Source organism: Balaenoptera musculus, chromosome 8, assembly GCF_009873245.2.
Source record: "Balaenoptera musculus isolate JJ_BM4_2016_0621 chromosome 8, mBalMus1.pri.v3, whole genome shotgun sequence".
In the NCBI taxonomy this organism is placed as follows: Eukaryota; Metazoa; Chordata; class Mammalia; order Artiodactyla; family Balaenopteridae; genus Balaenoptera; species Balaenoptera musculus.
Genome location: NC_045792.1, coordinates 18,231,197 through 18,288,942, shown reverse-complemented (window position 1 = coordinate 18,288,942; position 57,746 = coordinate 18,231,197). Strand labels below are relative to the sequence as shown.

Below are 57,746 nucleotides of genomic sequence, written 5' to 3'. Positions count from 1 at the left end.
AGAAAATTTCTAGCACATGCGAGCATACATGTGTGTATAAACGGTTTTTTAAAAGGTATAAGAGCACTCCATCTCCCAGTCCTGTCTTGGTCACTTATTCAGTCAGTCATTCAACAAAACTTGTATTGAGTGTTGATTAAGTCCTAGGCCTTGTGTTAGGCACACCAGAGAGTACAGAATAAGTCAGTTTCAGATCGTTCTTCACTTGACTTGATCCTTGAGGAACCTTGTTCCAACCAGAACACAAAGTTCCCACCTTATCTGTATCCTGGAGCTCTTGTTCCATTCATCCCAGGTGAGTCTATCTTCCCCTGTGCCTTCTCAGCAGTGCATTCCTATTGGAGGGGATCCAGATCTAGCACATTTCATCAACACGCACCATGTGTAAGGCACTGGGGGATAGGCTTAATGCATGGCCCTTGGGTTCAAGGAGTTTATTATAATATGCTATCCTTGTATTAGTCTGCTCTGGATGCCATAAAAAAATACCACAAACTGGGTGGCTTAAACAGAGATTGATTTTCTCACAGTTCTGCAGGCTGGAAGTCCAAGATCAAAGTGTTGGTAGGGTTGGTTTCTTCTGAGGCCTCTCTCCCTGGCTTGTAGATGGCTGCCTTCTTCCTGTGGTTCTCTTCTGGACACATATGTGTCCAAATTTCCTCTTCTTCTAAGGACACTAGTCACACTGGACCAGGGCCCACCCTAATGAACTCATGTAACCCTAACTACTTCTTTAAAGGCCCCATTTCTAAATACAGTCCCACTGTGATGTATTGGGGGTTAGAACTTCAACATATGAATTCTGGGGGGACACAGTTCAGCCCATAACACTCATGATTGTGGAGGCTTGGCAAATCCATAATCTGTAGGGTATTCTGGCAAGCTAGAGACTCAGGAAAGAATTGCAGTTTGTGTTCATAGGCGGTCTGCTGGCTGGATTTTCTCCTCTTCTGGAGAGGTTGGTCTTTTTCTATTAGGGCCTTCAAATGATTGGATGAAGCCCACCCACATTCTGGAGGACAATCTGTTTTACTCAAAGTCTACTGGTTTAAAGACTTTAAACATCCAGGAAATCAAGAAACATCAAGAATAATCACAGAAACATCAAGAATAATGTTTGAACAAATACCTGTGGCCCAGCCAAGTTGACACACAAAATTAGTCATCAGAGTCTTGATGGCCCCTTAGCTTCCCATCTGTGCCCACAGCCATCTGTCCAGATAGAAGAGCCCTGATCACCTTGCACTTGGGTAACTAATCAACTTCTGGTTCATTCTCCTCAGTAGCCAATTCTGTACTGATTATCCTATCTTATGGCAGTTCCTGTGGCCTCATAACTTGAATCCTAAGATTAGAATTCAAGCCTTCCACAAAATTTCCCTCCCCTTATATTTAACTTTCTTCATTTCTCATTGCCTTCTATTACAGAACCTTCAATCTAGCCAAGCCAGGCTGCCTGCCATCCTGCTCAGGAAGGGGTTCATTTCCATCTAAGCATCTACTTCTAGTTGGCATAGTCTTCTTCTGTTTCACCAATCTGTAGGTCCCTGTCTAAGGACCTGGCTCAAAAAACAACCTTCTTCCCCCACCCTTCCCACCTGATCACCGCTCTCCTCTAACTTCAGACTTACATTATCTCCTATCCTTCTCCCCTTGAATGTTTTGTGGCTCTGTGTGTGTGTGTATAGCTTGTCAAATAGATCGCACAGTCCTAAAACAGAAATCTTGTTTTCTATTTCTAGGTCATCCTCATCTCTGCCCAGGTCCATACAGAGTTTTTTTCATGGTGATTCTGCCATAACTATTGCAGAGAAACTCATTCTAGCTCATGGCTGATGGTAGACACATTTCTAGTGTGTTTCCCCAAGTCTGAGGGACTGAATCTGCCCAGGGTCAGACACCCAGTCCCTCAGCATCCCTCACTCAGGGCAACCACCAGGATTTGGTGGGTAGAAGAACACAGTGGGCTGAGGGTAAGGCATTACTCCTAACACTGCTTACAGAGGACTGCTGTTTGCTAGGAAGTTTTTCCAGCACTAAAACTGCCTTAAAAAAAATCTGCCCCCCCAATCCCCCCAAGGAAAAAGAATTTAAATTCAAACAGCCTTTACCCATATCCTCCCTCTGTCATTACCTCCCAGTTAGTGCTCAACGCCAATTGTCCATGAAATTCCACTGCTGCTGTTAATGAAATGAGGAGCATAAGAAGTTTGTGAACAGGAAGTGTCCGTGCAAACCTCCACCTGTTTCCCTCCTCACTTCCTACTTCCTGCTCCTGGTCTCCTCTGCCTCGACCTGCTCAGTTAGCCTCTAAATTGACCCCAAATCTTTCTTCACTGCCTCGGTTATTAGAAAAGGAAAAGATCTGCAGTGAGGTCCCCACTACAGAGTCTCCTTCCTTTAGACCTCTGTCTTGGAGAAAGCGCCTGACTTTGTTCCTGGCTCCATCACTACCTAGCCAGGGGACCTTGAGACTGACCTCTCAGAGCTTCGGCTTACCCTATTTGACATCAGGGCTGCTTATATTTAGTCTATCCATATCACAGAATTTTGAGGATCAGAATGAAGCAATGTATTTAAGAGTACTTGGAAAAGTAAATCATATATTGCGAAATAAAAAGACCTGCCTGCTATCAACAGACGGATTCCATTCTTTAGTCTTTGCTGTGAGGTCCTCTTCCAGCTACCTCTATCAGAATCCATTTATGGACTGGATTCCTCAGAAGGGCCTTTATTCCAGAATCCAAAGGCCAAGGGCTGAAGCCACCATATGCCTCCTTGTCAGGGACTTGGGCTGCGGGCCGGGCGGGGGTGGGGTGGGGGTGGGTGCTGCCCAAGGGACTTCCCATTTCACTTCCCATACAGCTCACCTTGGCTTCCTCCCTAGGGAATATCTCCCAGCCTCCCTATGTTAGCAGCCCTTCAGGAGTGAAGCCTGGCTGCTGAGCCAGGCCCCAGTGTGTGGGCCTCCTCTGTCCAAGTGCCAAGTGGCCCTGATGGCAACGTGGTGGCCAGGGACTCATTCTAAGCCCTGGGTCAGGTCTGCATCCTGAAGCAAAGCCATCATTAGCGAATGGCACTAGAGCCCTCCTCCTGGAATAGTGTCCCTCTGCAGTGGGACGAAGATAGGGCACCAGCAGCCCTTACTTACAGGGCAGCATTAGCTCAGCCTCTCCAAGTGTTTATACCTTTCATGATTCCCATTTCATAGAGGAAGGAAACTGAGGAACAAAGCAAAAATGGGATTTTCCCAGCTGTGAATGCTCCTACCATCTGCTGTTTCCCAGAATCTCAGGTAGTTTCAGCACTCACCAAGAAATCACAGCTCCAGTTCTGGGGACTTCACCAACATCTAGAATAAAGAGTTAGTTAAGCACAACCCCTGGCTAGACAGGCAGCCCTCTATTTGTCATTATATCCAGAAAAACTTCCAAGTGCTGCTGCTACAATCTCCCACAGTCTCTGCAGCCTGTTGGATGGCCAATAATTCGATGGTAGAGGTCTCAATTTCCTCCCAAGACATCCCCACCTCCTTCTCCAGTTGTCCTAGAGGAGAGGAGCAGTGTGGTTAAAGATGCTGAGCCCCTCGCCTCTTACATCTCCATGACTCAGCCAGTCTCCCGGGGTCCAGCTCTAAGCCTCTATGGGCCAGACCCATAAACGAACCAAAGAACCGCCCTGCAGGCAGCCAGCCTGAAGCTGCCCGAAGGCATTAGCCCTCCCCTTGGTAAAGCCCCAAGGCTTCCCGGGCCCTCTTGCTTCTCAGGGATCTAATTATATATCTAAAGGCAAGGTTAGTAGGAAGGGGTGGAACTTAAATTTTTACCCTACCCTGTGGCTGTGAGGTTCCAGAAAACTTCAGGTCTTGGTTTTTTTTTTTTTTTTTTTTTTAATAGAAGTATAGTTGATTTACAATGTTGTACCAATCTCTGCTGTACAGCAAAGTGACTCAGTTATACATATACAGACTTTCTTTTTTAAAATATTCTTTTCCATTATGATTTATCCCAGGAGATTGGATATAGTTCTCTGTGCTCTATGGTAGGACCTTGTTGTTTATCCATTCTAAATGTAATAGTTTGCATCTACCAAATTCCCAGTTCATCCCTCTCCCTCCCCCCTCCCCCCTCTCCCCCTCCCCCTTGGCAACCACAAGTCTGATCTCTATGTCTGTGAGCCTGTTTCTAGGTCTTGGGTTTTAAGACCAATTCCCAGTTGGTGGGTGGTCACCCCAGGGGAGGGACCCCAGTTCCTGTGTCCCCTCCAGGAAGGCTGTGCCTCCCTCCCTGCAACCCCATCTGTGCCCCAGGGCCCATCTCAGGTGTTGCCCTGTCCCGTTCCCCAGCTCACACTCCATCTCAGCAGCCAGAAGCTCTTAGTCCTGAGTTATTCACCTGTGAGACAGGAAGAGATTCACAATTAGCTGAGCACCAGCATGGAGGCTTTTAGGAGCTGCCACGCCCCCAGCACACTCCGATGTGTGGAATTGAAATGACCCATGCCAGTGATTAGATTAGGCGCTGAAGCCACCCAGCGTTCCACCCCAGCCCCTCCCTGTCCTGTCAGGGGGGTGATGTAGTTAAGTTTGTGCTTCATTTGGCAGAGGCCATAAAGTGGGAATTGCAGCCAGGCTTTCTGCTGGGCGGGAGGGGACTGCTGGGCAGTAGGTGGGCTCAATAGCAGGCAGTAGAGCTGGGGTGGGGAGCCCTTTGCTCGCCCTTTACCTCACCTTCTACCTCTCCCCAAGCCTAATGCCAGGCTCCAAAGACCTGGGGCCCACGAGGGCCTAGCAGGATTATCAGCCCTAATTGGTGTCACTAGGGACAGACCTGCATGTGGATGGCCAGCCCCCCGCCCAGTCATCTCACTCATCCTCCTTGGAGAGCCCCAGGCCGAGAGCAAGGGAGTTGAGCAGCTGTTGGCAGTGCTTTCCCTCCCCACCTCCCTGGTCCATCTTGGCTTCTCGGCTCTTCCCCATATGAGCCTCCCTCTGTCTCTGTCCCATCTGCCTCCTCCTGGGTGCTGACACCACAGGCTTTGAGGTCAGAAATGTTCATTTGTTCCATGATAGCATGGTTACTCAGAGCTGACATAGCTTTGGTCTCAGTGCAAACAGAGGCTGCCTGGAGTGCTGTCTTGAGACAGATTTTTTGGACAGAGGCAGGCTCTGCGGGAAAGAATGCTGTGATCAAATAGTGATGTCTGCCACAGGCAAGAGAAGGGTAAGAGGACAAGCAGAGCTAGTGTTCACTGAGGGTTTTGCCATGTGCCAAGCACTGTGCTGAGTGCTTAGGAGGTATTAGTCTAGGACCCCTAGAGAGCAGGGGGTTTAGGAGGTATTAGTCTAGGACCATGTGCCAAGCACTGTGCTGAGTGCTTAGGAGGTATTAGTCTAGGACCCCTAGAGAGCAGGGGGTTTATTGTGTTCACTGCTGTATTTCCAGTGCCTACAGCAGTGCCTGGCACACTGTAAACACTCAATCAATATGTCAATACGTGTTGCGTGAACTACACTGGGTTCAAATTCCAGCTCTGTCACTTATTAGCTATGTGATTTGGGGCAAGTCATTTAAACTCTGTGCCTCGGTTTCCTCATCTATACAATGTGATTAATATTAAACCTAGCTTATAGAACTATTATGAGAATTAAATGAGTTACTACATGTAGAAAAGTGTCTGACACTTGCAAAGTCTTTGATTGAATGATAGTCTTTATCCTTAGTATCAATATCCCCATTTCACAAGTAATCATATCACTGATGTTGTTGCAGACACTTTTCTAAGTGCTCTCTGTCTCTAATCTCATTGGATAGGTAATATAAAAATGAATAAACAGAAACCTCAATGAAAATCGAGTTGGGAGGTCAGAAGGAGGAGTTCTCACACCCTGGATGATAGCAGAGCCCTACAGGAAGAAGAAAAACTTTCTCTTCTAGTCTGGCAGGCGCTCAGCCAATGAAAAGCCACTATGCTTTGAACTCTCAATTCCTCCAATGGACTCTACATTTACTATAGCCCTCCCAGCTTCCTTTCCCCCTCTATAAAAGAGTTCTCCTCTGTTTGTTGCACAAGACTTACACATGGCTCACCATGCTTGCAGACCCCAAATTACAATTCTTTGCTGATCCTGAATAAACCCATGTACTGCTGAAGAAATAACTGTCTATTTGTTTAAGGTCAATGATAGATAGATAGATAATACTACGGTTATTATGAGGATTATATATATTATGAGATGCATATATAATGAGATATCATAGTATCTACAGTGTCCCTTGGTATCTGAGGGGAATTGGTTCCAGGACCCCACCCCCGTGGATACCAAAATCTGTAAATGCTCAAGTGTCTTACAGTCAGTCCTCTGTATCTGCAGGTTCCACATCCGTAGATACAGAAGGCTGACTGTATAATCCTCATAATAACCCTAGTATTATCATTCCCATTTCAGTTAAAGAAACTGAGGCACAGAGAGGTTAAATAAGTTGCCCAAGACCATTAAGCTAGCAAGTGACAAAGCTAGCATCCAAATCTTAAGAGTCTGGGTCCAGATTCTTGGGCTCTCTGCTAAAGTCAGGCACACTCTGGCTCCAGAGCTTACACCCTTGACCATTACTTTTTAAAAGAAGCTTAAATTTGCCAACCTTATATATAAATAGAGGAGGGACCAGTGTTAGAAGTTGGGAGTTTGAATTCCAACTCCACCGCTCATTGGGTTCATGACCTTGGCAAGTTATCTCAGAATGTCAACTTTTTTCTCATCTGTAAATTCTGAGAAAGAGCTCTTTTGCTGAGGTGCTGTGAGGATTGAAATAGGATTTATGAAATTCGGGGCTCAGTGTTTTACATTGGAGGCAATGAGAATGATATAAGCTACTACTATTATTATTGTTAGTATTATTATTATTAATCTTTCCACAGGGCTGTTATGAGAGCAGAGATCATATACATAATAATGCTATGAAAATTCTAAAGATGTCCTACTCAGAGCATTGTCCCTGCATCTGCAGCAGCAGCGGTACCGGGAACTGGTTAGAAATACAGAATCTTGGGCTCTAAATTGGAATCTGAATTCTAACCAGATCCCAGATGATTCACTTGCTTATAACAGTTGGAGAAGGGTGGATCTAAAGAATGATGAAGGGAAAGGGGGACGGTCTGAGTTCTGGGAAGGGGACACACAGGAGTCCCGGGAGCTGGGGCTTCTCGGGCAGTTCAGCGTCACGTGGAGCCTGCCTCCGCTACAAGGGCAGCCAGGCCCCCCAGGCACCTGCCAATCACTGCACTCCACTCGGTAATCTGCCCTCCCCACAACCGGAGCAGCCAAACACTCAGTGCAGCTGGGTGGCTGAATTACAGGCTGTGGGCAGATGCCAGAGATGACTCTGTGTGTGCCGTCCAAAGAGAGAGGGCAGTGAAGGGAAAAGAAGGCCCCTTCCACTGCCCTCCTCCCCCTGACAGCAGACACCCTCTTTTCTGGAGAACCAGGCTGCCGACACCAACCATCAGGTGGCCCCTTTCCCCCAGAGCCCACTCGCCGTGGAGCAAACTCAATGCAGCAAACTCCTGAGCCCTCCTGCCGGCCAGGTCATGGCCACGGTGTCTCCATGGACCTCCATTGTGTGAATCCTTCCCCTCGCAGGAGGGGCTTCCTCTAACGGATTGGCCTCTGACAGATATAGCAGGTTTGTTCACCCCAATCCTCGCCACTCCCCAGAGCTTGGCGCCTCAGAACACGGGGCCAAGGTAGACCTGCGACCAGAGCTGCAGTCGCCCTAACCGTATCTGGCATGTAATCACAGGCCCGCACAGAGTAGGGCACTGGGAGTTCTGGATGAAGGAACATGTGCTCCAGTTTCCCCAGAAGGCAGCCGGCCAAGCTGCGGTGGGGCAAGCGCTTTGCTGCCATCTTGTATCAAATCGCTGGGCGCCGGGGGTGGGGACGGGAAGAACCCCAGGTGACAAGGTGCGCCGTGCTGCTGTCACCGCTCATTGCCTGCCTCCCAGAGGTGCCAGTTCTGGGAGGAGGCGACGCTCAAGTGGAGACGATGCTCTGTCTCCCCACCCAGGTCTCCCTGCCGCCATGTCTCAGCCCCAGTCGCGGGGAGGGATGAAAGCTCTCTCCAACTCCCAGACCTTCCCTGGCTGGTGATATTTCAAATACCCATTAGGTTTTATGGGGCACTGATTCCAAGTGATGGCTCTGGGGCTGCACTCCAAGACCTTAGGTCTCCCCTGCACCCTGCTAATCCTTCTGGGCATTTGGCCTGTTTCTCCCTCGCCCTCTGCCCTCTTGCCTTTCAGCCACCATGACACTCTGCCTACTCCCTGAACTTGACCCTTGAGGGTAACTGAGCAGAGCTCAGGCTTGTCACTGTGGCTTTGTAAATCTGGGGTCCCCTGCGCTGCCTCTTTGAGCAGCAGGGTGTGTGTGTGTGAGTCTGAGGGAGTCACTCAAATTTGGAAGGGAATTAGACCATCTCGTTCAAAGCTCTCATTTTGTAGATGAGGCTGGGAGAAAATAACAATAAACCATAGATAGTGATAAAGATGATGGTAATGATACTGAATACTGACAGCTACCACCTATGGGATAGTTACTAAATGTGAGAACTTCCCATATTGCACATAAGTTAGTCCTCCTGATAATCTTACAGGGTCAGGTAAATTTACAGATACAGAAACAGAGGCCCAGAGAGGTTAAATAACTTGCCTAACATCACATAGTGAGTAAGAGAAAGAGTAGAATTTGAGCTCAGGATTATCTGACTTAACACCTATTAGCTTTAGTATCTAGATGTCAGTATCTAGATGCATCTAGTATCTCTAGAGTTTAGGGAGGTGGTGATGATCACCGGGGCCCTCCCTGTCGCAGGGAGCTGTGGCAGAGTTAAATCAGCTCCTGAGCGGGTGGCAGCTGCAAACATGAGGGGTTATTAGTCTCAAGTGCAGAAGCCAGAGGAGAGCTGGGGTCTTCTGTTTCCCAATGCAGTGCGCCTCCCCGAGGTTAACCCTGCTGGGAGAGAGGCCCTGCCCCCGTGCCGTCAGGTTAGAAGATGCACACACCACCCTGGACAAGAATCCTGAGGACCCCCTGTGCTCCCCTGCCCAGGTTGAAGCGAAGCTGGTGGGAAGGGTAGGGGAAGGGGTCAGATATGGGGCTGGGCTACCGCAGGTCAAGTCAGGATGGGCCAGGTCCGGATTTAAGGAGGAGGCTAAGAAGGCTGGCACTGTGGTGTGACAAGCCATGCTGCTCCGGGGAGGTGGTGGAGCTAGCGGGGGCTGGAGTAGAGGGTGCAGGGCTCAGGGGTGCCCAGGGCTGGGAGCCTTCTCTTTCAAAGAAAATAAAGAAGATGATGGGGAGAGAGTCATCCAGGGCTAAATTCAAATCCTGGCTCCATCATTTAATGACTCTGTGACCTTAGAAAAGTTAAATAATTCTCTGAGCCTCAGTTTACTCATCTGTAAAATATGGATACTTCTGCGAAAAATGCCATTGGTAATTTGTTAGAGAAATGCAAATCAAAACCACAGTGAGGTATCACCTCACACCGGTCAGAATGGCCATCACCAAAAAATCTACAAACAATAAATGCTGGAGAGGGTGTGGAGAAAAGGGAACCTTCTTGCACTGTTGGTAGGAATGTAAAGCACTGGAGGATTTTGATAGAATAGCCCCATTTTTCTTCCCTTCTGCTAATGCCATTAATTCACTCACCCAACAAATATTTATTGAGCATCTACTATGTAACAAGCACTCTTCTGGGTTCTGGGAATTCAACAATCAACACAGCAGATTAAAAAAATTCCCTGCCTATAAAGGATAGTCTCTTCAATAAATGGTGTTGGGAAAACTGGATATTCACATGCAAAAGAATGAAATTGGACTCCTATCTTACATCACTCCCAACAATTCACTTAAAATGGATTAAGGACTTAAATACAAGACTTGAAAGCAGAAAATTCCTAAAAGAAAACACAGGGGAAAAGCTCCTTGACATTGGTCCTGGCAATGATTTTTTTGGATATGACACCAAAAGCACAATCAACAAAAGCAAAAATAAACAAGTGGGACTACATCAAACTAAAAAGCTTCTGCACAGCAAAGGAAACAACAAAATGAAAAGGCAACCTATGAAATGGGAGAAAATATTTTCAAACCATATTACCTGATAAGGGATTAATACATAAAATATATAAGAAACCCGTACAACTTAGTAGCAAAAACAACAAATAACCTGATGACAAATGGACAAAGGACTTGTATAGACATTTTTCTAAAGAAAATGGCCAACAGGTACATGAAAAAGTGCTCAACATGACTAACCATCAGGGAAATGCAAATCAAACTACAATGAGATATAACTTCACATCACACCTGTTAAGATGGCTATTATCAAAAGATAGGAAATAAGTGTTGGTGAGGATGTAGAGAGAAGGGAACCTTTGTACATTGTTGGAGGGAATGTAAATTGGTACAGCCACTATGGAAAACATTACGGAGGTTCTTTAAAAAATTAAAACAGAACTACCAGGGCTTCCCTGGCGGCACACTGGTTAAGAATATCCGCCTGCCAATGCAGGGGACACGGGTTCGAGGCCTGGTCCGGGAAGATCCTACATGCATCGGAGAAACTAAGCCTGTGCGCCACAACTACTGAGCCTGCGCTCTAGAGTCTGCAAGCCACAACTGCTGAGCCCACTTGCCTAGAGCCCATGCTCCACAAGAGAAGCTACCGCAATGAGAAGCCCACGCACCGCAATGAAGAGTAGCCCCCGCTCGCTGCAACTAGAGAATGTCCCTGTGCAGCAACAAAGACCCAACACAACCAAAAATAAAAATAAATTAAATTAAAAAAAAACAAAAACAAAAAACAGAGCTACCATGAGATCCAGCAATCCCACTTCTGGGTTATATATCCAAAGGAAATGAAATCAGACTCTCAGAAAGAAATCTGCTCTCTCATGTCTAATAGCCAAGATATGGGAAAGACCTAAGTGTAAAGAATATGTGGTATATAAACACAATGGAATATTTATTATTCATCCGTAAAGGAGGAAATCCTTCCATTTGTGACAACATGGATGAACTTGGAGGGCATTATGCTCAGTGAAATACGCCATACAGAGAAAGATAAATACTGTATGGTGTCACTTGTAGGTAAAATCTTTTAAAAAAAAAAGTTGAACTCATAGAATTTGAGAGTAGAATGGATGGTGGCTATTAATTCTATTGCTTTCCTTTTATTTGTAATAAGAAGGATACTACACAGCTTTTGAGTATATACTAGGTCCTGGGCATTGTGCTACATGCTTTACATCCACCACCTCATTTAATTCTCACAGTGACCTACAGGGATAAGTATGGTACACTCAATTTAGACATGAGAAAGATGAGGTTGGACACTTTAAGTATCTTGACCAGGATCATACAACTAGTAAGCTGAGCAACTGAGATTTGAGCTCAAGTCTGACTCCAGGTTCTGTGGTTTTTCATAACACAGACTGGTTATGAATTATGGTTTTCACAGTTGTGTAGTGGGGAAGGGGGAGCAGGTATCAGAATATCTGGGTGGGGGGGGGGCGTGTGTAATTTCAACCAGGTGATGCTGATACTGCCTTTCCCATTCCAGATTAGTAGTTACTGAACGATTACTCTCAAAAAAAGTCCTGTGCATTTGATAGGTAAATGCAGTAGTCAGGGCAATTACTCCTTATCCTCATTTGATAGGTGATGACACTGAGGCATAGACAGTTTAGCTGACTTACCCAAGGTCACTCGGATAGATTATGATGGAGCCATGACTAACCGGCTTGTATTCCTTTCTTCCCATAGCTTCTTTTTAAAAACTCATTTTTTGAATAGGTAATATGTTTACATGGTACAAAATGTAAAGGCTTAATAGGTAGATACAGAAAAACTACCTCCACACCCTGCCTACCCTGTTTTTAGATCCACATTCCACAACTCCCTAGAGGCAATGGCCATTACAGTGTATTGTGTTTCCTTCCTCTTTGCTTCCTACCTCAGTGGAAAAGGTAGATGACAGCATCCGTTTTTCATGAGTGTAGCCCTAGTTGGCTTAGGGTTCCTAGCAGACTTGGCCACCTATTAGCTGAGTGACCTTGGACAAATTACTAAATGTCTCGATGGGGTAGTTCTTCATTTATAAAGTGAGGATAATGTCACCTCCCTCAGAGTGCTCTAGAGTATTTCAAAGGGAATGAGAAGATGCATGAAAGTGCATTGTAATCCATGCAGTGCAGTACAAAGTTTGGTAAATGTTATTATTCTTTGCCTCTGCTTTCTTCTCTCTGGAAGAGTCCAGAAATGCCCACTGTGTTCTCACTGCCTCTCAGAGATGATGGAGAGGATGGATGGAGATGCAACTCATTTCTACAGGATGGAAGGAAATGATTCAAAGTGTACAAAGTGCAATTAAAGTGAGATATTAGAAGAAACTTGGGTTTGGAATCCCAGAGGGGCTTGTGAGGTTTTTTCTTTGAAAATTTCTCGAAGAAGGACCTTCAAGATGGCAGAGGAGTAAGACGTGGAGATCACCTTCCTCCCCACAAATACATCAAAAATACATCTACATGTGGAACACCTCCTACAGAACACCTACTGAACGCTGGCAGAAGACCTCAGACTTCCCAAAAGGCAAGAAACTCCCCACATACCTGGCCGTGTGGCTAACAGGGCCTTGGTGTTCCAGCCGGCTGTCAGGCCTGAGCCTCTGAGGTCCGAGAGGGGAGTTCAGGATATTGGACCACCAGAGACCTCCCAGCCCCACGTAATATCAATTGGTGAGAACTCTCCCAGAGATCTCTGTCTCAATGCTAAGACCCAGCTCCACTCAATGACCAGCAAGCTCCAGTGCAGGACACCCCATGCCAAAAAACTAGCAAGACTGGAACACAACCCCACCCAATAGCAGAGAGGCTGCCTAAAATTATAATAAGATCACAGACACCCCAAAACACACCACCAGACGTGATCCTGCTCACCAGAAAGACAAGATCCAGCCTAATTTACCAGAACACAGGCACCAGTCTCCTCCACCAGGAAGCCTACACAAGCAACTGAACCAATATTACCCACTGGGGGCAGACACCAAAAACAATGGGAACTACGAACCTGCAGCCTGTGAATCAGAGACCCCAAACACAGTAAGTTAAGCAAAATGAGAAGACAGAGAAATACACAGCAGATGAAGGAGCAAGGTAAAAACCCACCAGATCAAGCAGATGAAGAGGAAATAGGCAGTCTACCTGAAAAAGAATTCAGAGTAATGATAGTAAAGATGATCCAAAATCTTGGAAATAGAATGGAGAAAATACAAGAGATGTTTAATAAGGACCTAGAAGAACTAAAGAGCAAACAAACAATGATGAACAACACAATAAATTAAATTAAAAATTCTCTAGAAGGAATCAATAGCAGAATAACTGAAGCAGAAGGACGGATAAGTGACCTGGAAAATAAAATAGTGGAAATAACTACCACAGAGCAGAATAAAGAAAAAAGAATGAAAAGAATTGAGGACAGTCTCAGAGGACTCTGGGACAGCATTAAACACACCAACACTCAAATTATAGGGGTCCCAGAAGAAGAAGAGAAAAAGAAAGGGACTGAGAAAATATTTGAAGAGATTATAGTTGAAAACTTCCCTAATATGGGAAAGGAAATAATCAATCAAGTCCAGGAAGTGCAGAGAGTCCCATACAGGATAAATCCAAGGAGAAACATGCCAAGACACATATTAATCAAACTATCAGAAATTAAATACAAAGAAAAAATATTGAAAGCAGCAAGAGAAAAGCAACAAATAACATACAAGGGAATCCCCATAATGTTATCAGCTGATCTTTGAGCAGAAACTCTGCAAGCCAGAAGGGAGTGGTAGGGCATATTTAAAGTGATGAAAGGGAAAAACCTACAACCAATATTACTCTACCCAGCAAGGATCTCATTCAAATTTGACGGAGAAATTAAAACCTTTACAGACAAGCAAAAGTTAAGAGAATTCAGCACCACAAAACCAGCTTTACAACAAATGCTAAAGGAACTTCTCTAAGCAGGAAACACAAGACAAGGAAAAGACCTACAATAACAAACTGAAAACAATTAAGAAAATGGTAATAGGAACATACATATTGATAATTACCTTAAATGTAAATGGATTAAATGCTCCAACCAAAAGACATAGACTGGCTGAATGGATACAAAAACAAGCCCCATATATATGCTGCCTACAAGAGACCCACTTCAGACCTAGGGACACATTGAAAGTGAGGGGATGGAAAAAGATATTCCATGCAAAGAATTCCATGCATATTCCATGCAAATGGAAATCAAAAGAAAGCTGGAGTAGCAATTCTCATATCAGACAAAATAGACTTTAAAATAAAGACTATTACAAGAGACAAAGAAGAATACTACATAATGATCAAGGAATCAATCCAAGAAGAAGATATAACAATTGTAAATACTTATGCACCCAACATAGGAGCACCTCAATACATAAGGCAAATGTTAACAGCCATAAAAGGGGAAACCGACAGTAACACAATAATAGTAAGGGACTTTAACACCCCACTTTCACCAATGGACAGGTCAACCAAAATGAAAATAAATAAGGAAACACAAGCTTTAAATGACACATTAAACAAAATGGATTTAATTGATATTTATAGGACATTCCATCCAAAAACAACAGAATACACTTTCTTCTCAAGTGCTCATGGAATATTCTCCGGGATAGATCATATCTTGGGTCACAAATCAAGCCTTGATAAATTTAAGAAAATTGTAATCGTATCAAGTGTCTTTTCCGACCACAACGCTATGAGACTATATATCAATTACAGGAAAAAAGCTAAAAACTACAAACACATGGAGGCTAAACAATATGCTAATAAATAACCAAGAAATCACTGAAGAAATCAAAGAGGAAATCAGAAAATACCTAGAAACAAATGACAATGAAAATATGATGACCAAAACCTATGGGATGCAGCAAAAGCAGTTCTAAGATGGAAATTTATAGCAATACAATCCTACCTCAAGAAACAAGAAACATATCAAATAAACAACCTAACCTTACACCTAAAGCAATTAGAGAAAGAAGAACAAAAAAACCCCAAAGTTAGCAGAAGGAAAGAAATCATAAAGATCAGATCAGAAATAAATGAAAAAGAAATGAAGGAAACGATAGCAAAGATCAATAAAACTAACAGCTGGTTCTTTGGGAAGATAAACAAAATTGATAAACCATTAGCCAGACTCATCAAGAAAAAAAGGGAGAAGACTCAGATCAATAGAATTAGAAATGAAAAAGGAGAAGTAACAACTGACACTGCAGAAATATAAAGGATCATGAGAGATTACTACAAGCAACTATATGCCAATAAAATGGACAACTTGGAAGAAATGGACAAATTCTTAGAAAAGCACAACCTTCTGTGACTGAACCAGAAAGAAATAGAAAATACGAACAGACCAATCACAGGCACTGAAATTGAAACTGTGATTAAAAATCTTCCAACAAACAAAAGCCCAGGACCAGATGGCTTCACAGGCGAATTCTATCAAACATTTAGAGAAGAGCTAACACCTATCATTCTCAAATTCTTCCAAACTATAACAGAGGGAGGAGCACTCCCAAACTCATTCTACAAGGCCACCATCACCCTGATACCAAAACCAAAGATGTCACAAAAAAAGAAAACTACAGGCCAATATCACTGATGAACATAGACGCAAAAATCCTCAACAAAATACTAACAAACAGAATCCAACAGCACATTAAAAGGATCATTCACCATGATCAAGTGGGGTTTACCCCAGGAATGCAAGGATTCTTCAATATACGCAAATCAATCAATGTGATACACCATATTAACAAAATGAAGGATAAAAACCATATGATAATCTCAATAGATGCAGAAAAAGCTTTCAACAAAATTCAATACCCATTTATGATAAAAAAAAAAAAAAACCTCCAGAAAGTAGGCATAGAGGGAACTTACCTCAACATAATAAAGGCCATATATGGCAAACCCACAGCCAACATCATTCTCAATGGTGAAAAACTGAAACCATTTCCACTAAGATCAGGAAGAAGACAAGGTTGCCCACTCTCACCACTGTTATTCAATATAGTTTTGGAAGTTTTAGCCACAGCAATCAGAGAAGAAAAAGAAATAAAAGGACTCCAAATCAGAAAGGAAGAAGTAAAATTGTCAGTGTTTGCAGATGACATAATACTGTACATAGGGAATCCTAAAGATGCAGCCAGAAAACTAATAGAGCTAATCAATGAATTTGGTAAAGTAGCAGGATACAAAATTAATGCACAGAAATCTCTTGCATTCCTATACACTAATGATGAAAAATCTGAAAGAGTTATTAAGGAAACACTCCCATTTACCATTGCAACAAAAAGAATAAAATACCCAGGAATAAACCTACCTAAGGAGACAAAAGACCTGTATGCAGAAAACTAGAAGACACTGATGAAAGAAATTAAAGATGATACAAACAGATGGAGAGATACACCATGTTCTTGGATTGGAAGAATCAACATTGTGAAAATGACTCTACTACCCAAAGCAATCTACAGATTCAGTGCAATCCCTATCAAACAACCAAGGGCATTTTTCACAGAACTAGAACAAAAACTTTCACAATTTGTATGGAAACACAAAAGACCCCGAATAGCCAAAGCAATCTTGAGAAAGAAAAATGGAGCTGGAGGAATCAGGATCCCTGACTTCAGACTATATTACAAAGCTACAGTAATCAAGACAGTTTGCTACTGGCACAAAAACAGAAATATAGATCAATGGAACAGGATAGAAAGCCCAGAGATAAACCCACGCACATATGGTCACCTTATCTTTGACACAGGAGGCAAGAATATACAGTGGAGAAAAGACAGCCTCTTCAGTAAATGGTGCTGAGAAAACTGGACAGCTACATGTAAAAGAATGAAATTAGAACACTCCCTAACACCATACACAAAAATAAACTCAAACTGGATTAAAGACCTAAATGTAAGGCCAGACACTATAAAACTGTTAGAGAAAAACATAGGCAGAATACTCTATGACATAAATCACAGCAAGATCCTTTTTGACCCACCTCCTAGAGAAATGAAAATAAAAACAAAAATAAACAAATGGGACCTAATGAAACTTAAAAGCTTTTGCACAGCAAAGGAAAACATAAACAAGATGAAAAGAATGGGAGAAACCCTCAGAATGGGAGAAAATATTTGCAAATGAAGCAACTGACAAAGGATTAATCTCCAAAATATACAAGCAGCTCATGCAGCTCAATATCAAAAAAACAAAAACCCAATCCAAAAATGGGCAGAATAGCTAAATAGACATTTCTCCAAAGAAGATATACAGATTGCCAACAAACACATAAAAGGATGCTCAACTTCACTAATCATTAGAGAAATGCAAATGAAAACTACAATGAGGTATCACCTCATGCCAGTCAGAATGGCCATCATCAAAAAATCTACAAACAGTAAATGCTGGAGAGGGTGTGGAGAAAAGGGAACCCTCCTACACTGCTGGTGGGAATGTAAATTGATACAGCCACTAGGGAGAACAGTATGGAGGTTCCTTAAAAAACTAAAAATAGAACTACCATATGACCCAGCAATCCCACTCCTGGGCATATACCCTGAGTAAACCGTAATTCAAAAAGAGTCATGTACCACAATGTTCATTGCAGCATTATTTACAATAGCCAGGACATGGAAGCAACCTAAGTGTCCATAGACAGATGAATGGATAAAGAAGATGTGGCACATATATATAATGGAATATTGCTCAGCCATTAAAAGAAATGAAATTGAGTTATTTGTAGTGAGGTGGATGGACCTAGAATCTGTCATACAGAGTGAAGTAAGTCAGAAAGAGAAAAACAAATACCGTATGCTAACGCATATACATGGAATCTAAAAAACAAAGGTTCTGAAGAAGGTAGGGGCAGGACAGGAATACAGACTCAGTCGTAGAGAATGGACTTAAGGACTCGGGGAGGGGGAAGGGTAAGCTGGGACGAAGTGAGAGAGTGGTATTGACATATATACACTACCAAATGTAAAATAGATAGCTAGTGGGAAGCAGCCACATAGCCCAGGGAGATCAGCTCGGTGCTTTGTGACCACCTAGAAGGGTGGGATAGGGAGGGTGGGAGGGAGACGCCAGAGGGAGGGGATATGGGGATATAAGTGTAAGTATAGCTGATTCACTCTGTTATACAGCAGAAACTAACAAAACAATGTAAAGTAATTATACTCCAATAAAGATGTTAAAAAAAAAAAAGATAATTTCTCAGAAAATACTAATAGCAATATATTAAGACTCTAATCTTCCCGGAAACAAGAGGATGGATAAAAAGGCCACTCCAGTTCCTTCCTTGATAGGAATTAGAATTTGAGTAAGAGAGAAATTTAAGCCAAAACATCTCCGTCCCCAGGCCCAGCTCTGGGGTGTCCAGATGGACTAATGGCCACTCACTAGGAATAAGGTGTCTTCTCTGGTCCCTTCCTCCCTGGAATTTAGTAATTCTTTTGAGTGAGAGAGAAATTTAAGCCTAATGACCTTCTGTCCCCAGGTCTAGATCTCGGATGACCAGATGGACTACTGACCCATAACCAGCCCCATTAAGGCCTGGCCTTTGTTATTAGCTTGCTAATTCTAGATGCACTTTCCAGGACCTTCTACCTTGGAGAAGTTTCTCTGTTTTGGGGGGCACAGAAGAAGAGATTCCATCTCAAGGAGCTGAAAAAGCTAGAATTTGATGGAAATTTAGGGAAAAGGGAAGGGGGAAAGTTTCATCTTTAGGAAGGAGACATATTCAGGAGGCTGGAATACCCCCTTCTTGGATCTTTGCAAGGACTTGAGTGAGACCTCCATCCTTCGGTGCCAGAAGGACCCTGCCTGTTCTGCTGTTTCTCACACCCATGACCCCACCACCACCACCATGGGTTGTGTGAAGGATTACCAGCTCCCTTGTGAAAACAAGTCCCTGATCTCTGAAGTTTAGCAGCAGGAAGATGGCCAGGCAAGCGAGGCAGTGGGACCAAGCAGCCCATCGTGGTCCCTTGGGTTTCACTGTTCTCAGTGCTTCTCTTTCAGACCGTCGCTGCTGCCACCACACTGGCCTAATCAGTAGTAAATTCCCCTTCCTTCTCCTCCCCTTAGCATGGAGGATGAAGGTGGGGCATTCCCTATTGAGTTCATATTAAGGGAAGAGATGAGGGAAGTAAGCAAAGGGATACATGAAGACTGAGACAGTCCATCTTGTAGGGCACAGGGCACTCATTCCTCCTCGAACTAGTGTCCCAAAATAGCTTCATAGAGTCCCAAAAAGAACAGCATAACTTCACGGGCCCCTTGCCTGGGTGTCTTCCTTCCTACCTCTTGCCTGTTTGCATGTGGAAGGTGGCAATATAAGCAACCACCTCCTAGGAACAAACCCTTGGTCTTCTTGACCTTTGGGGGTCAATATTGAGAGAAAAAGCCCCAATGTATCACTTACTTCAGAATCTCCATCCTGTCTGGTTGGAGGGCTAGAAAAAAGCCTTTTCCTCAGGTGGCAAGACACAAGAAATAACCTCATCCTTCTAATGAAGCCCCACCTCATGCACCCAGACTCTACAGAGTAATATTAGACTCCAAAAACTCTAGCATCACGTCCATACCATGAGGAGGGGCTACAGAGTTCACCAGCTCCACATTTACTGTGCAGCCCATATCTGACATTTACAGAAATGAGCTTTGCTGGGACCAGGATGGCAGAGTGCGGTGTTTCTGAATCCATTTTGTAGTGGGGAAAATAGTACACTTAACAGTCCATTAAGTTATCATATATTCTACTTATGACACGCCTCAATAAAAATGTCTTTAGGGCTTCCCTGGTGGCGCAGTGGTTGGGAGTCCACCTGCCAATGCAGGGGACACGGGTTCGAGCCCTGGTCTGGGAAGATCCCACATGCCGCGGAGCAGCTGGGCCCGCGAGCCACAATTACTGAGCCTGCGCATCTGGAGCCTGTGCTCCGCAACAAGAGAGGCCGCAACGGTGAGAGGGCCGTGCACCGCGATGAAGAGTGGCCCCCGCTTGCCACAACTAGAGAAAGCCCTCGCACAGAAACGAAGACCCAACACAGCCATAAATAAACAAATAAACAAATACTTTAAAATAAAAATAAATAAAAATGTCTTTAATTAGCAGGCTCGTGAGCCTACCTTTTCAACAAAACCAATCAAGGCAAGAATGTGGACCCCCGTGCATTCCCGGGATTGGAGCCAGAGTCTAATCAGCCTGGGTCTAAATCCAGAGATGCTCTGGGACTCAGTACCATCAGGTGGTTAAAAGCCCAGGCTTCTGAGTCTATAAGACTTAATACCATGTTCTCCACTTATTGGCTATGTAAGGTTGCTTAACTTCTCTGTGCCTCAATTTCCTCACTGGCAATATGGGAATGATATCTTCTTCGTAGGGAGTAAGGATTAAATATGATAAAGAGCTTAGCACAGTGCCTGGCACATAGTATGCTTGATAAATAGCAGGTACTGTTGGTGGAGTGGTGTGGAACCAGACCATTCCAAGGACTGGTGCCTTATTAGAGAACAGGTCGTGATGGGACCTGATGGGACATCGAGGAAAGAAAAACCCAGAGACAAGAGACCCTCCAATGTCTGGAGACACTGTTCCTCTTCTCTCCTTCCTATAAAGGCCACTGCTGCCTCTTGGGGGAGGGGAACTAGGAAAACTGATCCTCCTGGTTTCCACCCTCTCCATGAATAGACAACCCCTAAGTTGTTCAGCCTCCAGGCCAGGATGTGTCAGGTCCCTGGAACTGGGTGGTAGAAAGGCTGCCCCCATGCCACCCCCAGAGCAAAGAGAGGTGGGTCTCACAGGGACTCCGTGAGCGAGAACCAAGCCTGGGTGTCCAACCAATGGGCTTCGTGAATCCCTCTCCTCAAGGCGTTGGGGGAGGATAAAGTTCTATCTCCCATTTAGCACCATAATGAGAAACCATATGCTTCCCCCAGCCCTTCTCTAGCCAGTGGGCCTCTAGTGGGGCCAGATGTTACTACAGGTTGCAGAATTTTTATAGGTTTATAGGTTTTAAAAGATCAGGTTGTTTGGTGGTAAAAGTTTTACAGACCAGTAAAAGTCTACTGGAGGAGATGGGAAGCACACAGCTGTAACGGGAAGGGCTGGAACCAAGCGTCTGGAGGATCTCAGCTCCATCCATAAGTAGCTTTGGGAACTGAGGCAAGTCCTGGAGGCTCTCTGGACTCTGTGTTTTAACCTGGAAAATGGGAGCAAGAAAAGTGATACAGGACTATGTCATGGGACAGCATCATGAATGGGTGGAAAGCTCCAGGCACACATGTGAACAAAGTCCTCCTTCCCATGGTTCTGGGAGCATCTGGACACAAAGAAAGGCCTGCAGACCCTACAGCCTCCGAGCTTTTCATTACCCACACTGGATGGCTGCCATCTGTGCGTCTGCCTCCCTGGGAGGAGCCTGGTCGTCTGCAGGCAGAGCTCAGGAATCAAATTAGCCAGGCCTCTGCTTTTCCCTCATCCCCGCTGGCCAAGGAGAGTTCATCAAGGCCTTGCACTAATTCTTATCTTGTTTAAAAGGGGCAAAAGGGACTCCACAGTTTCATCGGAGGCAATTTACACCCCGCCACTGGCCACGGCTCCAACTCCCCTTGTCTGTTGTGCCATCAAGTCCATTAATTTCTTCAGGGGAAACTTGATTGCTGCTCTATCAGAGAGACGCACAGGCAATACATCTCCACTGGAGGCCGTGGCCTGCCCGGCTCGCTCTAATTCTGTTACCTAAGAAGCTAATTCTCTAATGCACACGCTGGGCAGAAGACATCTTCTTCCCTCCCTAACACAATTGGGCAGTCCCAGAGGGTCCCAGGAGCTCACTGCAGAAGTGAAAGCTTGGGGTCCGTGGCACGGGGTCTCCAGGCTTCCTTACCGTCCCCGAGATGGTCCACCACGGTGTGGAGAGCCCATTGCCCAGGGTCCCATTCAGGGACGGTCAGCCACATTCAGGCCACCTGGGGCTCACGGCTCAGCCCCTTCCTGCTGCCTCTGCTGCATCCTTTCCCCTCCTCTTTCTTCTCTTCTTGTCCTCCTTCTTTTCCTCTATTTGTCCCCCTCCTTCCTTGCCTTTTACTTCTATTGTCCTCTTCCTTCTCAGTTTCCTACCAATTTTTCTTTCTCTTCTCGTCTTCCTTTTCTGCTTCTTTTTACTTTTTTACTTCTCCCCCTTCTCCTTCTCCAGATCCCCCCTTTCTATAGTTTACCTTCTGTTTCTTTTCATCTTCCGCTTGTCCCTTTTATTTTTTATTTTTTTAATTAATTTATTTATTTTTGGCTGTGTTGGGTTTTCGTTTCTGTGTGAGGGCTTTCTCTAGTTGTGGCAAGCGGGGGCCGCTCTTCATCGCGGTGCGCGGGCCTCTCACTATCGCGGCCTCTCTTGTTGCGGAGCACAGGCTCCAGACGCGCAGGCTCAGTAGTTTGTGGCTCACGGGCCTAGCCGCTCCGCGGCATGTGGGATCTTCCCAGACCAGGACTCGAACCCGTGTCCCCTGCATTGGCAGGCGGATTCTCAACTGCTGCACCACCAGGGAAGCCCCTCTTGTCCCTTTTTTTCCTCCAGCTTTGGTGCTGCCCCTTTTAGATCAAGTTCAGTGTCTGATGCTCCTTCCTGGCTCTCTGTCTCTGGAGGGTTTGGTTCAGTGGAAGGAATGGGCCCCAGGCCACGTTGGCCTGGGCTTGGAGCAAAATACAGCGTGGCGGGGGGTGCCTCATGTTTACACACAGGGAGCCCCAAGGATACAGAATGGGACATTCTGTATCCTTGTGTGTGTGTGTGTGTGTGTGTGTGTGTGTGTGTGTGTGGCAGGGGAGCAGTTAAATGTGTATTTGCTCTTTAATGATAATGCCCAGTCACCCGCTTAGCTAGGGGCACTGTGTCACCTGTGGAGTTAAAGCATGGTCTTCCTGCTTCTCGGACCCCACCCCACCCTGCCCCAGCCCGATGCTACCGACGGGCATAAATGAAGGCAGCAGCCTAAAGCACCTCCCAGCGGACAGGCTGCACCCTTGCTCCAGGAGCTCCTGCAGCCCCCGGACACCAAGTTGCTCCTTGGGGAACTTGGCCAGGCCACCCGGCTGAATGGGTGGACTGAGCTCTGGCCGCATGACATCAGCCCGGTGGGCTCCCCTCTCACTGGCTCCCTCTTCTTCCTTCCCCGCCCTGAAACCTGATCCGGCTGAAGGACTGATTGCAGGATAACTTGGCGGCTTCCCAGCCCTGGTGGCCGGGGCAGTGCGAGGCTGCAGCCTCAGAAGGTGAAGGGAGCAACCAGCTGGGAGAGGCAGGCTGGCTGGGATATGAGGCTGGCAGAGGGCAGGCGGGCTGGTCCTCAGCAGGGCTCACCCTGAAGGCCGCTGGAGGCATCCGACACCGCGAGTAGCTCGCCATGCTGCCGTGGGTGCCGCAGGCGCTGCTTGCCTTGCTTCTGCCCACGCTCCTGGCACAGGGAGAAGGTAAGGAGACAGTGGGAAAGCACGCAGGACCTGGCTGGCAGCTACAGAGGTGGGATAGGGGATGCTTGGCTCCTCCAAAAGTTGAGGGAAAGAGGGTTTTGGAGTGGGTGGGGCTACAGGAAAGTTGGGGATCTTACTGCATATGAGCATGAGAGGATTTTAACACACGGGGATCCAGCTAGAAATTGGGGATGTTGAACGTCAGGTGAGAGCAGGGCTTGCAGAGAGGGGCCCTGAGCTGTGTGGGAAATGCTTAGACGGGCATGGGATAGGGGCTCCTCTCTTTTGCCCTGCCCCCAAACTCATCGAAGGGCAGCTGCAAGGGAACTTTGAGCTCATTTGGTCCATCCTTTCTTGTTATAACTGGGAATGCTGTGGACCAGAGATGGGGAGTAATTCACTCAAGGTCACACAGCTCCTTAGCAGTAGAGTGGAGACCAGAATGAATGCCATCATCTTTCCCCAGCTTCACTGCTTTCGTTGCACGGGTTCTCTAAAGTTCCTTCCAGGGCTAACCTCTAATAGCACCAAACTTCTCTCTGCATTCCCCCACCCATCCCTTTCCGCCTCCTGGGGACACAGGGTGTTTTGGTCACAAAAGGATCCATTTCCTTTTGCGGCAGACAATATTCGTTCCCCATTTGGGAAGATTTTCTCTCCATCCAGAGCTGGGTTGAAGCTGGGGCTGGGGCACAGTTAGGATGTGCTTAATTGGACGGATCTGAAGGGCTTCTGGGCACAATGGTTTTCCTCCCATGAGCTGTCATTTGGGGAAACTCAGTGGGATGAGTAAGCCTGGGCTGCAAGTTAGGACTGTGGTCTGGGGTTTCCTTGGCTGAAGAGAAGCTCTGTCCCTCCCAGCGTTGGTCCTTTGCTCTGAGGCCTTCAGGGCCCAGACTTGTTCTGTCCAAAGAGATCAGAGTCCCAGACAATAGGATCTGGGCTGTCGTGTAGTGAAGACACACAGGGACCTGGGTTTGAATTTCAGTTCCTTCCCTTGCAGGGCACAGTACTCATCTTTCTGAGCCTTGGGGAGCCTCACCAAGGCTTCTGAGCCTTACCTTCTTTATCTATAAATGGGGTGTCATGATACTCACTCCAAGGGCCTCTCCTAAGACTGAAATGAACAGTATGTTCATTGATATTTTTCCAAAGGGGACACTCACTAAATGTCCTCTTGTCTTTCTCTCTGCTCTTCTCTGCCTTTTCTGAGGGAAGCTGAAAGTGTATCAGGGGCAGGTGGGTGAGGGGCAGGAAGGGGGGTCTGCAGGACCAAGTTGCCGTAGAGGCCCACACATGATAGATGAGACGGGAGAAGAAGCAGCCTTGTCGAGAGAAAGCCGGGCCTGCTGGCCCCTGGTCTGTGAAAGACCCTGGTCTCCCCCTGCCAGCCCCTCATGGCCTTGCAGCCTGTGCCCCGGTCCTCCAAGTTGCTCCCCTCCCCGACCCCGTCTTTCACCTTCATATTTCTGGCACCTTTCAGGAGGTGCTTCTACTGTTTCCCAGACGGACAACTGAGGTGCTCATGAAATCCCCAGAGAGCGGGGCTAGGGCCTAGGGGTTGGGGTTTCACTGTTTTATCTTTGCAGGCCTCCTGCTCTGGGGACCGTTTGGTTTCTCCTCGCTTCCTCCACACCTCAGCCCAGCCCTCTTCCTAACCCCATCAAACCTGCCCATAAAGCTACCCTAGAAGGAGGCCTGGCAAACCCTCCCCAGGAGTTTCTGTGAGTGTGGAGAGGGGGCAGGGATCTCCTCGGGGTAGATTTTGCAGGAGGGAGAAGGAATGTCCATGTTCACTGGATGCCCACCCTTTTCTCCTTACCAGTTGCGGGCTGGGGTCAAGGGGACAATGATCTATGCAGACACTGAGATGTGACCTTGGCTGAGGCTGACCCTCGGCAGACCATTGGGCTTAGAAATTGTGCACTTGGGGCCACACTTTCCAGTATCACACCCGAGGGCCAGCTCCCCTTTATCTCCCAGAGCCCCTCATGCAGGGCCCCATGGGCCCACCTCCTCTGGGCAGGCAGCTTCTCTCAACCCTTCTCAGCCCTTGGCCTACTTGAGACCTCACCTGTCTTGTGGCACCTGCTTTCACAGCCCAGCTTCCCTTCTCATGTAAATGGGTGCCTAGGTTACCCTTAGGAGACAATATCTTTGGATTTGGGCAGGAATCTCTGCAGATCAAACGCTCTAGTGATGGGCATTTCAGTCTGTGGGAGTATCTGGGAAGGGTGGGGACACTTTCCTTTTAATGGCTTTCAAACCAGGGCCAGAGAACTGGCCAGGGAGACTCAGGCTCTGTTGTCTGATTTGAACTGTTCTCCTTCCCAGCCAAGCACAGGCGGGGCCCCCAGGCCCGGGACGCCTCCAGGCCAGCTCTGCTGCGGCTGTCGGATCACCTCCTGGCCAACTACAAGAAGGGTGTGCGGCCTGTGCGGGACTGGAGGACTCTGACCACGGTGTCCATTGATGTCATCGTCTATGCCATCCTCAACGTGGTGAGCGCCTGGCCCCACTGCCCGGCTCAGAGGTGGACCTTCTGGGTGGGAGACCATGTGAGACCAAGTCACCCCCAGGCAACACGGTGGGCATTCAAGCGCCCCCAGTACCTGTGCTCTGGCACCACGGCTCAGGACAGCTGCCCAAACCAGAAAACTGGGGTCACCTTCATGGCTGCCTCTCCTGTACCCTACAGCCAGCAGGTCACTCAGCGCATGCGGTTTTCACAATCGTACCTACCTGTGTGAGCTGTGTGAGGGTTCACACTGTCCTATTCGTCTCTACACCCTTGCTGTCTACACCCTTGCTGTCTTACACATGTCCTTGGTACATGGCGGGTGTCACTAAATCGTTGTTGAAGAATTAATCATAAATAAATCAATTAATCAGTTACTGAAGTAGGGTGGGGTGCACTGCCCAGCCGAGGAGGTCGGACATTGGGCAGAGATAAATGAGAGGGCAATTGCAAGAGGCAGGGCACTGCGCTGGGGTAGGATGGGTGGAACGGACTTCTCTGGCTGTCTCTACTAGAGCTGTTTCAGGAAGGGAATTTGGGAATTGGATAGAAGGGAGGGATAGTGATGGATTTTTCATTCTATGTGGTTTTGTACAGCTTGACTTCATGCTAGAGTAGGAGATAGATACATATATATAAATGTACAGATATACATCCATATGATGCTGTTATATGTCTTCTATCATTATCTTCTATTGTGTTATTATCAATGTATATGTAAAATATACACAACAGAATAGAAGATACACACACACACACACACACACACACGATGTTAAAAAAGAAATCACTGGACTTCTTTCTAGGTGTGTCCTAGTAAAAGACCAACTTTTCCTGGCTCACCCCTTTTCCTCCACCTCATTTCCTCACTCTCACTTCCCAATGGAACAGAGACACAGAGCAGCAGCTCCTGTTGGGGTTGGTGTGTGCAAAGGGCCCACAGCCCACAGGGCCACCTAGGCTGAGCTCCCGTTCTTTCCACAGGATGAGAAGAATCAGGTGCTGACCACGTACATCTGGTACCGGCAGGTGAGCTGACCAGCCCCTGCCCCTCCCCCACCCCCATTTCCTCGGACTGGGACTTTCCCTTCCTGGAGGGGCTCCTCCATCTCAAAGGAGTCAGGATCTCAGAGGCCTTGGGGAGGGGAGGGGAGGGGAGGGAAGAGGTGGGAGGCACACTCACGAGATCCAGGATCTCCTGGATCTGGACCCCTCTACCCTCAGGACTGGGAATAGCAGGCGGCTTAAAGATTGGCGGAGGAGAAATCCTCCACACCCCTCTGGTTTCTGAAGTTTTTCACAGCATCTCAAACAAGTGCTTTTCCCACGTCTGTTGCTCAAGCACCTCGGTGACTGGTAGCTCAGAAGGCAGTCACTTCGCTTTCAAACAGCTCTAATTGCTAGAAAGTTCTTCCTTCTATTAAAGCCAAGTTGAACGACAACCAGATTGGGAGATTGAAACAGGATGATTCCGTCCACTTGGTCCTCCCATCCCCGGCCATGTGCCCGCTCTTCCAGCTTCCGGCGGGCATCACTCAGGCACTGGTGAGGCCTTGGAAGCATTTCTGGCTTGGAGCTGGCGGGGGAGGGCAGGAGACAGCATGGGCCGCGGTCCACAGGCTGGTCCTGCTCTGGCAGCCCCTGAGGCTGTGGGGGAGACATCAGAGCAGGAGGGGACACCAAAGTGGCTGAAGAGAGGACAGCAGGAGGCGGGGGACAGTTCCTAGAAGTCAAACCTGAGAGAGGCTCTGAGGACACACCTGGTGTATGTGGGTCTCTGTTAAATCCCTCCCGCTCCTCATGGGACAGGGAGAGGGGTGGAGGAAGAAGCCAGAATGCTGATTCCTGACATCCTGCTCCCTTTCTGCCTTAGAGAGATCTCTTAATACACAGCACACCTGCCCCAGGAGAGGGACCCAAGCCAGAACAGGCATCCTGGGGCTCCTTTCCCGGGACATCTGGCTTAAGTCCCACCTCTGGACCTCTAGGGTCACTTGTCTGCTCCAGCAGTAGGAGATGCCAATCTACTATGTACCAGCAGCTGTGCTAAGGCACCAGATTAGACTCAGGCCCTGCCCACAGTGAGCTCACAGACTAGTGGAGGCCACAGACACGTGAACAGGCAATGCAACGCAGCAAGATAGCCGCTCCTGTGCAGCAAAGAAAAGATGCCAATTGTGGGAGCAAAGAAGAGGCACTAAACTCAGCCTGGGGAGTGGGGGTCATGGGAGGCTCCTGGAGAAGGAAACAGACAGATTCCTTGGTTACATCTGGAAGGATGAGTAAGACTCACCTCAATAAAGAAGACAGGACTGCAGTATGGGGGGAGCAGGATATGCAGCGATGCGGAGGTTTTGACAATGTTTAATTCCATGTGGCTGGAGTGTAGACTCCACAGAGAGCCACGGCGAGAAAAATGAGGCTGGAGAGACAGGTGGAGACCAGATCAGGTGGGCCTTTGCTGCCCATGATCCTAACGGCAGTGGAACACCACTGAAGAGTTTTAAGCAAAGGAGTGACGTGATGAAATTTACATTTTAGATCAGTCATTCTGGCAGGATAGTGGAGGAGGCATTGATCGAAATTTAGTAATAACCATCTCTACCCTGTGAGGTGCATGCTATTATCCCTGTTTACATATGCGCCGATCAAGACCCAAGAAGCAATTTGTCTAAGATCCCTCAGTTGGTGGCTAGGGAGTTTATAACATTAGAAATGATTGAATACCTTCCCAGGGAGAGGCTGCATTGTATTCACATTGTAGGGATGTGTGAGTACAGAGGTGGGGGGACTTCTGGGTACCGCTGAGTGGTCTGGGTGCCACTGACACCCAGATTCTCCCAAGAAGATGCCCACCTGTTGCCTGGGCTCCAAGTGGTGAAGTTGGCCTGAGTTGCGGACGACTCGGCCTGAGACGGACGGAGTAGCCTGTGACCGTTCCTGTTCTTCCCCTAGTACTGGACTGATGAGTTTCTCCAGTGGAACCCTGAGGACTTTGACAACATCACCAAGTTGTCCATCCCCACGGACAGCATCTGGGTCCCAGACATCCTCATCAACGAGTTGTGAGTACTGTCATCAGATGCTGGGCAGCCAGGGGGCGGGAGACAGGATCACTGCTGTTGCATTTGAGATGCCCCACTAGACCTGCGGAACCATAGGTAAAGTTAAATCGGGCCCCAATTCCCCTTTGTCTTTTTTCTCCCTTTCTTTTCTTTTTAGAAAACTCCTCTTTTTCTAAGTCTGATGTGGAAACTCTGCACTTCTTGGTCCAAGGGCCCCCTTCCCCGGGAAGGGAGGCCAGTGAATAAATCCACACTGAATCATAATAGTCTAATGAGTGACGGCTGCGTTTTTAAAAGGGACAGTTATATTACTGAAAGGAATGAAGTGCTAGCGGTGGTTACTGCTCCTGGTCACGAAGGAGATTTGGGGCCGGGAGACACTCAAACTTTCAAGTCACACATGTGCCTCACTGGCCACAAATTGCACCCCCGATATGAAGTGGGTCCCACTAGCCTTTATTCCCATCTGCCAGCATTCCTTCTCCCCATTCTTCAGGCTCCACTGCCTGGGTTTCTGAATCCAAGGTCTGGGAAGATGGCTGGGGAGACGCACAGAAGGAGAAGGTGGCGGGGGCCAGTTGCCCTCCACTCAGTACCCCCCGCATCACCCAATTCCAGGGGATGCCATTCACCTTGTTATTTGGGGAGGCAGCTGACTCAGAGCCCCAGCCTTGCATAGCTCAGGCTGGAGGGATTGGGGAGCCCCAGTTTCTGGCTGGATCTCCAGCTTAAACAGTGACGTAGCCTTGGTCTTGACTTCTCATCTCTCAACCTGATGTCACAGAAGGCTGCAGGCTCAGGATCCGAGGCTCAGCCGCAGTGGTTGCTTGGGAGAGCCCGGCCTGGGGTTGGCTGAGAGAATGGGATGAAGTTTGCAGGACTTTGCTGTTTTGTTCCAATTCTTCTCACTGATTTTGCCAGTTCCTTCCCCCCTGCCCCACTCCGGAAATGATGGTTTTCATTTCACAGGACTTCTAGGGATGGAACCCAAGGTCCTGCTCTCCCACCAAGCCTGCCCGTCACCATCGGGCTGGCGATCCTGGGGGCTGAGGTCAGCCCAGCCCGGGTGGGGGGCACATGGGGACAGCTGGGCATTCTCCTTACAACCCGTGGCTTGGGGGTCCTGGCCTGCCTTTTGTGGCGAGGTTGCCAGAGGAATAAATGAGAAATGCCCTTTACCGCTTGGAAAGTGGCCTTGGCAATGGCAGGTGAGGAAACCTAAGATAGATAAGAAGCTTGGAAAAACGGAGGCCAGACAAAACCGCCAGGTTGTCTTGCTGCCTAGACCCTCCCTGCGTTTCTTTCCCTGCCGAGTAGCTCAGAGACCTTCAGACTCCCACGGCTTGACCTGCTTCTTGAGTCCCAAACCGACCCCTCTTCCCTGGCCAGTGTGGACGTGGGGAAGTCTCCAAATATCCCGTACGTGTATGTCCAGCATCATGGAGAGGTCCAGAACTACAAGCCCCTCCAGGTGGTGACCGCCTGTAGCCTCGACATCTACAACTTCCCCTTCGATGTACAGAACTGCTCACTGACCTTCACCAGCTGGCTGCACACCAGTGAGTCTGTGGGCTTCGGGAGGCGGGAGCACATGTTGGGGGCGCCCGGGGTGCCTGCTTGAGGAGCACACCCTAGGATGCAGTCTCCCTCCTCCAACTTGATCACCCCTTGTTTTTTAATGTTGCTGAGCCCCTGTTTCCTCATCTTCCAAATGGCACTACCATTGTTGCCCTTGTCGCCTCCCTCAGTTGTCATAAGGATTGAATGAGACAGTGTAAACTGACGGCAAGATGCTCAGGGACAATTCTTTCCCAATATCACAAGTAGGATCTGGCACGAAATGTCTTTCAAATCCAACCACTCCTCCACTGATGGACCCTCCCCCAGGGCAAGCAACCCTCATCTCCTGCCCAGGTTTTTGCAGTAGCCTCCTAGCTGTACCCACCCATTCATTCTTCCTCCCTCCCCGCCATTCACGCTCCTCACAGCAGCCAGGGAGATCTCATGAAAATGCAGATCTGATCACGTCACTGTCTGCTTCCCTGGGACACAATCCAAATCTCTTACCTGGCCGAGAGACCCCTGCAAAGTGTGGCCACCCCTCCGGCCTCACCTGGTGTGCGCTCCCCAGCCCAGCTGCCTGCCTTCCTGGGCCCCAGAGCCCCTTGTTCTTTCCTTTACTCACATGCCGCTTCCTCTCCTAGGCCAACGTGCCCCTCCCCCTCCCTCCCCCTTTCCTCTTTCTGCCCCACTGCCCCCCCCTCCAGCTGGGCCAACTCCTCCACACTTCTCCTAATCACAGTGTCCCCGTCCGTTCCCCAGGGAAACCCCCTCTCATCCCCCAGACGAGGCATCCGCAGCACTCAACTTCATAGTCTCCTGTTCTCCCCACTTCTAGTCACTTGTAAGGACTTGTTCAACGTCTACTCCTCCAGATAGAAACTTAGAGAGGGCAGCGACATGATTTCTATCCACCATTAGATCCCCAGGGCAGTGCCTGGCCCAAAGGAAGATGCTTGGTAAACTTTTATTGAGTGGACGAACGCTAGGTGCCCAGTATGGTCTAGTGAAGTGAGAATTGCCCTACTGCAAAAAGGCATCCTCCAGTTCTATCCTGACTTTATTGCATTACTGTAAATGGCAAAGGTAATACCTAACTCCCTTGAACAAAAGCCGTAATTACAGGGACTTCCTAGCGGTCCAGTGGTTAAGATTCTGCCCTTCCACTGCAGGGGTTCAATTCCTGGTCGGGGAACGAAGATCCTGCATGCCACGCAGCGCAGCAAAAAAAAATTTTTTTAAAGCCGTAATTACAAATAATCTTTGATCTTTGACCTTTACTCTCAGTCCCAAACTCTTACCAACAACTCCCCACACCAAGACTTAACAATTTTTATCAGTATAAACTTCACATAATATGTTCTTCCAGATCCTACTCTATCTTTTGAATATATACACATACATACACATCTATGGAAAGTGCCTAGAAATTGCCTTATAGGTTTTTATTTTACATAAATGTAAAATATTTCATGTTCTATTATATACTGATATCTGAGCCTTTTTACTCAACAACAGGTCTTGGACATTTTTCCAAGTTAGTGCAGATTTAGCTCTTCCTCATAAATTTTGACTGCTGTAGAATAGCTTATGATTTGGACTGCATAATACTTCATTAAGCATTTTCCTGATTGGTAGCCATTTAGATCTTTCCCAATATTTTGCTGCACTGGATGCTCCTGTCCTTTTGTGCATATGTATATCTGTTTCTCTAGTACTGATACAGAGCAGTATAACTGCTGTTCTATAAGTGAGGGTTTTGCTTATTTTCCTAATGCACCTTTAAAGACAGGCAGCTCTGTCACGGCAAAGGTGACGAAAGCTGACTCTTACTCATTGCCTAAATGAGAAATTCTAACAGGAAACCTAGAAAGGTGCTTGACAGGCTGTGTGTGTGTGTGTGTGTGTGGGAGAGAGAGAGAAAGACCGACAGAGACAGAGAGAGAGAAAGACAGAGAGAGACAGAGACAAAGACAGAAACAGAAACAGAGAGAGGAGAGAGCTTCCTAATAAATGGTTCGCTGGTTCTTCGCATTTTGCTGTGTTTCCATCCAAGACTTCGTCTCCCTTGTTACAGCCCCACTGCACAGACAGGTACAGTGTGCACTATTACCTCATCGTATAGCTGAGAAAACTGAGTCTGAAGATTAAGAGCTGAGGCTTGAGCCACGCCATATGGGTGCTGCCCCACCATCACAGGCACACCCCTGGCCCAGACTCCAAAGCTGCTTGATTTCTCCTCTCTCAGTCCAGGACATCAACATCTCCCTGTGGCGCCTGCCGGAAAAGGTGAAATTGGACAGGAGCATCTTCATGAACCAGGGCGAGTGGGAGCTGCTGGGGGTGCTGACCCAGTTTCAGGAGTTCAGTATAGAAAGCAGCGACTGTTACGCAGAGATGAAGTTCTATGTGAGTCGGACAGGAAGCGGATGTGGGTAAAACAATGAATAAAGTCACACCCAGGTAGACTTCAGGAGGCATAGCCCTTTTCCCAGCTCACACTCTTCCCTCAATGAAGCAGGTGGGGAAACACAACTGAATTGTCCTTTACTTTTCCTGAACAGCCGCAAGCCTGGATCTGGAGGTGGAATATGGGGTCTGCCCATCTCCTTCTCCGAGCAATCCAGGCTGGAAGCACCACGAAGCAGGGGGGTCTGGGATGGGGTGGTGGTTCCTGGGTGCAGGACCCGTCTGCTCCCGGCTCCCCCAGAGCTCCTCTCTTGGTCCCAGGTGGTCATCCGCCGGCGGCCCCTATTCTATGCAGTTAGCCTGCTGCTGCCCAGTATTTTCCTCATGGTCATGGACATCGTAGGCTTCTACCTGCCCCCGGACAGTGGCGAGAGGGTCTCCTTCAAGATCACGCTCCTCCTGGGCTACTCGGTCTTCCTGATCATTGTGTCCGACACGCTGCCGGCCACGGCCATCGGCACGCCCCTCATCGGTAAGGCCCGCTCCCGGGGAAGAGCTCAGCGCGGCCGAGGAACGGAGGAACCGGCCCTCTCCTACCTCCCGTGTGTGTCCCCCACTCCCGCCCCACCCCGGGGTGCACAGGTGTCTACTTCGTCGTGTGCATGGCTCTTCTGGTGATCAGCTTGGCCGAGACCATCCTCATCGTGCGGCTTGTACACAAGCAGGACCTGCAGCAGCCAGTGCCCGCCTGGCTGCGGCGCCTGGTCCTGGAGAGAGTCGCCCTGCTCCTCTGCCCAGGGGAACAGTCCACTTCCCGGAGGCCCCCAGCCACCTCCCAGGCCGCCAAGACCGATGACTGCTCAGGTGACAGAGGGAACTTCTGGCCTGGATGCAGGGACATGGGGGGGATTCTCTGGAGGGCTAGCTGGGCCAGAGAGCCCGGGCAGGGCCTGGGAACTGGGTACCATCCTGCACAGAGAACCCACGGTGGACTTCAGCCAAAGGCATCAATCAAACCCTTTCCTCACCTTGGTATTCGCGCATCATGCCAGGTGGGGACGGAGAGGGGTTAGGAGTCCCAGAGGCTGAGCAGGTCAGGAGCCGAGACCTCTGGGCTGAGGGTGGCCTCTCCTGAGATGGATCCCGAGGTGGGGGGGTCGAATGGATGCCTCTCGGGCACTTATGGGACAGCTAGCCTCATGGGGTTCAGCACTGCACCTGGGTTCCCAACACTCTCTCATTAGAATCAGCCAAAGACCAGGTCCATCAGAATTTCAAACACCTATGAGGCAGAGAGACAGGGCACAGAGGGACACTAAATTCCTCATGCCCCTGAGGAATTTGTCATCCTTGCTGTTGGTGGTGGTGGTGGTTGGTTTGCTGGTTTATTTCTTGAGCACTTTACCAGGGGGGTGCAAAGCATTGTCCGTGCATTATCACAGGTGATTGTCATGGCACCTCAATAGGATCTTCACTCTAATTTTTCAAACAGCAAACAGAAGCATAGAGAAGCCAAATAGCTTGCCCTAAGTCACAGAGCCAGGACCTGGTGAAACCATAATTTGAACCCAAGCCCACCTGACTCTAAGCTGGTGTTTTAAACTCTCCACCCAACTCCCCTCCTTTGTGTCTTCCTCCTGGCTGGGGCCAGGCCTTTTAAAGAAGATGTTTGGTTAATCAAAGACCATCTCATCATGAGCTCGTGCAACAGCCTAATACCTAATTCAACTGCTCACCTGGGGAAGGTAGTGATCCGAAGGTGTATTTTCTGGTCTAGAAGGATTCGAAGTCATGGAGAGGAGGGCAGTGAGGCAATACGATGTAGTGGACAGAGCAGTGGATTTGGAGTCCAGATACCTGGGCCTTGGTGGCCTCCCCTTTAAATGATGCTCCAACTGTGTCACCACAGGCTAGTCACTTAACCTCTCTGAGATTTAGCACCTTCATATGAAGAGTGTGGTTGGTAATTACTCTTACTCTGCCTCTCTATGGGGTTGCTGGGAGGCTCAAATGAAATAATGGATATCAAATTGCTAGGGAAAGCCCACGGGTTAAAAAAATGCATAGGAAAGATAAATATCAAATTCGTGATCTTGGTGATGTGGGGAGGGAATGAAGGATGTGACTAAGGAGAGGTATACAGGGATCTTCAACTGTACTGGCTTTTTTTTTTTAATGAACCATACTTTATTTATTTTATTTTTAAAATTTATTTATTTATTTATTTTTGGCCACATTGGGTCTTCCTTGCTGTGCGCGGGCTTTCTCTAGTTGTGAGCAGGGGCTACTCTTCGTTGTGGTGCGCGGGCTTCTCATTGCGGTGGCTTCTCTTGCTGTGGAGCACGGGCTCTAGGTGTGCGGGCTTCAGTAGTTGTGGCACGTGGGCTCAGTAGTTGTGGTGCACGGGTTCAGTAGTTGTGGCTTGTGGGCTCTAGAGCACAGGTTCTGTAGTTGTGGCACACGGGCTTTGTTGCTCCGCGGCATGTGGGATCTTCCCGGACCAGGGCTCGAACCTGTGTCCCCTGCATTGGCAGGTGGGTTCTTAACCACTGCGCCACCAGGGAAGTCCCTGTACTGGCTTTCTTTATTTGTTTAAGTTGGATGGTGGGTACACAAATACGTAAGTTATTCTCTGTACTTTTTTGGTCTGAGATTATACATAAGAAAAATGTCTGAGGCCTTAGAAACATAAAGGTCAGTGTTCCAGCAAGGCTGCTGGGCCTCCCTCCTTTGCCAACACTCTGCCCTTCTTCTAGACATGACAAACCACTGCAACCATCTGGGGGGATCCCGGGACTTGGAGAAGACCCCGAGGGGCAGTGGCAGCCCTCCCCCACCGCCGCGGGAGGCCTCCCTGGCGGTGCGTGGGTTGCTGCAGGAGCTGACCTCCATCCGGCACTTCCTGGAAAAGCGGGAGGAGAGCCGAGAGGTGGCCCGGGACTGGCTGCGCGTGGGCTCCGTGCTGGACAAGCTGCTCTTCCGCATCTACCTGCTGGCGGTGCTGGCCTACAGCGTCACCCTGGTCACGCTCTGGTCCATCTGGCAGTATTCCTGAGTGGGTCCAGCCCAGTAGGGGGTGGGTAATGAGGCTGGTTAGGATGGGGATGGGGGAATTTCAGGGCCCAGGGGATGCCAGGGACGTTCTCAAAACACATAAACAGTTCCATGCCTGTTTCCGATGCCAAGTCTCTCAGCAATCCCCAACCAGGGCCTTAACCCTTCCCCTAAAAACTTGGTGTTTAAGGCTCTTACATCCTCCTCCACGCCCCTACAGGCCCATTATGGCTTTAAAACACACTATCTTAGATCAGAAGAAACCCACGCATGCCCTGACTTCACTCTATCCAAGCATCAAGCCTCAATTTCCCCATTGGCACTCCCCTGAATTGGCACTTTGGAATTCTGCTCACTCCCTCAGCCTTGTTTTGAGATGGAAGGTAAACCAGCTCTCTACCACACGGGCCTGATAACTCTGCATTAGGTTTATCCGACCCTAATGTCTCCCTGTTCGCTTCACCTGTGGCCACTTCCCTGAACATCCATCCGATGGGGGGTGGGGTAATAAAATACTATGAGCCCCAAATTCTCTTCTTGACCATTTGTCAGCAGCTGGGTGGGTGGAAGATGAGGTCTGAAGCTGCTGGTGGAAATGAAGTTGGGGAATTATCTGTGGTTTCAGATGTATGATGCTCTGCCCCAAGGAATTAAGAAGTGACCGAACGGTGGCTGTTCTGAAAAAGAAACAGTAGGAGGTGGGATTCAAGGTGTGAGGGTCAGGACCATGAACACTTAGCAACGCGGAGGTGGGGAGAAGGATGCTCAGTTCTGTGACCTCCTGGAAAGATGCTGGCAGGGTCTACACAGTCCTGTTATCATTCTGCGCTCACAGTCTCTTGGTGAAGCTGGAAGCCAGCTCTCTCCTTGCAAGAACATCGGCACCACAGCCAGCACCCACTGGTTTGGTGTTTGAAAGCAGACACTGCTGAGTCTTGAGTTTATGTTTCTCCTTTGGGAACTCTCCGCAGCCGGCCCCTCGCACATCCACCAGAAAGCAGGACCATGACGGAGGCAGAGGCTGGCGCATGGTCTTTGATCTTGCATCTCAGATCCCGGCCCCTCTCCCACACATCAGGATTTAAGACATGCTAAGGAGCATTCCAACTCTACCACTCCATCCACCTAACAAGCATTCAGAGGAAAGGAATGCCAGAACCCCCAAGAATGATGGCTTCACGTTTGCCATGTTTGCTTGAGGCTTTCTCTGGTTCTCCCGTTCTCATTCCAGCTTTATGTCTTTCCCTGTCTTGGGGTGCCTGTCTCTTAAGGACTGAATTCTACCAGGCGGAAAGAAAAGGACCCCCCAAAATACCTGGGATGAGTGGTTTCAGGCTGGTCAACTACAAGGGATTCAGTATGGATCACCTGAACCTATACTTTCCCTGATCCCACACTCTGCAGCTCTAGTTTGTAGACCATCCAGTGAAGCTGGATGGAGGGCAGAACCTTAGGCCCTTGAGAGCTTCATGTCTGGAAAAGCCTAGAGGCTGAGGAGGCAGGCTCGTCTGGTTTAGCTTCTCTGAACTTCTTCTCACCCCAGTTTCCCCAGCATGCCGAAAGAACTCATTAAATATTGTCTAACCGGCTGCTGGTTCCTAAATTGACCTGGAATGAGGTTTCATCTGCTACTTCCGAACTCAGACATATGTGCTCTTGATATTAGTTAAGGATTTCTGTATCAGGGTATCAGGGTTTCCCAGCAAAAAGCAGGAGACCGTGGGGCTGGAGATTGGCTCCCATTCACAACTGTTGCCTCCTGCTAAGTGCAGGTTGGGCGAAAGATGATGATTGTTCATCCCGACTCTCTCAAGATGGTCCTGGCAGCCCATACTTGGGAGCCTGGTCTTGGGATCAAAGCTGTCCCACTCCACTCTCCACTTGGCCCTGCTGGGCCAGTCATGCTGCTGGGTGATTCTCATGTCTCAGGCCAGAGAGAGAGAGAAAGCTGGACAGTCTGGAACTGTCGATGCACCACTGATCAGTAAGTGGATGGCTATTGACAAAGTGTCCAACCAGAGAGCTCGTAAGATACTAATCAACCTATTGATTCCCCATCTCCCCCTCCCCACTCTTCACCTGCAATCAATGGGGTAACAGAGCCCAGCATCGAGGCAGCCAATCAACCACCTCGAGAGTGAGCCACCACATGTAACCTCTTCCACTCCACTAGCCACAGCCAATCAGCTCATCAATGCAGCATCCAGGGCTGCGCTGCCCAGGGATGGGAAACTGAGGCCCAGGGCCAGAGGATCCCCCGGTGTACTAACTCCTGTCGGTCAGTATTGATCTTGGGCTCCTCCCAAGGACACCTTTACCCTGTCTGGGATATGAGAACACCCAGAAGCTCCCTCTCACCTGTTATCTCTCCCAGAACTTGCTTGCTTCCTTCCTCCTGCCACTTCAGCTCCTTCCCTCTCCTTGTGTCCTAGGCAGAGAGGGAAAACCAGAAATCGCCCATGTCTTTACAAGTGCTTCTGGGAAGCATCCTGGTTCTCTCTATCTCATCTCCACTCCTCTCCTGCAGCCTTCTCCATTCACCTACGAATAGCCCCACTTCTCACCTTCTTTCCCATCCACGCAGCTTTCCAAACCTGTCATTTCTACTCAAAAGACTCCCTTAAAGATCTTGAAAGTGCCCAGCCTGAACCGCCCAGCCCTGTATGGTGCTCCAAGCTGTGGAGTCCACCGCCACCATCCCAGGGAGGCTGCCTCTCCTCCTAGGCCATGGCCATCTGTGCTCAGCGACCCCAGGGCCCCTCACAGGAGTGGACATTCCGCGGCTCTTGGGAGGGTCTAGGGAGAGTAGCTGAGCTCAGAGTCAGGATGTGGGCTTAGGGGAGATTTCACTGAGAGAATAGGAGGGCAGTTGCCTGGTGGGGGAGGGGGGAGGGCGAGTCGGTGGAGAGGTATTGTTCAACATTCCCCAGCCAGATTCTCCTTCTTCCCTCCCTCACTTCCCTCCAGCCTCTGAATCAATACGTTTTGAATCTAATCTAATAACAGAGATTTAACGAGGGGATAATGCTTGTGGAGCGGTCAGGCGCTTTGTCTCTTCTTTCAAGCGGCAGCTGGGGCCCATTATCCGAGGACAATGCCCCATGCTAATCACTCCCTCTCTCCTCTGAGTGTTGGGGGACGGGTGGTGGGCAAGAGAGGGCAGCTCCTCCCCTGATTGGAGGGGAGTGGAGGGGTGGAAGAGGGGGGGAATAAGTCGAGAACGGTCTGGACGGGGCCCCTCTCAATTGTCTTGACCTGACACCAACTCAGTGGCCTTCTCCCTGGACCTCACTGTCCGTCCTGAGCACTCAGGAGCCCGAACAGTGCACACACACAGCAGATAATTGCCTATCAGCTGCAGTACCAGGGGTTGGGAGTTGGGTGGGTTTTTGGTTTTTTTTTTTCTTCTTCTTTCCTCTAACTTGGTCCTCTATAATTTAAGCTCTCCCATTAAGGCCTGTGATTGGCCAGCCCTGACTGTCACGGTTAGAGAATTAAACCCTGCTTTTAGAGACCAAGAATATCCTTCTCGGAAACAGAAGCCTGCTTCGCATCCTCTCTCTCTCCTATCTGAGACCTTATATCTGGGCTTGACCTGCAGGAGGAGGGGTGGAGATTAGACTGCAGGAAGAACTTCCTGAGAGCCATATTCCTGACATGAATTGAGATTGGGAGTCTGAAAGGGAAGGAATGGAACCTCATTTCCTAGAAGCCTTTAAAGAAAGACTTTTATCTAGGTTGGGAAGGGGCAGAGCAGGGAGAAGATCTGCCTCAATTTCCACTGTCGAAGCTCGAGTTGGGAGGGAGCCAGAGCTAGGACACCAGAAGCATGGCCACTCCCATTCCTTCTGCAATACATTTACTGGGTACAATATAAGAGTGCCATGTGGAGTGGGCCACCCCAGATTTGAATTTTGGCCCCATCACATGCTAGCTGTGAAACCGTGGACAAGCACTTAATTCCTCTGTGCCTCAACCTTCTCATCTGAAAAATAGGCTCACATTAGTACCTGCTCATAGGTGCTGTGGGGCACCACACTCCCAGTATGGGACCAAAGCCCAGGGAAGTCATGAGGCTGGAGTAGAGGGATGTCTAGTGGCTTAGGGGCCCTTCCTTGGTCTGCTCACATCACATTCTGAATGGGTGGGAACGTCTCCCTTTTCCTTGTTGTCTCCATTTTAGAGATGGGCAGGGTGAGGTGAGCTGGTCATTCACTATAAGGCCAGCAGGGGATAAATTTCTGTCCACACCAGGCTGAATTCATATCTCTACGTCCCATACCTTCCTGCCCCTTTTTCTCTTATTACTACCCACTCGGCCTCGCCCCTGTGCATTCCCGGGCTCCTTTGTACAGAGTTCCTCCCTAAAACTACAGCTTTGAGTTCCTCCTCTGGGAAAGCATGTGAATACTGAGCACAACTTGGGGGGATCGTCCTCATCCTGGCTGGGTCTCTCCTATTCAATTCCACCTCCTGTGTCCCTGTCTGCAAAGAGACCTAAACTCCTGGCAGAGGGGCACATCATGAATACGACATCCAGGACCATGGGAGCCTAGGACTCACTTCCATGTGCCCGGGCGAATCCCCCCCTCAAGACTCAGAAAGAAGTACCATCCTGTAAGGCCCGGAATAAGACGTCAAACTTTGGCCAAGGACAGTCACAACCCGGTCCTTCTAAATTCTGTCCACAAGGTGGCAGCAAAGTCCAGCTATTCTATCGAGGGGATTAGGCAACATTTTTTTGCCCCCTTCTCTCCCCCCTTCCCCCCCCCAAATGCCCCAACCTTCCTCAGGAGCCTCTGATTCCCCTTTTCTCAAGGCCAGCCCCTTCCTTTTGGCCAGCACTAAGGATCATGTTTCAGACTGCTTGGTGCCCTGTTCTGATGCTCTGGGCGGAGGCTGTGCCAATACTGATCCCTGAGCAACGGCCCCTCTTGTTTTTTTGCTCAGGCCTGGACCCCACACTAAGCTGAGCACTTAGTTTATTTTCCCCTTTCTGCTTATGTGATGAAGATATTGATGCCTGATGGTGAAGGAGCTGTTTTACCCAAAACCCATACACGTAAGTTCCATGGATGAATCTCCGCCTTTCTCTTCTGCCCGTGTCTCTAGGGCCCCAACTCCATCCCCCCTCACACTGGCTCTGAGATGGTCCTCAATGGTCCTAGGAAAAGAAGAGTGAGAGTAAGGGGCTGCCCAGAGCAGGAGTGGGGAGGTGTGTGTAGGGGTGGGCGTGGGGGTCAGTAGTTAGATGAGGAAGGCGGGACCCTGGGAGACACTCGTCCAGTGGCTCTGGGGTAAGGACTGAAGAGATGATAGGTTAATGACATGATATCTTTACCCATCCCAGGGCAACACCCATAACATTGCTGTTGCCCCATGCTAGCTGTGCGTATTAGTTTTCTGCTGCTGCTGTAACAAATTACCAATTTAAAAACACAAATTTATTATCCTGCAGTTCTGGAGGTCAGAAGTCCAAAATGGATCGACAGGGCTCTGTTCTTTCTGGAAGCTCTAGGGGAGAATCTGTTTCCTTGCCTTTCCTAGATTCTAGAGGTTGCCTGTATTCCTTGGCTCATGGCCCCTTTCCCCAGCTTTGAAGCCAGGAGTGTAATATCTTTCAGATCTCTCTGCTTCATCACATCTCCTTCTCTGTCCCTTTTGCCTCCCTCTTTCCCTTATAAAGACCTTTGTGAATACACTGGACCCACCCAGATGATCCAGAATAAGCCCCCATCTCAAGATCTTTAAATTCATCACAACCGCAAAGACCCTTTTACCTTGTAATGCAACATAATCACAGGTTCTGGCTATTAAGAAGTAGTTATCTTTGAGGGGGGCCATCATTCTGCCTACTACCCTGTGAGATCTTGGGCAAAGTTGCTTAGCTTCTCTGTGCCTCAGTTTCCTCAACTGTAAAATAGACACACTAACAATACCTACCTTATGGGATTCTGGGGAGGAGTAAAAGAAGCAATGCAAGTAAAGGGTCCAGCACAAAGTAAGTGCTTGATAAATTTTAACTACAGTATTCTTATTGCTTTTATGCGTAAATCTAGAAGCTTCCTGGCCAGGCCCTTGCACAGGAAAAATGAGGCGTGGTCCATTTCAGACCTATTTAATTAACACTATATAAGAAATAATACTCTCCATTAGGCAGTGTTCATTTGTGCAATAGCTTTATGGTGATGAGTTTGAGCTATTTTATGACCTTAGGGGTAGGGGATAGGAAAGCAATGAATCCAGGACCCCAGCCTGGCAGGAGATATAGGATCAGGCCAAGGCAGCACCTTCCCCAACGCCCGCAACTGCCAGAGTTTCCTCATCTTCCTGGGGCTTCTTGAGGCAAGAGGTGTTAAACCCAGAATGGGGTGCAGAATCATCTCCCTCCGAAGACTTCAACAGAGACACCCCCCCCCCTTCTCGTGATCCACCCTCTTTGAGAAAGCAGTACAGGCAGGGGGATGGATAGAATAAACTCTGGAGGACCTTCCCAGGTTAGGGTCCAGGACATCCTGCCTTTCCATCTAGGTGACACTTCATCTTGGCCTGAGGCTCCAGCTCTGTGCTCTGTCCTTTTCTCTTTGCTGACATATCCACCCCCTGCCCTTTTCACCCAAGGACTCATTTTTCTGGCTCTCACTAATGAAACTCAAATCTATCTGCCAGATGGGTTTGTCACTGGGCTTAAAATTCCCACGAAAGGTTCACCCCTCAAAAGTCTTGTGAAGGTGAGCGGCGAGTTTCTCCCATTGCTAACCCCCCATCCCCGCCATTTCTTCACTCTCCCAAGAAGTGTGATGCATTTCTTTATTGTCAGGTGATTTGTTTAGCATTTATCTTGGCTCCCAGCCTGTAAGTTCCCAAAGGCCGGTATTTCTCATCCTATTCACCACTCACACTGAGCTGGCATGTAGTCCACGCTTGGCATTTAGTGGGCAAATGAGTGGATGAGCTGCGGTGGGGGGAACAGACATCTGCTGTGCAGAAGGGAGCTCTGACCTGCAACCCCTTCCCTAATCTACTCTTTACCTCTCCCGCCACTGCCAGTTTGGGTAAGGCGCAGGGAGTAAGGCATAAGAGAGACCCAGGCAGCCTAAAGGGCATGGGAAAATCTGGGCGGGAGGGTAAGCTTGCGGAGCTGGGTGGAGAATCTGGGGGGAGGGGCCTTAAGGAGGCTGATTGGCCATTGAAGCCCCTGATGTCACTTCTTCGGTGAACCTTCTCAGATCCTTTTTTTCTTTCTTTTTTTTTTTTTAAATTTATTTATTTATTTATTTATTTTTGGCTGTGTTGGGTCTTCGTTTCTGTGCGAGGGCTTTCTCCAGTTGCGGCAAGCGGGGGCCACTCTTCATCGCGGTGCGCGGGCCTCTCACCATCGCGGCCTCTCTTGTTGCGGAGCACAGGCTCCAGACGCGCAGGCTCAGTAGTCGTGGCTCACGGGCCCAGTTGCTCCGTGGCATGCGGGATCCTCCCATACCAGGGCTCGAACCTGTGTCCCCTACATTGGCAGGCAGATTCTCAACCATGGCGCCACCAGGGAAGCCCTCAGATCTTTTAAGAGAATGAATCCCTTGCCCCCAGAACTTCCACATTGTGCCATAGCTGGTTTGGCGCTGTAGCTGCCAGAATCTGTGAGCTCCCACGGCCGGGACTGCCTGCCTCTTCATCTCCAGGGCCAGACCTGTGCCAGGCTCAGGGTGGAAGCTCAATATTTGAATGAATGAAGGGGGCGGTGGTGTGGATTCTACGCGAGTCCCTTTCTGCTAGGATGATCCTGTAATTATCAGCCAGACCAGAGCATTTCTGTCCTGGAAATGGAGGCGCAATTATTAACTACACATGGACTGTCCCGGGCAAGCAGGATGCACGCAGGCTCCTTACCTCTTTATGGATTCCCTGCCGCTTCCGTGGCTGAGACCTGACCCGGGCTGGTCGGCTGCGAATGCTTTCACTCCTGCCTGTTCCAGAGCTGAGCCCTCTTGGGCTGGGGGAGGGGAGGAGAGGCACAGCGCTGCCTTTTGTCCACTCTGGGGTCATGGTTTTCCTCCTGAGGTTTGCCTCAGAGGTTGGAAGGATTTCCTGTGGGGTCAGGGGTCAAATGCCGCATGTCCTCAGCAGAGCTATGCGGAGTCCTAGCTCGGCCTCTGCCCTCCTGCCCCCAGGAAGAAGGATGGGCTGACTCTGGAGCAGGAAGCGGTGCTGGGCAGGCAGAGGCAGGCCGGGAGGGGCTCCAAGGGTCCCCATCCCCACCATCTGAAGGGCTGAAGGGCAGGTCCTGGGGACTCCCTCCACCCCCGAAGCAGGAGATGCTGCCTAGTGCCTATATGTGGGGTGGGGTGCAGTGTGGAGGGAGCGCTGCTGGCAGGGGATGTGCCCCATGGGGGTGGAAGTTGGCTAAATGGGGCTGGATTGACAAGGAATCCCGGGGTGAACCACTGCCTTAAAAGTTTACTTTTCGTTAATCATCCCGTTTGTGGAGGAGGAAACCCATATGTCCTCCTGCAGAGTAAAGAAAAAGAGCAATTGTATTGCTGAAGGGGGAAACGGATTTGGGCCTCTCCCTAGCTTCCTGACAGTTCCCTGGGGGTTCCCCAGAGTTTGGGAGTAGAACAGAAATCCCCTGGGGCCAGGCCACATTTAAGCAGTAGCACCCCTAAGGGGCCTGATATAAGGGAGGCGGTGGGAAATGGGGGTGGGTTGAGAGGTCCAAAGCTGAAGGTCTACTGCGGTGCCTGCTGGGGTTTGGGACCAACCTCACCCTCCCCTGCATGCACCTGGGCCCCAGCTTCATAGGGTGCCTGCGTCAAGCTGCACAGGTTGTGCACTGCATAAACCCAGGGGCACCATTTACACGGACCCCAATGTGTACCACTCAGGAAGCTCTGGTCATGGGCCTTTATACATGCTAGTCCCTCTGCCTAGTATGTCATTCTGGCAAGTTCCTACTCAACCCCAAGAGGCAGCTCAGACGTCATCTCCTCTGAGAGCTCTTAGAGCATCCATCACACCCACGCATACCTCTGTTCCACAGCATATTACGTGGAATTGCAACGATCTTCTCCACCATTCTCAGAACCTTAGCCGCCCTCCCCACCGCCTTCCTAACACAGTGCCTGGAATGTGGAGGCGCTGGGAGGACAGCGGCGACAGTAGCGGAGCTGGAAGCACCTGCGAGGCCATCGTGCACGCTCTTGCTGGTTAAGAACATGCTGTGGCCCAGGGCGGCGAGATGACTTGTCCACAGTCACTCTAGGTCTCTGCGGTAGTGAATGGGAATGTTGGACAGGCCCTCAGGCCCTCAGTACTGGGGACAGGACTGCCTTGCAGGGGTGACAGTGGTCTCTCCTCTGAGACCACTTAGGGACGGGGACCCAAACCCCTTCTGGCAGGTCACTCCGTCCTGTCCTTGTCCTCTCTCCCTCCCACTTTCCAACAACGGGTAATTTAAAGGCTATTTTGACTCTCTCCGCTGTAATAAGAAACTAGCAATTAACTATTATAAGGCTGTTTTACAATCGTGTGGAAGCCCCTTTTATCCACTTTGCTTTAAATGGTTATATCTTTTATCCCTAGTTTTCAGGAATATAAAACTTTACAGCATTTGCTGCAAACCTTCATACTTTGCTTTGCAGTTTATTGCTCCCTCTGTAGATATATCTTTCGCATAAATAAGACTTTCATCTGTACAGTACTGGGCTTGGGCCACTGTGGCTCTCTGCAGTTTCATCGGTGGAACTCAGCCTTGGACACAAGATGATTCACACTGAGCCATTGGCCTGGTTGGCCGCCCTCGGTTCCTTGTCCTCTGATGAGGGCTGGACCGGCAGCTCTGCCACAAAGGTCATGGGCCCCAGGGAGAGGGAGACAGGATGGGGAATCCCTGAGGGGGCGTTCCCCACTCACTCTGTCCCTCATCTGAGGTGTGGATCCCCGAAGACACCAGCCAAGAGTGTTCTGGCCTATCCTGTGCTTGAGCAGGGAAATCTTCCCCGAAAGCAGCCAGGAAGCAGCAGCAATAAGCTTAGCCAGAGCTCCCCAAGGCATGCCTGGAGTAGAGCACAAGCCAAGTTCTTGGACAGCCCTGGCCTTCCTAGGGCACCAACCTGAAGGGCCTCTCTGAGCAGAGGCTCCATCTAGAAAAGCCACGGTGACAGAGAGGACCACACAGGCGATTCTGTCCCCAGGTGAATTCTCCAACTATGACCTGTTTTTCTGTTTTTTAATCTGGAGTGATTAGATTAAGTGCAAAAAAAAAAGGGCACTTCTTAGGGTAGCCATGAGAATGCCCTGCCCCTGGACTGCCAACTACGCTGAGGGTAATTGATCAAGGGCTCCAGGTGCTGCTCTGAAAGCAGTGTTGGTGCCAAGGCCACGCCTCCCAAGGGCTGCCCCTGGCCGGGGACTGAGAGTGGCAGGGATGCTAAGAGAGGCCCGTTCCTGGGAGGTGGGGATTCCTCTGATGAACAACGGGCTGGAGGACTCCCCGACAGCCTTGCCAAACCTTTCCTCCGCTGCATGGCAGTCCAGGAAGACTCCTTCCCTCATTCCTTCCCTCTCTCCTTCACTCAGACCAGATTTACTTACCCAGCAGTCTGACAGCTCTCCCCGCCATCCCTGTCTCCCTCCCCAGTTCCCCTCACGGGCATTCCCCCTAGTAAAATGCTTGCACACTTAATCCCATATTGGCATCTGATTCTCAGAGGACCTGAACTAGCACACCTCTCATTTACAAAAGGAGAGAAAGTTGTATACATCAGTGTTGCTGATGGAGATTCTGTGCCTCCTTGTTGTTTATGCAGTAGCTGCTAGAAAGACATGTAGACAGGGAGAAAGGTGTGTGTATGTTTATATGCAGTGCTAGAAGCAAGTGTATCTCCCTGTATAGACGTGTAGGTGGTTATAAGTCAATGGCTATAAATATAATTTTTTTAAAAGAAGAGTTATTTTAGAGCAGTTTTAGATTCACAGCAAAATGAAGTGGAAGGTACAGAGATTTCCCCTGTACCCCTCTACCCGCCCCCCACACACACATAACCTTCCCCATCATCAACATCCCCCAACAGAGTGGTACATTTGTTACAATCGATGAACTTACATTGGCACATCCCATACCCAGAGCCCACAGTTTGCCTCAGGCTTCACTCTTGCTGTTGTACATTCTCGGGGTTTGGACAGACGTATCCATCACTATAGTGTCCTACAAAGTAGTTTCACTGCCCTAAAAATTCTCTGTGTTCTGCCTATTCATCCCCCCCGCCATCCCTCCACAAGCCCTGGCAGCCACTGATCTTTTAATGTGGGAGGGAGCGTGGCCCTGATGACAGCTGATTTTAGACGTCTAGCCTCCAGAACTGTAAGACAAGTTTCTGTTGTTTGAAGCCATCCAATGTGTGCGACTTTGTTATGACAGCCCTAGGAAATGAACATAGGATCCTTTTCACCTATCAACCAACCCTACAGCCCCACCTTGAGACCACTTGTTATGCATAATAACAATTTTTCTTTATCATTCGATCTAGTTGGATAGCAGTTTTGTTTTGTCTTGTTTTGTGCTTTGTTTTTTTTTAATTTTTTTTATTTTTAAAATTTTATTTATTTTTGGCTGCGTTGGGCCTTCGTTGCTGTGCGCGGGCTTTCTCTAGTTGTGGCGAGCGGGGGTTACTCTTCGTTGCGGTGCGCGGGCTCTAGGGTGCGCGGGCTTCAGTAGTTGTGGCTCACAGGCCCAGTTGCTCCACGGCGTGTAGGATCTTCCCAGACTGGGGCTCGAACCCGTATCCCCTGCACTGGCAGGTGGATTCTTAACCACTGTGCCACCAGGGAAGTCCCTTGGTTTTGTTTTTTAATTGCAATAGCTTTCAGACTGACAACAGATAGGTCTTTACGTTCCTCAGGCTTCTGTCCTTCGCCTCTTCTCTTCTGATGACGCTCCTTCCTGGGGGGATCTCAGCCACTCTCATAGCTTCAAACATCACTCAGTGGGCCCCTAACCCTTAAGTCTGTATCCCCAAGCCACACTGCACTCCTGAACTACAGATCCAGTATCTATCTAACATCCACCCTTGGAGCGTCCCCTCAAATTCAAGAGGTCAAATTTCAATTCCTATCAATCCCCTCCTTCAGCTGTACTTTCCATGCTCTCTGTTTCAGTGAATGTCACAACTACTGACCTAGGTGTCCAAGCAAGACACCTGAGCAAGGATGTCACTCCATCATCTTCCCTTCAAGTCTAGAACATCCACAAATTCTATTGATTCTGCCTTCTCTCCCTAATCTCTCTTCTAGCCGTCCTCTATTTACCGTACCCATTTTCACTGAAAGAATGTAAGTCCACATCATTTTTGCCTGGGATCTTGTACTCTAACCTTGAACAATTCTCCACATTACTGACGATTTAAAATGCATCTCTTAAAATTTGGTAAAATCGTCATCTGGGTCTATAGTTTTCTTTGTGGACAAACTTTTTTTAAGTTACAGATTCACCTTCTTTAATAGATACAGGATTTCAAAATGTTTATTTCTTTTTGTGTCAGTTTTGTAAGTGTGTTGCCCTAGGAATTTTTCTATTTCATTTAAATTTTTGAATTTATTAGAATAAAGTTGTTTGTTATAACATCTTTGTATTAGTTTCCTGGGGCTACTGTACCAAAATCTCACAAAATGGGTGGCTTAAAACAAAAGAAATTTACTATCTCACAGTCTGGAGGCTAGAAGTTGGAAATCAAGATGTCACCGGGTCCATGCTGCCTCTGAAACCTGTAGGGGAGAATCCTCCCTTGCCCCTTCCTAACTTGTGGTGGTCATCACCCTTTGATGTCCCTTGGCTTGCTGCTGGATCCCCCCATCTCTGCCTCCATTGTCACATGGCCTTCCCATTCTGTGTATCTGCTTTCTCCTCTTCTTATAAGAACCCCACTCATATTGGAGTAGGACCCACCCTACGTATTGGCCCACCCTACTCCAATCTGACCTTAGCTTAACCTGATCACATCTGCAAATACCCTATTTCTAAATAAGGTCACATTCTGAGGCACTGAGAGTTAGGACTTACACATATCTTTTGGGGGGCACAACTCAATCCATAACAATCTCATTATCCTTTTATTATCTTATTATATTTTGATGCACTTGTAAAAATGCTAAAAGCCAAGAAAATCTTATATGAAGAAGAACAAAATTGTAAGATTTCCATTACAGGTTATCAAGACTTTTCACATAACTACAGCAATCAAGACAGACTGGAATAGGGGCAGTCACAGTACATATACTAATGGAACAAAATAGAAAATCCAGAAATACACACAAGCATATATGGATACTTGATTTATGACAAAGATGGCACTGTATAGCAATGGTACAAGGATGGTCTTCTTAATACATTGGGTGTCCACATGGGAAAGAAATGAATCTTGACTCCTACTTCACATCGATCACAAACATCCATTCCGGATGGATGGTAGATCTAAATGTGAAAGGGAAAACAGGGACTTCCCTGGCGGTCCAGTGGTTAAGACTCCATGCTTCCACTGCAGGGGGCACGGGTTCGATCCCTGATCAGGGAACTAAGGTCCTGCATGTCCGTGCTGTGTGGCAAAAAAAAAAAAAAAAAAAAAAGTAAAACAAAAAGCTTTAAAAATACAACATAAAATAACTTAAAATAATCTTGTAGCAGTCAATGATTTTTTAAGCTGGACATAAAAAGCATTAACAATTGTGGTGGTCTGGTACATTGGTGGTCCTCAATGAGCCATACCTGACTGTATTCATGCCTTTGTGTAGACCCTTCCCCTTAAATGTGAGCTGGGTTTGTGACTTTATTAATAATCAATAGAATGTGGTTGAAGTGATTTGATGCCTGTTCCCAGCCTCAGGAGGAGGTGTCATCCAGAACTCAGCTAAGGATTCAGGACCCTGGAATGAACTATCACCCACTTTCTTCTAGGGCTCTTCACGGTACATCCGATCACACCTCACATCCCTGCTTATTTTAGGAACCTCTAGAAGTCCAGGCTTCCTGGGTCATCCATTATCAGTGGATCACTGGTCCCCAAACTGCTGGTCGTATCTCCTAAATTAACCCATTTCATCTCTCCTCTGGAGCTTCCAATCTAGAAGCAGCTGACTTCCTTCCATCTTCACTTCCATCCTCTGAGGACACTATCCTCTTATGTAGTTCTGGGGTGAGGCTCCCAAATTGCATATCTAACAAGCTTCTGGGTGATGTAGATGCTGCTGATCTGGCAATCACACCTTGAGAACCACTGCCATGGCCTTTATTATAATTACTACTTTATATACATCCTCAACACTCCACTCAGCTCCCTGTCTAACACATTGGGTGTCCACATGGGAAAGAAATCAATCTTCACTCACCTGGTGAAGCCACAACCCCAGCTGAGTCCAGCCAGCCACACTCTCTGCTCCCACATCTGAGTAGCTGCATATTCTTGGAGAAAATCAAACTGAGCTGACTGGATTTACTATAAATCCATGGCTTCAAACTATAACGGGCACTGAATGACCGCCCCCTCCACCCCCAGCAAGCCTATATTTCTCTTTTAAGTTTGAGTTCTTACTCTCCAAATAATTATTATATTATTCTGGGTTTTTTCCCCAACCTCCCACGCCTATTCCACTCTGCTTCTTGTCGATGACCTCATTCTTTCATTCACTGAGCCATCAGAAAGGAACCCCCTCATCTTCTGACCAGCAAATCCACAGATGGACCATACCTGTACCCAAGTTCTCACAGGTTAAGATGCAGGAAAGGGGGATCATTTCAAAGGCAACCCCATCTCACATGCTCTGAGTCCTGCTCAAGAACTTTTGCTTTTGAGGTTATTTCCCCTTGCCTCTGCATCACCTAGCAACCAGGTCTGCTGGACCATCCTCATGAACAAACATATTTTAGTGTCTCCTATTGTTAAGAAAGCACAAAGAAACTTCCCTTGAAACTGTTCCAAAGGGAAACTTCTCAAATAGTTTTTATATTTGCTTTTCCCAATTCCTCACCTTCAATTCTTTTTTAACTTCGTCTGGTTTCAACAGATTACCTTGAATCTGTCCTTGTAGAATTTACCAGTAGCTATATACAAATGGCCAATAAGCACAAGAAATAGTCATGAGGGAAATGCAAATCGAAACCACAATGAGATACCATTTCACATCCACTAGGATGGCTAAAATAAAAGACAGACAATAACAAGTGATGGTGAGGATGTGGCAAAATTAGAGCCCTCATACATTGCTGGTGAGGATATAAAATGGAGCTGCCACTTTAGAAAACAGTTTGGTAATTTCTCAAGATGTTAAACATAGAATGACATGTTTAACATGACCTAGCAATTCCACTCTAGGTATCTACCCAAGAGAAATGAAAACATATGTCCATAGAAAAGTTAGTACACAATGTTCACAGCAGCATTATTCATGATAGCAAAAAAGTGGAAACAATCCAAACTGTAATCAACTGAGGCATGATCAGTAAAGGTGGTATATCCATACAAGGGAATACTATTCAGTCATAAAAGGAATGAAGTACTGACACGTGCTACAATGTGGGGGAAACCTGGAAACATTACGCTAAGTGAAAGAAGCCAGAGGCAAAGACCACATATTGTATGATTCCATTTATATGAAATGTCCAGAATAGGCAAATCTATAGTGACATAGATTAGTAGCTGCCTGGAGCTGGGATTGGGTAGGGGGTGGGAAGGGGAAAGGGGAGTACTGTTAATAGGTATGATGGAAGTGTTCTAAAATTAGACCGTGGTGGCTCCATTCTGTGAATATACGAAAAATCTGTACCGTACACTTAAAATGGGCCAATTTTTGTGGCATGTGAATTGTATCTCGATAAGCCTGTTGTTTCAAAAAGTCATTAGAAAAACACAGCAGCAGCCTTCACATTGCCAATTCCAAAGGCCTCTTCTCCCTATCCCACTCTTCCTACTCTTCCCAGCAGCCTAACAGTTGCCCACTCCCTCCTCTCTCTTGCCTTTCCTGACATCACTCCAGGTTCTCCCACCTCAATAGCCACACCTGCTCAGTCTCCTTTGCTGGCTCCTCCCCTTCCAACAGCCTCTAGATGCTGGAGGTCCCAAGGCTCTGTGTAGGGCCTTCTTATCACCTCTATCCGACGTTATTCCTTTGGGAGTTTATCCAATCCTATCCCATGACTTTACCCTCTCACACGCTGATGACTCCAAATAAACTAGGACCTCTCCCGATTAGTCTCAGACTTCTCTATCTAACTGCTTATTCAGTATCTCCCTTTAGTGATCTGAAGTTATCTCAAGCTTAATATGTTGAAATCTGAGCTTTCTAGTCTCAATCTCCCACCCTACCACCAATCCTATTTCTTCCCAGGTTTTCTGGTCCCAGTAAATGGTACCACTACTCACACAATTGCCCAAGTCAACCTTAATTTACATATTTTCCTTCTGCCCTACACCTGATCATTCAGCATGTCCTATCTTCTACTTCCAAAATGTACCCCAAGCCCACCCACTCTCTTTCATCTATTCACCATACAAGCCATCATAATCTTTCAAAGGCAACAGCTTCCTAACTGTTTTCCCTGTGTTCATTTATTATGTTACTTTCCCTATTAAGATCCCTCATTGACTTCCTATGACATGCCAAGCCCTGACCTGCCTCAGGGCCTTTGAACATGCTGTCCTTCTGCCTGAAACACTCAACGCTCCATATGGACCGTCCATTCTCTACCTTTCTCTCTCAGTTCATGTCACCTCCTCAGAGAAGCCTTCCCTGCAGACCTACCTGTGTTCTTCCCTCAGCTCAATTATTCTCTATTACTTCATGATGTCTTTTCCTTCAGTGCACTTACCACAACCAGTAATTATCCTCTGTATTTTACTTACACTGGTTAATTAATGCAATAAATATCTGTTGTGTCTCCTCTGTGCCAGGCACTGTAGTAGGTGCTAAGGATAAAGTCGTCACCAAGTAGACAGGGTCCAGTCCCAAAGCAGCATACAATTTAGTGGAAGATACAGATATTAATCAAATAATCCTACAAATGACAAAATAACCACAAACTCTGATAAGTGCTTGAATGAAAAACTGTTAGAGGATCAAATTCCTAACATTTATTGGATGCTTATATGCCAGATACAGAACTAAATTACAACCTATCAAAGCAGGGACTTGTTATACGCAGTTGACTCGTGAGGAAACCAAGGCTGAGGGCACATAGGAAACCCAAAGTCACATAACTAGCTGGGGGCTGAGCTGAGGCCAAGCGCAGGTGTGTCTCCCTCAGAGCCAGAGCTCTGCGCTGCCGTGTCTCATCTTGCTACAGCCTTTTTTGCTTTTTCCCTCCTGCCTTTATGACCGCTTTGGCCACAGTCTCCACCATCATATCTACCCCCTCTGATCATTCTCAAAACTCTGGTGCTTCCTTGGTTTCTGTTCTCAACCTTCTCTTCCCCGGGTGTCCCAGCTGGGCTGAAGCTGAAATGTATACATCAGTCACGAAGAGTCAGGCAAATTTTGGAAAGCAATCTGGTACTACTTACTTAAATAACAACCTGGTAATTCTGCTCCTGAGATCCCAAAGTAATTCTCCCAGCAGCTCTTGAGGCTCCCTGAACGAGGAGAATCACGACAGCATGATCCATGATGGGGTGAGGCTTGGCGCCTGGGTGTCCATCACCAAGTGGGCGCATCCGTGTCTGCGGTTGTTGCACGACATGGAGTATTTATTATGCATTCACTAGAAGCAACAGATTCGATGTAAACATGAACAGTGATTAATGGAAAAGGTAAGAAACAGAAATAGATCTATAGCAAAGTATCATTTATATAACGATGCATGTGCATAAAACAAAAATACACATTTTATAAAAATATATAAAAACGAAATGCACTAATTAGACAAAATAGGATGGCTGTTAGAGGGACACAGAAACGGACACAGAAATAAGCAGGGACCATATGTCCTGGTTTGCCTGCGGCTATCCTGGACTATGGCTGTGATCCCAGCATAACGATTATTAAAATGCCTCTTTTTCTTCTCAAATGTGTTCTTTCTTGTATAATAAACATACAGTCACTCTAGGTATGGAAATAATAAGAAGAAATAAATAAGAGGGAGAACTTGCACAGATCTGGTGGCCGTAACATGGAATGAGGACTACGGTTACCTCAACCCTCCATACCTAAGATCCAAAGCAAAATCAAAGCATGAACAACTACAACAAAGCAAACAAACAAACAAAAAATCTAGACCAAAAAATACCACCCCGAGACTTGAAAAATACTCATGTCCTTGAGCATCTGTCTCCATGTACTGATCCATCGGGTTGAGGACCACTGGTGTGTGGGGACACAGACTCGATCTGCATTTGGTTTCCAGGCTCATAAAGGCACGTCAGGTGCAGTGGAAGGGGTGGAGTGCAAGACTGGGGGTAGCTGGCAGAGGCCAAATCATAAGAACTTCCAGGCCTCCAGGAGAGAATTGACCACAAATGGAGACATCTAGCATGATAAGGGACATCCGCCAAAAGTGCCCAGTGGTCATAGGAGGGCAGTGATCTAGGTACCGATCTAGGTTTTGCAGGGAAACTGGTATGGACAAACCCCCAGAACCTAGGGGATGGCAGGTATGCACCCCAGCAACAAGGACTCCAAGGGTGAAACTAAGAATATCATTGTAAAAGCTGTACGGTCTACGACAGCCTCATTGCCAGAGGGAAGGAGCTCCCCGCTCTGATCTCCCAGCAGGTGGCCGCACGCATGTGCACAGCCTACAGCTTCTGCACACCTGGGCAGAGCTCCACTAGGCTGCTGGTGCTAATGAGAGGGGGGGGGGGCCCAGTGGATCTCTTGTTCTGCAGAGGTGGCGTCCATGACTGATGACTCAGATGGATACATGATTGTGGGTAAGACTTTTTAAGATGCCAGGAGTTCTTTGGGAAAACTTTGCAAGGATCTGCAGGTGGGGCTTTGAGCCAATAATACTGATATTTAACTGTTAATGTGATAGCATTTGTCCCCATAAACTGGTGAAGCTAAGGGACAACAAGATGACACTCTCCCAGTAAAAAGAACCACCTTTCACTTAGTCTCCCCAAACCAAAACTCAGGTGTTATCATGGACCCTCTCCCCCATCTTTCAAGACTGACTGGTCACCAAATCCTGTTCAACTTGTTAACAATTTTCTAATCTGTAATTTCCACTGTTTGCCACTGTTCTCATCCAAGCCACTATCATTTCTCCTTTGTGTGATGGATAATTTTATGTGTCAGTTGACTGGGCCACAGGGTGCCCACACATATGGGCAAACATTATTCTGGGTGCGTCTGTGAGGGTGTTTCTGGATGAGATTAACTTCTGAATTGTTAGACTGAGTAAAGCAGATTGCCCTCCCTGATGGGGGTGGGCCTCACCCAATCTGTTGAAGGTTTGAATAGAACAAAAGGCTGACATTTCTGTGAGTAAGGGGGAATGCCTCCTGCCTGATTGCATGAGCTGGGACATTTTTTTTTCTGATCTTCAGACTCAAACTGAAGCATCAGCTATTCCTAGATCTCCAGCCTGCTGGCTTTCCAACTAGAACTACACATCGGCTCTTCTGGGTCTCCAGCTTGACCAAAAATAAACAAATATATCAATCTCTTTATATATAGAAAAAGAGTGTAAGTCTCTGGAGAACTTGGATTACTGCAGTAGCCCCCTGAACAGTCTCCATGCCACTTTGACCTTCCACACTACTTTCAGAGTGATTTTCCCAAAACATAATCTAAGTACGCCTTTTACATATTTAGCTTTCTTCAATGACTTCCCATTGCCTCCAGGATAAAATTAAACTCTCTAGCATCTATTCAAAATCCTTCCTGATTAATCCTTTCCCTACTTCACCATACCTTCTCTTACCTCTTTGCCCCAACACACACACTCCAGCCTCACTGAACTCCTAGTTGACCTTCGAAAGGGCCTCGCCACCTCCTCCCTAGGTCTTTGCTCAACCTGCCCCAAATGCCCCTCCCGCCCTGCAGGCTCACTCATTCTCTAGCTTGTGTGTCTTGGCCAAGCTACTCAACCCCTTAGTGCCTCAGTTTTCCCATCTGCAAAATGGTGCTAATAACAGTACCCAAGTCATTGTTTATTGAGTCGATTAAATGCATCAGTACGTGAACAGTGGCCAGCATTTAGTATGTCGTGAATGGGTGATAGCAATAATCATCATGACTATCATTTTCTAGTGATGAGGTTTCCTCAGGCTAATATTCTCCCTGCTCAGTTGGGTTAAATTGCTCTGAGGCAGGAGCGGTTCTGGATTCCTGTTGGAGGATAGTAGGAGGGAAAGAATAGGCAAAGATGGATGGGTGTCTGGACTACGCACTGATCTCAGGGGTAATGATGCCTGCCCTCACCTTAGGGCCAGGAAGTTTCAGGACACACAAGATCCTTGGGATTTCAGGCTGGTAATGCCCTGAAGAGATCTCTGTGGCCATGCCTCTGCCTCCAGACAGCTTTTTTTGTATTTCCTCTGCTAGGACGAGGCCTCGAAGAGCCAGGTGACGGCGAGTGGCTGCCAAGAAGCTTTATGGAGCTTCATGCTAGCTGTGACTTCTGTTTCAGGACCCACAAAGGTCAAAGTCAGTCCCTGCCTGCAGGAATGGCGAGATGCGTGCCAGGAGCAGCTGGGTTCCCCAGCCTCCTGGGTCCCACTAACCAGGAGGCACGAGCCTTGAATCCACCAAGCACAGGGGTTGACATAAACTCCAGCGCTGAGCCCCAAGGCGCTGCTTTGTACAGAATCCCCAGTGAGCCCCAAATGGAGAGAAACACAGCTTCTCACAGCTCATTCTGGGCCCTGCCTGCCTCTCCCTTCTCCCATCACTCAACCAATGAAGGAGCTGGGCTAACAATTAAATACGGTAGCAATTTAAAACCGCCCTGCGGTGGGGGCCCCTCTGTGAACCCTGCCCGCCTGCCCAGGCTGCTGTTTACTCTTGGTGGGCCTGGGCTCCCCCCGCGCCCCAGCCTGATGCCGGCACTGAAAACTGGCTCATAAAACACCCTGTAAAAGAAGCTCCAGGGGCCAGTGAGCCAGGATCATGACTGGGGCCACGTCCTGTCCTCAGACCTCCTCCCTTTCACGGGAGCTTGCTTTTGCTTTACCCCATTTCCCTGGGAGCCTTGTAGATTTACGGTGGCCCCAGCCAGTCGACTCGACTTCCAGGTAGAGAGGTTTCAGGGCATTGATGGAGCTCCCACCCAGACACTGTGCAAGGGGCGCCAGCTGAGGTGGACAGGGAAGGAGAGCCTTGGGACCGGAAGCCTTGGGTTTCAGTCCCTGGCCTGCCGCTTCCTAGCCGCGACCCTGGAAATCAGTGGTCCTCAGACTCTGGTCTCTGAGTAGCAGCATCCGTGTCGCTTAGGAACTTGTTGAAACGCCAGTTAGCAGGCCCCACTCCAGACCCACTGAATCGGAGACTTAAGCTGGAGCCCAGACATCTGAGTTTTAACAAGCCCTCCAGGTGACGCCGGCGCTCGCTG

General features: G+C 48.1%; 1 protein-coding gene across 1 annotated transcript; it reads left to right on the top strand.

Moving 5' to 3' along the window:
* The first annotated feature begins 23,544 nt into the window (after positions 1–23,544).
* HTR3A (5-hydroxytryptamine receptor 3A) lies at positions 23,545–36,218 on the top strand. The gene is made up of 9 exons (XM_036861878.1): positions 23,545–23,611; positions 25,946–26,112; positions 27,114–27,158; positions 29,085–29,194; positions 30,584–30,753; positions 33,003–33,163; positions 33,485–33,695; positions 33,806–34,027; positions 35,920–36,218. Exons 1-9 carry the CDS (start codon positions 23,545–23,547, stop codon positions 36,216–36,218), a joined length of 1,452 nt encoding a protein of 483 aa, XP_036717773.1.
* Positions 36,219–57,746: the final 21,528 nt, after the last annotated feature.

Excerpts from the sequence above, each read along its gene's own strand:
- HTR3A (XM_036861878.1), top strand. The coding sequence starts at position 23,545 with ATGCTGCCGTGGGTGCCGCAGGCGCTGCTTGCCTTGCTTCTGCCCACG. Across the intron at positions 26,113-27,113 it reads TCTATGCCATCCTCAACGTG|GATGAGAAGAATCAGGTGCT; the intron begins GTGAGCGCCTGG and ends TTCTTTCCACAG. Across the intron at positions 33,164-33,484 it reads ACGCAGAGATGAAGTTCTAT|GTGGTCATCCGCCGGCGGCC; the intron begins GTGAGTCGGACA and ends TCTTGGTCCCAG.